The following is a 51,349-nucleotide window of genomic DNA, read 5'->3' as shown; positions in this document are numbered from 1 at the left end:
CACCCCCAGAGCACCGACGGGTCCCCAGACCCTTGCAGTAACCTCCTTTGGCACTTCGTCCCTTCCCCAACACCCGTGCCGAGCTGGGAGGAGGCGTTAGCACTATCACAGTTACACAATCGCACTAATTACACGATTTCACCACACACAACCCGGGGCCACCCCCCCGGGCCGGGCCGCTGCCCTCAGCCCCTGTCCCCGCGGCTCGCCCCGCCCGCCCTCAGCCGGGCACCCGGCGCTGGGAGGCGGCGCCGCGGGCATGGCGGCGCTGGGCGGGCTGGCGGCCGCGGCCCTGCTGCTGCTGCTGCTGCTGCTGCTGCTGGCGGCCGGGCTCTACTGCTGCTACGTGAGGCACATCCACGCCAAGTATGACCACATCCCCGGCGCCCCCCGCGAGAGGTAAGGGCTCAGGAGCCGGGGGGGCGCCCCTGTGTTGTTGTCCCGGTGTTGTCGTCCCGGTGTTGTCCCGGTGTTGTCCCGGTGTCCCTGCGGCTGGAGCAAGGCGGAGGGGGTTCAGAGCCGGCATCGCCCTTCTGGGTTCCCCTCAGCGTGTTCATGGCACCCAGGAGTCCCTTTAACCGCACGTCTGGGTGCAGGTGCCCTGACACCCCACCAACACCCTGGGAGACGAGCAGTCCCACAGGGACGTACCCGCAGGTTTCAGCCTACTTGTGGCATCAGGGTCAGATGTGGTGATTAGGGCTGTGGTGGATCCTGCCGTACCTGAACCTGCTTGTCCTTGGGAGCATTTTGAGGTGTGAAGTCACGCCCTAACCTAACGGCAGCTGAGTAACCCCGTGGCTGTTCTGTCCCTTCTCCAGGATTTGAGGCGTGATCGTGGTGATCAGCCTCGGGTCCTCTGCAGGAAGGTTTCTGGTACTGATTCTCTATGTGCAAGCTTGTCTGTCCTGTGAGCCCGTGGTACCTGATAGCTTTTCAAAAGTATAAATGGTCAGCAACTGTCCAAAAGCCCCATTTCAGTACTTGTGGCACAAACACTTCCATTCCTAAATATCCAAGGTAGGAAAGATCAAACACCTCCAGCTCTGATAAGTAATTTATAAAAACGGTGGCACAGGGTGCAGATGTAACCTCCCTAGTACACAGGTGGTTATGAGAAAATGGGGCCAGAGTCTCCTTGGAGGTGCACAGCACAACGCAAAGGGCAATGTACACCAGCTGCCATACAGCAATTGCAATTAGGTGTGAGGCAAAACAACCTCACTGTCCTGTGCTCAAACACTGGCCCGAGTGGCTGGATGAGTTCCTGAGCAAAGTCATGCAGCTCTGGCCTCCAGCCGGAGACTTGGCCAGTGGCCTCCAGAGGTCCTTGCCAACCCAAATGACTCCATGATCTCACGGTGCTAAAATGGGATTCATCCCATTCCCTTCATTCTTGTCTCTTTCCTTTACCTTTAATAAAAGCTTAATAAAGCTTTGTTTTAGGATGAAGTGCGGGAGGATCTTATCAAAACCTCAGACTTTGTCTCAGCCCTTATGGCTGCGTGATGACAAGATTATGTTAACACCCTTGATTTCCTGGACTGATTTGTTTTATCCGGACCAACACAGCACATCTCTAAATGAGGCTTGTGCACAACAGGCTGGAAACTTGAGTCATAGTGGCTTTGTGTCGTTTCTGCCGTGTGAATGGCTCTGCTTTGAAGACATAAGGTTGTCTCTTCAAAGGTTTGCTTAGTATTAGAGATCTAATAGTAAGAAATGGAAAAAAGGATTTCTTTGTAAATGCATGTTTTCAAATGGTAATGTCACTTAATTATATATCCCAAACCAAGCCCTTGCATAGTTTTTTCATGGCATGCAGTAAGTGAGAGGAGTTGTGACTTCTCATTAATAGATGAATGCTCTAGGCCTGTTGTAGCACCTAACTGAATTGGGTAGTGATGGGACAGAGGACAAAACATCCAGTTTGTCACAACGCCCCAGCCACACAAGGGGAGCCGTGAGTGGGACCTTGCTTCAATACGCTGCAGATAGAGTGGTTCCCGGAGCTTTGGCTAACAAAGGACTTTGTCTTCTTTGGAGCTTTTTGTCTTTTTGGAGTCCAGTTACAGCGGAGGAGTCAAGCAAAGGAAGGATTAAAAGTTTCTGTAGATGTTGTGTAACTTTGTTGAGTGCTTGTTATTTTAAGCACCTACCAGTTCCAACAGAAATAAAATAAGAGCCTGTTTTTCCCCTATAGCTTGTTTATACTGAAGAGGATGATAGCATGGCTCTCTGTGTCTCAAATGGAAAACAGATCTCTAGCATAGCTTGCTTGATTTGGAGAGGAGCTTGGCCAAATCTTCCTTCAGATGTGCACAAAGCCTGTGGGAATTCCCTGCTCACATCTGAAGGAAGAAATTGATCTCTGACTTTTGAATACAGCTATTGTATGTGAAGAGTTAACCCTTTTTTTTCATTTCTGCGATTTCCATATGAATCAGTGAATCCTTCTAAGTTTTCCTTCAACATTTCTTAGTCTCGCTCAGAAAAAAAGCCGCCGTGAGTGTGCAGCCAGGCAGCACTTTGTCCTGCCTCTCTGCACCCTGGCTGTGCAGGGGCACCAAGTGACCAAGGTCAGCAGCTTATCTGAGTGGTGGCTGGGCACTGGCATCACTGTGTTATTTTTACCTTTCCTTACCAGGAGGAAAACCACAAGCAACACATATTGTGTCCGATGAGCAACAAGGATAAGGATATATAATGAATAAATGGCACACGGACATGCAGGGCTATAAACACAGCCACAGAAATGGAGTTGGGTTTGCCCTGCTTGTTTCCCTCGGCAAAGAATCTGGAGCGTGTTTGTTTCATTTAAAAACAGAACATCTACCCAGTGCTAGCGTCATTCCAAATTGTTCTTTGCATCATTAGACCACAGCAAAACAACAGGGTCTTGGAGCTCACCCCACATCCTTCCACAGCCATCCCTCCCGAAATACCAGTCCCAAGCATTGCAATCCATGCAAACCCCTGTTTTGGCATCCTCCTGACACTCTTTACTTCATTTTATGCAGCTTTTTATTTGGACATCTGCCAATCATTTGGAGAATGATGGGGAAACAGGAGCTCATACACGACCTTTTCTTGCAGTGGTAAGTTGAGACACACCACTAAGCTAGGCTTGGGTAGCTTTTGTTATACAAGTTGGGAAAACAAGGCACAGAGGCATTGAGTTACATATTTAGCATCCTTCAGAAGGTCGGTAGAGTTACCAGACAGAAAAGAAAGCATTGATCTTTCTCTTAGCAGCGTTATTCACTCAAGTCTGCAGTAATTCCAAGTCCATGCTCCTTTGGCCCCTTGAAGTTGTTAGGTTTGAACTGTTAGGTGTTGGTGTTCTGTACCATAAATCTCTTTTTTTCCTTTTCTTTCTGTAGGTCAGAGAAGTACGGACCTGTTATACGGTTTAATGCTTTTCACAGAGTCTCAGTAATGATTCTGAGTCCTGAAGGAGTGAAGGTACTGCAGAATAAAACAGAATTGACAGTGGGGATCAGCCCATCCCTCCAAAAAAGAGAGGTGGTGTCTGGTGGTTAGGGCAGCATGGTGCAGCAACCTGTGCCTCAGGGAGCGGGACTCTGGCTGGGTTGCAAGGGCGAGGGGGCCTGCACCCTCAGCTCTCCAGATTTATTTTCTTACTTAATCAGTTGATTTACTTCATTACTTTCCTTTAAACTGCAGATAGAGCAAGCATCCACCCTTTCTGAAAAGCAGACAATCTGCAAGAGCCTAATATCTCAAAAGAATAAGGCACAACAGGGCTGGATTTCTTCCTCTAAAGCCTTGTAATAATCATAGAGCGAGATTCCAGGTCACTGGGCAAAAAGTGCTACAGGCATGCAAAACAAGTTATCAGTGTGGAAACTGGGGAATCAGAGCACACCAAATAATTCATGTAGTCTGTTGCTACAGGAGGAAAAGAGTGAATGTGTGAGTGGCTTTTTATGTTTTGTCTGGGAAACAGAGAGCACTCAGCGTTCACTGACCTGAGGTTTGATTTTAGGAGTTCTTGATGTCACCGCAGTACTCTAAGGATCCCCTGGTCTATGGTCGTATCTTCAACATGTTCGGCGTAAGGTAGGAAAAATCCATCTGAAGCCACTGTGATCTGAAAATAAGTGAAAGATTAATAAAGGCACAGGCATGACACTCGTTTTGAGTCAGACCATTTGTCTTAGCACTGAGATTAATGACTAATTCCAGACATATTTAAGCAACAGGTATCTACTAAATGATGCTGAATGTGCGTGTGTCAAGTCGAATGTCTTCCTGATCAGGCAGGAGGTTATGTTGGATTTTTTACCTTGATCTTATGTTTTTTCCCCTGTGGATGTTCAGTTAGTCTCAGAATAGGTTGCTGAAGACCATCATCAAACTTGGATTTTAGAGCACTAAATGCACTGGAGTTTCCAGCTCCTAAGCAGAATGATAGAAAATGAGAGTTTTCACTGCTATCTTGATGCTTCTGAACACAGAATAATGCAGTTATTATGTTAATTATTTGCACAGCAGTTGTTTTGGGGAACCTGTGTAATGAGCCAGCATCCCCTGTTGGACTCAGCAGTCCACACATACCAGGCAAAACATAGCTGCAATTCCGTTGTTGTCCACAACAATGAAAAGATTGTGTACTCGCAGCAACAATGTACTCTGCGCATGGGAAAAATACAAGAAAGTAGATGTGGAAGTTTCCTTTGTGACTTGACAGGCTTGGGCTGCCTCCCCTGCTGAAAACTGTTCCTGTCCTTGTTTTCCTAAATGCCAGATTTCTGGGGAATGGCTTGGTAACCGATCGCAACTACGAGCATTGGCACAAGCAGCGGAAGGTGATGGATCCAGCTTTCAGCCGAACGTAAGGCAAACATCTATCTGTTGTATCTACTGTATTTTCATGATTCTCACTCTTGTTGGTCCGTTTTTTTATTGTTGTTGTTCTTTTTTTTTAGTTTATATTTAGAAAGAGAAAACCAATTTGTTGTCAGAATTGTATTTTACATAGAGTGTAACACATTGATCCCTTGACAAGTACAACCGGACTGGATTTTTCCTGTGGGAGTGACACCCATACAAATTCAGTGATGGCAGGAAGGTCCCAGGAATGTGCTGATGGCTGCTTCATCCCATTTGAAAACAGACCTCAGATATTTGAAGTGGGCAAGCCTAATCATTCACCTGTCTGAGTGACGCCCTGTGGGAGACAGAGCTTGATTAATAAGTTGGGGCTTGGTCTGGTTTGCTTGTGAGTGCCTGTACGAAGTAGACACATTGCATTTTGGGTCTGAAGATTTGTCCATCTGCCTCGACATGCCCAGGCCAAAGCCCTTTGCCATGGCACCTGTTATTTACATAGTAGGGTAGAGCTGAGCTTCTACAAGAGGAATTTATCTCATTTTATGTTTGTTTTTTTAAAGTACTAAGGCAAATTTGTTATAAATCTAAGGTTAAAACAATGTAAATTAAAACAATAATATAATTAAATATAATAATATAATAAATACAATTAAAACAATAAAAATTAAAATAAATTCTTGATAATTTTCTATGGAAAACAATAAGATAATTTTGCCTGAACAAAGATGTCCTCCCCAGAGCCCGATCACTCATTTTTATTAATTGTTCAGCTACCTGATTGGCCTGATGGAAACTTTTAATGAAAAAGCAGAGGAGCTGATGGAGAAGCTAGAGGAAAAGGCAGATGGAAAGAAAGAGTTTAGCATGCTGACGATGATGAGCCGGGTGACTTTGGATGTCATTGCAAAGGTACCAGCTGTCTGCTTTCTTGCTTCCTTCGCAATTAGCAGGAAGGAATGGAAGTAGCGGGATCAGGAGCTGGAGCCAGGGAAACAGATCTCTACCCAGAAATGCCCGAAGAATTGAGGCAGCAGTTGAGACACTTCCATTCAGACTGAGACATAGGAAGGAGCAGTTAGGGAAGGATTTATGTCATCTAAGTGTGGCCAGCAGCATGCTGCACCGGGGGCCCTTTGCAAAAACCCTTACAGCCTCATGAGTCCCACCCCTCCAGACAAAAGGGGCGCACTGCTATTTGTTCACGGGTGCGTGTTGTGTTAATTATTATACATCAGCATGAAGTCTGCCTGATACTGGCTCTTCCTTTCTTTATGAGAAACATGAATTGAGAGTAATATGAATTCCCCCAAATAAGGAGGAAGCCTAATGTAGCTATCACCCTTCCCTCCCAGGCTCCTGCAGGGCAGAACCTAGCCTGAGGCATTTTCCTGGTCAAAGACAGTCAGCATGAGGCAATCCTGCTGTTTCATCCCAGCCCTGCTGAGCCAGGAAGGATTAGGAGGTGGCTCCCTTTTTCTCTCCCTCTCCTCAGATAGCCTTTGGCTTGGAGTTGAACGCGCTGAGTGATGACCGGACACCGTTCCCACATGCTGTGACCATGATTATGAAGGGAATGACTGAGATGCGCATCCCCTTTGTGAAGGTCAGTGTGCTCCTCGGTCAGTCCTCTCACATGTCCAGCTGGAGCCTCTGCCTCTGTATGGGGCTGGAGCTGTGTGTGGTCCATATGTGACAGGGAAAACATCATCAGTAGTTCTTTTCCTCCAACGTGCACTGAGATAAAATTAATTAGCACTTTAAAACACTTACAAAATTGACATTATTATTTAATGCTTTGTTTCTGTCTTTCTGCCTTCTCCTTCCCCCTGCATGTTTCCTCTTCTCATGTCCTTTTATACTTTCACACCCATTGCTGCAAAAATTGGAATGTCCTTGCTGTTTGTCCAAGAAGTACTTCTGCCTTTACTCAAGGTGGAAGAAATTTGAACTTTCTTACCCCCAAAAAAGTATTTTGGACTGATATTCATGTACTAAGAGATTATGGATGAAATCTAAAATGGTTAAGTTAAATTCCACTGCTTCTCGAGAAAGCTGTGGTTCAGACTTGTAGAGCTCCTGTTTTCCCTTTTTGGTCCAAAGGTTGGATTCTGTGCCACGTACTACAGTTTCTTTCCTTGGGGGGAGGTGAGGAATTGTGCTCATAGTGCTTAACTGTTAGCTCTGACAAGGCAGGACATCAGCATGCACAGACTGAAACACTTCTCATTTTAGCCCAAACACTTCACTTTGGGGACATTCACTTGGTTCCGTGGACAGCACACATATTTGTTAAAATAGAAATGAGGTGCTCACTTGAAAAATAACACTGGTGGTGTTTTTACCAGCAAAAGGAATACAATGACTAACTACATTCTGTATTCAGTATATGCCAGGAAAACAGAAAATGATAAAGGAGGCCCGGGAGAGCCTGAGGCTGCTGCGGCGTGTGGGAAAGGAGTGCATTGACCAGAGGAGAGAAGCCATCCAGAGTGGGAAGGAAGACACGTTAGATATTCTTACGCAGATACTGAAAGGAGACGGTAGGAAACTCATTGCTCTTTGAGTTAATTTGTCTGTGGCATGCTTTTCCTGAGATTTGGGAAGAAATATTTTGGGGATCTGAACACTGGGACTCAGTCCTCCTTTAATGACTTCAGAAACGTGTTTTTTCACACTGAGGAATCGTATTAGGACTTGTTTTGAAAATTCCATGTTTCTTGATGTTGGATCAAGTACTGGTTCAGGTCCCCACCAAGTAGTCCTCTCAGCATTCCCTCCCTGTTTCACCTCAGAAAAAATGCTCGAAGCAGAGCAGAGTGCCCTGACTCTTCCAGCTGGGGTACAGGGTCATTTTCTAATCTCATTCATTTTTCTGTCTTGACAGCTCTGGAGGAAACTAGAGATGATGAAAACATGCTGGATAACTTTGTCACTTTCTTTGTTGCGGGTTAGTAGCTACTCTAATATTTGTATATGTAATGTGGGAAGCTGTGCTCAGTCTTGGGCTGCCTATGAGAGCTTTGCTCACTCCTTACGATGCTGCTGTGACCAGGAGTCACTTTGCTGGAAGACAGCATCATTATACTGATGTAAGACCAGCTGAGCAAAGTCTGAAAAGAACTCTTCATTTTCTCACAGACAAATTAAGTTTTATCCTTGTTCTGTTATATCAGCATAGGAATTAAAGCCAGGGTGGTGGTGCAGGGAGCGGCCTTGCCTGCTGGGGTACAAGCAGGGGTCTTCACATCACATCACCTCACCCACACAAGTGAATGCCATTCTTGCCCTAAGGGCATTAATCAGTGCCAGGTCAGAGAGGGCACTGCCAAGGCCATCAGGAGAAGCAGAGGCCAAAGAGATACATGGGGTAAAGAACACAGAAAGTTTGATCTGGCAAGTCAGTAGGATTTAGGTGGCCTCATGGGGTTGGGTCAAATACTGTTCTTTTGCAAAAAAGACATTTTTTCAACAAATACAACTTTAAAGAAGTCTGTTTTCTGTAGTGCTTTAAAACAGAACAGATGCATATGCATAAAAAAAATCCTCATAAAAATCCACATAAAGCAAACATTTTGAAGAATATTTCAAAGAAATTTCAAAGAATCTCCCAGGCCTCTGCTGAGTGTTAGTGCTGACCCTTGCTGACAGGGAATTCATAACCAGTCAGTGCAGTATATAACAACTGCAGCCATGAATTGATCAAGACAGCTTGTATCTTTACCAGCTATGTCTTGTTCTTGTAGTTCTTGAAAGACATTTATATAGAAATTACCTCCCTGTTAGTGTTTCAGTTAATTTCTAGCAGACCTGAAATTTACTGTTTGGGGCATGACTTTTATTGACAATAACACAAGTGGACCTTAACAGTATCATCTTATTTCATACTAAGCTTTAAACTGATTCTTTCTGTTGTCAGGTCATGAAACCACTGCCAATCAGCTGTCGTTTACAGTAATGGCACTGGCTCAGCATCCTGAAATAATGGAAAGGTACGGGCGCTCTCATCTGCAAAGTCAGCTCACTGTTAATTTCAAGGTGAAGTTAATTATCAGGATTATCAAAAAGCTAGGATCAATTCCTAATAAATTCTAGCCTCCTTTCCAAAAGAAACAATTTGGTAGTCTAATATACCTAACATTTAAAAGGAAAGGGATGAATTATTTCAATTCCATCTATGTGATTTTTTTTCAAAGCCTTTATATGAAGCTGGTTCTGAATGCTGCCTGGTCCGATCGTGCTGTGTGCGCATTACTGCTCCCTGATAATGAGGCACAAGTTCAGGCAGGCTGGCTGGGAATCAGTAGGCATTTTGCCTGAGGATGGAAGTCAAAGTCCAACTCGATGTCTGGAAAGTAAAAAATGTACTTTGTCAGCTTGCCTAGCAAAAAATGGGTGTCTGCAACTAACATTTCTTAATTTAACTGTAGAGTTCAGGCCGAAGTGGATGAAGTCCTTGGTGCCAAGAGAGACATCAGCTATGAGGATCTTGGCAAACTGAAGTACTTATCACAGGTACTGTGGGAGTGAGGTAAGATACCAGTCAGAGCTGTTTGGTAGCGCTCCTGCCATGTCATGCGACTGCCAAGAGGAGCCCCACGCTTTTAACAGTTTAGGAGCAACACCAAGATGCTGACGGTATTTGTCCTCAGAGAGTAAGCGAGCAGGTAGAGAGCCATCTGCAGCAGCCCAGCCTTGCTGGGAAGGGTGCTCCTAGGGTTTCATTCCGAAATCCCACACGATTCCTTCACTGCTTGCTTTCATTATTACCAGCCAGGAAGCTAGAGTGGAGTTGCTTAATCCCTACCTGTTTAAGCTGAAATTATAGTCATATTTTAAGAAGGGTTTGCAACCTTGAGCCCAATCTTTGCATGAGTCCCACGCAGTTCCCAAACTCCCAGCTCTATTTTTGTTTGATTATTATTAAAGCATCTCCAACTATGATCTCACCATAGTGCAATAAATGAAGCAGGATTTGAAGACAACCAAAAATAATGGCTAGTTTTTGCAATTTCACAATTTCATTCTTTTTAGTTTTTCATTCTTTAAACCCTCTTTAGTCACTAAAAAAAAAAAAAAAAGAAAAAAGAAGAAAGAAAAAAGAAAAAGAAGAGACTTTGGTCCTAAAAGAGGTCTTATCTGTGGAAAGTTAGTAATGAGCTGTAAAGCCAGGGCTTGGCTACTTGCCAGCATTCACATTGAATATCTTTTTTAACAAGATGGGAGAACATCAGTAACCCTCCAGAGGGGCTGAATCACAGTCCTGGCAACTACTCTCCCTGCTTAAATTTTCCTGTTATTTTAGTAGTCTTCCACCATCACTCATCTCTTAAATTGCCCTGTTGAGCTGGGTGCTGGTGTTTTACCATTTGCCATGTCCCATCCCCCAAATCACGGCGCTTTGATGATGGATAAATTACAAAAGTCCATTTCTTGTGAGGAAAAGACATCCTTGTGTGCTTACAGAAACCAGCAGGTTTCTCCAGACTTCTCCAAACATCATCACAATTACACCACTCCAATTAGGACTAGGTATCTGAGCCTTTCAGTGTTAAGACAGATCACATGAGAGCTTCTCAAAGCAGACAGTTTATTTAACAGAACAAGCTTGGATCTGTACAAGCAAAATCACAGTTGCCCTTGGTCAGAGAGCCAGCCTGTCCCTGGAGGATCAGAGACCATGGGACTCCTCTCTTGTCATTCAAGCAATTCTGAATCCTTTTGTCGACTCTTCTTTTTCATTAATTCACTCGTGCATACACACCGTTAATTGCATTTGCAATGCAATGCTAATGTGCACTGTTAATTAGGCTTCACTTTCATGAAATAAGCCATTCTTACAGCTCAGTGCCACCAAAAGAAATGGTCTCGTTCCACTTTTTTTTCTCACTGGTCCTTATTCGTTTTTCTTTGCCAGGTTGTTTTTTTGTCATTTTGGTGCTGTGACCTGGCGCAGTTCCCCATGCACCAGCAGCAGCACAAAGGCAGGAGCACAGTGCTGAGGGTGGGAAGGAGGTGGCAGCAGCCACCCATGCTGGTGGCAGCAAGCTCTGAGCACGGCTCGCCGGGTGCATGAACTTCACTCTCAGATACTCCCTCTGAATTCCTTCCCAGGAGTTTTTCATTTATTTGTTAACCCAACATTAGGTGTTAGATCTGTTCAATGCATGGTATATCATGTGTTTTTCACCTCTTTTTTCTTCTATACTTCTTATACCAGTCATAAGAAAGAACAGGGCTGAAGCAAAGGAGCTGACTTTGTCATTTATTTTTCCCACAGGAGTCCAAGGGAGATAACCAGCATCTGTTCCACAGGTCAAAAGCTCCCATTTAGCTGGAGTGAAAGGCCGTGGGGAAGTAATTAATTTTATTTCTGCTTCCTACACTGTATAAACTAACTGACCTTTTGTGCTTTTTGCTGATGCAGGTTCTGAAGGAATCGCTGCGGCTATACCCGCCCGTCCCAGGGACGGTACGCTGGACAGAGAAGGAAAATGTCATCGAAGGTGTCAGGATTCCTGCAAACACAACAGTAATTGTGAGTCTTGCAGCAACATCCCCCTTCAGCAGCTTTTACCTGCTGCAGTGGATCCACATGCAACATGTGTGTGTATCAGAGGCCAAAGTACTCCCTGACTATTCCTCCTGGCCTCACTGAAATTGTGGCCAAAATAGAGGTATGAATTGGGAAACTGTGTCAGTTTGGCCTGAGGAGTGCACGCTCTGGGGATGTTTTTGCATCTGTGATGGCAAGGAGGCATTTTCAGTAAAGTTCTGCTGACTAACACAAATAAACTCTTTCTTGGCAGTTCAGCACTTATATCATGGGGCGGATGGAAAGGTACTTTGAGGATCCACTCACTTTCAATCCAGACCGATTTAGCAAAGATGCACCAAAGTGAGTTATTTTACTTCCAGCTTACTACACATGTAACAAGGAACCATTACAGGAAGAGGTTGCAAGGGGAAGAAAGCAGAATAAAACTGTTTTTCCATTCCAAGTATGAGTAACACTAGTGTGGGTTGTGGAGCCAGGAATTGGATTTGATGATTCTTGTGGGTCCCTTCCAATGCAAGATACTCTATGATTCCATGATTCTCTGAACACTGAAGCTGTATCCAAATACAAATGGAAAACAACAGTGTGCAGCTTTTGTTCAGAAGTTCTTTAGACCACACTATGCCTTACAAAAAAGACCGGTGCTAATGCTATTTAATATTTACATTGAGGTCGAAGTCTTGGCCAAAACCAGACAGAGCATTTGCCCTAAGGCTATACCAGCATTTAATGTATGACAGCTTTTACCCCAGGAAGCTTGAACAGTCTCCACATGAGAGGCAGGATGAGGGGCCCAAGGGCAGAAGAAGTTCTGCTGCGGGGGTGATAGTGCAGAACAGTTGGTGCTGAGGCCCCTACATCAAAGTACTTTGTTGTTCAGGGGCTTTACTTCAGACGGGAGTTAGTCTGGTTTCCTGAACCAGATGTCCTCTCACTGGTGTGGTTCAGACCTGCCCACAGGACCAACAGTTATATGGATCGTTATGCCCCGTGATGGGCTGGAACATTTAGAGTCTGCTTGAAATTCAGCTAACAAATAAGGTTTGCTTGTATAAACGTATCTCTGTGAGCTGAGTCAACACAAAGTGGAGATGCTTAGGGATTTTTTTTCAGAGCTATACTGCTGCTCTAAATGAAAAAAAAAAAAAAAAAGTTAATTTGGAGATTGCCTGGACAAGTTAGCTAGGTGGGATGACATTTTGACTATTTACTTGCTGTGGTGGTAAAGTATTTGCTTCTTTCTTTATGACAAAGCCATCAGAATGACAGTTTTGAATATTTTTCTCTGCAGGCCATATTACTCCTATTTTCCATTCTCGCTGGGACCCCGCTCCTGTATCGGGCAGGTGTTTGCACAGGTAAGGAGTTCTGCAGTGAGGTTTTGTTATCAATCCCTGTACCAGTTCATAGTATGCAGAGACGGGGCCTGTACTGACCCTGCGCAAGGAAGAGGCAGGGCGTGTTTCTACCTTGCGATCAGAAACATTGCTCTCAGTTCGTCTTAGCATTGGTGTTCAAAATTTGCAGGTTAAAATGGCTGGGCTGACACTCTGATTGCCAAAACAGGGCTAAAAGCATAAACACAAGGAAGATCTTTGTTCCTGTCAATTGTCATCAAATCCAGGAAGTTTTTAAGTTTTAAATCTCTATATTGACAAAGCAGTATGACATAGCACACTGGATTTAAGCAGCTGTGGGCAAAGCTGTTTTTGCTGTCACTGATAACACGTTTGCTTTTCTTCTTAACAGATGGAGGCGAAAGTGGTGATGGCAAAGTTGCTGCAGAGGTTTGAATTCCAGCTGGTACCAGGGCAGAGTTTTAAACTCTTGGATTCTGGAACCCTTCGACCACTAGATGGAGTAATGTGTAAATTAAAGCCAAGGAGCCTTCCAAAACGCTTCCAGGCGTGACCCTCAGGAAGGGGAGCATGAAATGGAAGTGGTTGAGTTTCGTCAGATTTCGTAGATTTTAACTGTAATCAAAGGTTAGATTTTACAGGCCCCTTTAGAGGATTACCAGATTGGAAATTTTCCTAACTTTCTCATCATGTACGAAAGAAAACCTTAGGAGATTCACTCTGAATATATTTGAACATCTTCCATCTGGAAACATACCTGGAATTGCAAAGCCTGCTATGTTCCTGGAGGACTATTTGGTTCTGTCCAGAATTTTAAAAGGGCATCTTTTCACTGGAGTATCCCTGAGAGCTCCACGCAAAGCTGGAGTCAAATCCCAGTGGATAGTTTCCACTAATTTTGCTTACAACACGACATGGTCTAAGTAATCCCTCGTTAGGGGAATGTTGTGTTTACACAATGAAATCAAAAACATTGTAGAGCACAAGATTTGGATTGAATTTAGGAAGAGAACTTTGGAGCTATTCTCTTGGTAAAACAGTCTTTCTATCCCTGCTGTAAATGAGAGAAATGATTGAGAAGTGATCTGAAACAAAAATCAGAGATTGTGGCCACTAATTGTCCCTGTTTCTTCTGCCTCATTTTTCCTCAGTCTCTTCTACTTCCAACACTGGTCAGAGTGTAGGTTCACAATCCAGGCAGTGCTGCTCTTTTGGGGAGGTCTCGTTGGGTTCATTTAAACCTGGATTGTTTTCCCCATCTGGCTCACTGTGAAGCTACACGAATGCTTGGACCAGACAGCCTAGAATATACAGCAGAATTGGAAGTGAGGGCCTAAAGTCAAACGCTGCTTAAACTTGACCTTTCCTCGAAGAAATGCTTGTGCAACTTGAGCCAGAGGCAGAAGAACGTCCTGCAGCCTTTCCTGCAGCTGCTCCAAAACTGTTCGCTCTGTGCTGCCTTTCAGCTTGGCTCAGCTAGGGGAAAAATGATAATGTGAAAATCCCACCTTCCAGAAATACATGGATACCTAATAGGAGTTTGGGCATAAGATCTGCCATGAAATGAAGGGAATTCAGGACATTTGGCACTGGCGGTGTTACAGAGAACGCGGTGTGTGCACTGACAAGTTGCCGAGGTGGTTTCCACACCAGGAGGATAACCTCCCAGAGATCTCCTTGGGTCCACTCGTGCACCATCTGATGCAGAGCAGCAGTGGGATAACAGGCCAGTAGGGCTGATGCTGCCTTTGCTAAGCGATGTTATGCAGCGTACTAATACTACTGATACCCGGAGGTGACACCGCTTGCACTGCTAGACCAGCTCTGCGATCCCTTTTGCTGGAGATCTGCTCCTGTATTCCTGCACATGAATAAAACCTGATTGGGAAACCCGAGGTGTCTCCAGCTGGAAGTGTGCTGCCGGGAGCGGACGCGGCAGGGAGCCGGCTGCCCCGTGTCGGGCTGGACGTGCGGGTGGTACGCTGCATTCGGAGGGGGTGTCAGAGGGAGGGAAGTATCTTGGCAGTGCCAGGAGTCGGGGTGGCTGTGAAGGGGAGCAGCATGTGTTCCTCCACCCAGGAGCTCCTGCCAGTGTTGCCTGTCAGTGCTGGTCGCCTTCCAGCAGATGGCAAGCTCTCATTGTCGATGTGCCGAACAGGAGCAGTGCTTCTCCACCCTGACAGCTCCTTCTCTTGGGAGATAACCTGTCCTGGGCTCCCGCAGGGCACTGGAGGCAGTAGGTGATGTCTAAGCCCCAGGGACGTTGTGCAGAGGTGCTGCAGTGCTCTCTGCTTCATCCAGCACCCCCAGCCAGGAGGTGATCCCTCGTCCTCCAAAAACAGGGTGAGGGCATGTTCAGGAAAGCTGCTCCCGGGGGCCTGGTATGTAAGCCGGGTGCTTGCACAGGTTCTGCCAAGCTTTAGAAGTACAATGGGAAAGAAGGACAGCAATGGAGGCTGAGCCCTGCAGGCAGGAGCCTGCCCTCCAGCAGCTTTCCAGCAGCTCCCCTCGCTTGCAGGCTCCCCCAGATGAACACCTGCAGGCAGAGGGGGGCTCCGTGGAGCCACGCAGGAGCTCAATCAGCAGTCAAGGTAAAAAGCTGCCCCCAAAATGAGGGTACCGACGGCAATGCTAATTCCCAAGGGTTTCTTACAGGTGCCTGAACCTTCCTCCTGTTCTAAAGGATGGCTGCTGCAGGTTTCTTTGATCCCCTCCCAAACCTGTAAACTCTTTGCCTACCTCTTCTGGATCGACGCCCGGGACTTTCATGTGTGTGAGGACTTTCCCTTAGGATTTCTCCCTAGCTTTTTATCCTAACCCAAGAGCTTGATCTTATCCCTTTTAAACCACTGTGGTAAAATAAGAGGAGAAAGAGGGAAAAAGCTGCTGCCTAGAGTCTCTTGGGGTGGGAGGGAACTGGATAGGGGAGGCACCCAAAGGAGCCTTTGTCTTCCAGGGGAAGGCAATGCCTTCAGAGCTGGCATGGCACGGGGTCTGGAGCACAGCAGGCTCGCAGTTTTGCTCCTACACCTCACGTCCAGACCCACACACATTTCCAGGGAGGAGCACAGCTCGCGTCAGTGCCAGGAGGGAAGCGAGGAAAATAACCACGATCCTGCACGTCAGGAACATCATCCCAGCCCCTGCAGGAAACCCGCAGGAGCTCAGCTCGGGATTCAATGCCAGTCCTTGCAATTATGCCAGAGCCTCATGTTTTCTGGGCAACGGATGGCCTGATCTATCTGTAGCCTCTGGGGGAACGAATGCAGATAAGAAAGCATATGATGTTGCCCTTTATTGCTGGAGATAGGTATGCAGAGTATGAATCGGGATATTTTGTTGCCCTTCAGGCTCATTTAGCCAGCCACAGCCAGCTCCTGGTTGCCTCCTTTACCACAGCAGCTTCGGAGTGCTGTGCTCGCTGTGTACAGCACGTTCAGTCTCTGTGAGTCCCCGCGATCCTGCCAGCATCTCAGTAGGGTCATTTTAACACTTCTCTGTCTTGCTGCCCATGCTGCTCTGGGCTGCACTGCAGGGCACCTGATGACATTACCTGTAATTAATCATTAGCTGTCTGTCTTGTAGTGTTTGGAGGCCACCAGGTGACACTGAAGCCGAACGGGGGCCCTGGGCTCTGTTTTACTGCCTGCGACCTGTTTTGTGCTGTAGATTCACAGCCCCTCAGCTGCAGTTATTGTGAGCTCAGAAAGCTGAAGATAAAATGACATAAAGAGGTCAAAACTAAGAGGCTCGGGAAGCTTCCTGTAATGCCCTCCCTTCTCACATAAGCCCTCTATACGAAAAGTTTTTCTGACAAGTCACAGCTAGTTGTCAGCCACTGCGGTAAGCAGCTCTAGAACCCTCCCTGGTAGGAGCTTGCTTGCTACGTTTGGGACTTTCTTGTTCCCTCTCAGGGCCAAAGACACACGAGCTCTGCTCTGAGTTCCTCTGATGGCTTTGCACCCTCAGAGCAAACCATCCTTTGGTCCTCCTGCTTCACCAGGCACAGGTCCCCGGGGCTCCTGGGTGAGACAGTTCTGGGCAGCAGGACACCCTAGGGCCAGATGGCTGGCACTCTGTCCCCTTCCCTTGCCACAACCCTAAGGAGACATCTATGCGACAGAAAAGGGCACAGCACCTTCCCCTGGCACTGAGGCTGACTGGCACAGAAGCACTGAGTCTATCCAGATCTCTTATCCTTCAAAATATGGTCATCATGTGCAAAATGTGGTCATCATGTGCGAACAGCCTGCTAGGGATGCTCCCTGGCACATCTCGTTGCAGGCGCCAGCTCGGTCAGGGGACGCTGCCTTTTGTGCTGCTCTCTGTAGGAAGCCTCGAACAACAGAGCCTTGGCAGGAGCCCTTAAGTGCTACTATAAAGCAAGTAAATAATCAATCATTATTACTTTTACGTATCTGTGAGCCTTCTCTAATAGGTCCTGATACTATTATGGTGCTGAGGACATGCTGAAATTAAATAATACCGCATTCAGCTGGCATCTATTCCCTTGGAAACACAGGTAAAAATGCATTTAAGAGCTCTCCAGTGACAATGAATATTCATTAATACGACACAGATGTACGCTTGATTTGAAAATAAGGACACTAATTAAAGAGCTATTAAGGTTAAAGAGCAACAAAGGAAATTCAGCTACTGGAAGGCTTGTTCTGGGATCGGGCTGTGACCCATCCATGCGGGGACGGGCACAGGATGGAGATTTGGGGGATTATTTTACCGAGTTTTGTAGCCTGAGCAAGTGGTGTGGATGAGGAGGGCTCTGCCTGCCCTCCCCAGGCTCTTTAATGTGTCAAATTCCTGCTCAATTCGGAGCACGGTCTCTGCTCCATCGCTGTGCTCTCCTTGCTCCGGTGAGGGACAGGCACCACGTCCCGTCCCGTCCCGTCCTGTCCCATTCCTCTTCTTCCCCACAAGCTCAGCACCTCGGCAGCGCTTCTTCTTCTTTATACGTGTGTCTCAAATCGCAGCGCTGAGCTGGCTGTGTGCCACCACAGCCCCTCTCCCTCACAGCCCACCCCTCAGGGCGCTGAGGAGCGGCAGCGGTCACCAGCAGCCCGCGGGGGCTCCCCTCAGCCCGCAGCGGTGCCGCTCCCCGCCCCACCCCGACCCCTTTCACCCCACAACCACCCCCTTTCCCCTCTCTCCTTTCCCCTCTCCCCACCCCAGGGCCGTTCCCCTCGGCAGGTGCCTGCGGCCGCCTCCGCCCCGGCCCTTCCCTTCCCTCCCCATCCCCGTCCCCGTCCCGCCCCTCAGCGGCGCTCGCCTCAGCGAGGCGGCGGGCGGCGGGCGCCCGGCCCCGCTCCTCATGGCGGCGGCGGGCGGGACGCGGCGGGGCGCCCTGCTGGCCCTGCTGTCCCTGCTGTCCCTCCTGGCCCTGCTGGCCCTCAGGGCCGGGCACGGCGGCGAGGGGCGTGCGGGCTCCCCGCGGCTGCCTCCGGGCTTGCTGGAGGAGCTGCGGCAGCGCCAGCGGGACCTGCGGCGCCTGGCGGCGGCGGCGGAGGGCGGCCAAGCGGAGGGCGCCGGGCTGGGCTGCGGGGACCTGAGGGGGGCGACGGGCGGCGGGGTGCTGGGCTCGGGCTTCACCAAGGTGGTGCAGTGGGCGGCGCTGCCCGGCGGCGGCGGAGCCGTGGCCCTCAAGTCGGTGCACGGCGCCGGGCGGGAGGTGCGGCAGTGCGAGCAGCGCTACGGGGCGCCCGCCGGCTGCCGCCGCCTGGCCGCCTACAAGCTGCTGAAGGAGGTGGCGCTGCTGCAGCGCCTCAGGCACCCCGGCATCGTGCAGGTACGGCGGGGGGACCCTCGCCTCTCGCCGCCCTCGCTTCTCTTCTCTCCTCGCCCCTCACCTCCGTCTCCCTCTCCCCCAGCTGCGCGGTCACTGCCTCGACAGCGGCGGCGATCCCGGGGCCGGGGTCACGGCCGTGCTGGAGCTGGGAGCCCCCCTGGAGATGATCCAGCTGCTGCAGACCCCCTGGGAGGAGAGGTTCAAGGTAAGGGGGCGGCTGGGTGCGTGTGGGAAGCCCGGCTGAGCGGCTGTCATGCTGGCGCTCCGTTTGCTCCGCCGGATTGGCTTGGACATCACCCGGAGCTTTGCCATTCCCTCTCTCCAGAGCAGTGCTAAAAGAGCTTTCCCCCCGCTGTTACGCCGTGTTTCTGGCTTTCCCCCCACGCCGTGCCACTCCACGGAGCCGTTTTCCCAGCCAGACCCCTCGGCAGAGCCCCCATCACTCAGGGGAGCCGTGCTATGTCTGTGGGTTTCGGCACGCTGTCACAGCAGCGAGCTGAGCAGCCCATCTCTGTGTGTGTGTGATGCACTCAGCCCCTCAGGTATCGCTGTGATACCAACACCACTAGATTGCTTTCCTCGCGCTGCGGGTGATAGGATCACTGCAGGTGGTAGGGTCACATCCTGTCACTGAGACCTGCCTTGTCCCCCAGGCTCCGCACAGGGACTCCTAAGCTCCCCGGGAGCACGGCTGAGTTGTGACACGGCGCTTGCTTTGGTGCTGGCTTGTGTTACAGTTTGCCTCCAGGTCTCTGTCGGGGGCTCACTACTACTTGTTAGCTTCCCAGGAGGAAAGAGCATCAGGTAGAAGCGTGGGTACCTTAAAATCAATAAGAAATACTTTGGGCAAAATAAAGAGGCAGTAAGACTCAAAATATAAAACTCCTGCTTGCTTGTGGTCCACAATGTTGGGAAGGAGCCGTCCAAGCCAGAGAGGGAGTGTGGCATTCACACTTGCTGAGCTGCGGGACGTGAAGCTGAGTTTCATAGGATTGCTTCACTGACCGAGTTCAAGTAGCATCAGAGCTCCCAGAGTCGTTTCTCTAGACCTCTGCAGCTCCAACTTTTGCTTACAAACCGTTTTATACTGGCTGCTTCTTAGCTTTCTCAGCACCACGTTTCCTCAAATGCGCCAGTCTCCTGTGGAGCTAGAAACCCTTGGTACTGGATTAGCCGGTGGTGAGGTTTGGTGAGGTGACATTAAGACTTTAATAATCTTTGGAGTGATGAAGATACTAACACCAAATGTAGACTGGCAGTGTCTAGTCCTGTTTCCTAATTAGGGCGTCTGAAAGGACGGGATTTCCCCTCTAACGAGCCACATCAGATACCAGCAATTCTGTGAATGGTTCCAAGCACACAAACCCTTGTGCCTGCAGAGATCGCTATCTGAGGCAGTGAGAGGTGGTGTGGGGCTGCCTGGCACACCTAGCTGATGATACAGTTAATCTGATGCTAGGGCTCCGATACAGAATGAAAAATGCTGAAAAATGCTGCAGCTACTTAGCCAAACTGCTGGTTCAGTATGAATGCGCTTTTCTAGCTCTGGTTTGTCCAACAATTGTTCGCCAAGCTTTATGCTGGATCAGGTATTGTATGAGCTTTCCCTGCTGCCAGAAAGTTGACATAAAGGCAAGACGCTGGCAATAAATGTATTGCATGCTTTGGCTAATTCTTCAGAAGCATGATTGTGTGCCCAAATTCATGCTGCTGAGCAATGCAGCAACGCATGAATCTGGTATTAATGACCATGGAGCCTCAGTCTGTATGGAGCAGCATGGGGGAAGGGAGGGGAACGTACTAATTCTATGCCAGAGTGGGAAAAAAACCTTCTGATTTCAGCTCACAAATCAATACAGCTCCTGAAACATGAAGGCTGCTATTGTTTTCCTCACAGCTTTCTCCTCTAGTTCCTCTAACTGCAAATGGCTCTTTTTGCATATACGTTTTTAAAAAATGCTGCTAAAGTACTTACCACAGTCAAATCCCATGGCAATGTTGATAATAAATTTTGTAGCATACATATAATTACCTTTTAAGTACTATATGCCTTGTTGCCTTTAATTTCATTGAATGCCCTCTCCTTTGTTCTACTTCCAATTTAATAGCTGTTTTTCATCTGTTTTTCCCATGCATATTCATCTTCTCTTTCTCAGATTTGCCTGGGCCTTGTGAAACTGCTGTTTTACTTGGCACATTCCCCCCTGGGTTCAATAGTCCTCTTGGACTTCCAGCCAAGGCAGTTTGTTATGGTGGATGGAAACCTAAAAGTGACAGACATGGATGATGCCAGCACCGAGGAGCTGTCATGCAAGGAGGACAATGACTGCACACTCGACTTCCCTGCGAAAAGCTTCCCTCTCAAGTGCTCTTCAGCCGGGAAGTGCGAAGGAATAAACGAGAAGAAGAATCTTTTCAATGCATATCGGTATGTGCAGTTAGATGGGGGAAAAGCGGGGGGTTTGAGCTCCGTCAGTGCCATGTGGCCTCTGCTGTCTCGCGCTTCTTCCCTGCACGCCTCCCCCTCAGCTCTGCCAAAGGGTAGTTAAGGATCACTTTGAAGCAAGTTTATTTTCCTTATAAGGCAGGAAAATAGTTGTGTTGTTTGGGGAGGATGCAGGCATCTTGCTGCTGCTGCTGCTCCCTTTCCCTGGCGCCCCCTAGGAACTTGCCCCAGAAGTTGCACCTGGGAATGTTTGTTTGCCAAACCAGAAAACCCTGGCATCTGAAATTTGGGGGCTACGTGCAGGTTATCTGCCACAGCACACCAACTTTGACCCAATGCTGTTGGGAACAGGCTTGCTAACGTTTACTTTGCACTCTGGGTCTTTCTGCAAAACTGTGGGCAGCAGCGGCGTGGCACTAACACAGGGAATGGGCAGCGGCTGAGTGCCACAGCACATCCTGACAGCCTCTGGCTCTTCGGATCCTGGCTTTATTTGAGCCTGGGCAAGCGGCTTCGTGCAGTGCTTGGCTGCATGCTGTGCTGTAAGGACCAGGCCTTCAGAGCAACTCACAAGAGATGCCAACAAAGTTTTCAAACATTACTTAGTAACCAGAGCAGACTTACTGGTTGCCTATGGATAATCAAGTCACAGGAAAACATATTCAACTTAATCATGAAGGAAGTTAAGCTGCTGTTTTCTAATCAGTCTGTGGGATTTTGCAGGTATTTTTTCACCTATCTTTTGCCACATTCTGCACCACCAGCTTTGCAGCCCTTTTTGAGTGATATTCTCAACGCAACAGGTACCAGCTAACATTCATAAACTAAGGCTTCTCGATGAGAAGACTCCCAGTGGCATTTCATGGAGTTACTTGTCCCTGTCATCTTTTTCTTTAAATGCAGGTGATTTACGATATGGAATAAATGAAACCGTGACAGCTTTTGAGAAGGTTTTACATCTGTACAAGTCTGGGCTCTATCTACAGAAAAGACCTCTTCTTTTAAAAGGTACATGAATTTGGATGCTGTCCCTAACATAATTACTGAGGGAGCAAAGAACTTGGTAGTTGGTCCGATTCTGTTCTCTCATACGTTCAGGCACCGTATAGTCACTGGGAGTAGAATTAAGGACCAAAAGCATCTTTTTATTTTTTCCCCCCTCATTTGAGCAGTCTTTTGTCATTTCTTCATGGGAGCTATGCATGATTGCATTGTTTTGCAAAGCAAATGCAGTGCAGACAATCTGGCATACATATGAACATGTGTTTGCACTACTTCTAAATACCCTTCATAATGTGCATCAGCCTGTGCTGTAAGCAAATATATTTGGGATAGTTTCAGCAACGAGAACAGAGCAGTAAGCTGAGTCTCTCATGTCCATCTGCAGGGCCACCTTCTCGTACAGACTGTAGGTCAGTTTCCCAGGCTGCCAGCAAACTTCCCACTTCACTCAGTGGCTTCTGCCCGATGAACACTGTTGGTTGTGGGAGCACAGAGTGGGGAGGTCACAGCACTGGGATCAGTGGCAGGGGAGCTTGGTGCCCCCTAAGTTTATTTTTTTCTGAAGACCCATCCTAGCTGGTTTGTGGATGTGTAAATGAACTTTTATCAGGTGCATTCCTCTGAAAAAGACCCGTTTGGTGGCAGAGATGGGGCTAATCATTATTCCAACTGGGAGGCTTCAAAGGTCCAGTGGTTACTGCAGCTTACACGTTCCCGAGTGTTCACTTGAGGTGATGGAGAAGTGATGGTGGCTTGAGGATGGAAGTCTCTTAATGCATGGAAGAACTGGAATTTGCAGATATAAACAAAGATACCCAGTCATTTACACTGAAGGACCAGCAGCTTTAACAGGGAACACCAGAATTTTCCAGTGGTGCCTACTCATTAGCTTAGCAAGTGCCCCAGTAGCCATGTGGCAAAGTGACTGCCGTCCTAGAGGTGTGGGGAAGGACTCTTAATCCACAACAGCCATAACATTGCCTGCTCAGGCTTGTCGACTCTTTTGTATCCTGCTGGAACAGCATCTAGCCTCCCTTTCACCCCTGGGGGTTCCCAAATCTCCCCCTGTGGCTGGCAGCACGGTGATGAACTGCTGCTGTTGTAGGGGCTGAGGTACAGGAGAGGTCACTGATGGTGGCTTCCCTGGGGCCATGCTAGGAAGGCCGGTCTGCACAGCAGCCTCCCCTCTGCCCAGCCCCTGTTGTCGACCCCATCCCTTCACCCTGCTCTCTGTATGGGCTCCTCTGTTGTATTTCTGGGGGAACTGCTGTCCTGTGCCCGATGGCAGGATGATCACAGAACTGGGCTCCTTTCAGCTTTGCAGCTCTGCCCATTTCAGCAGGTCGGTTCAATCTGTCACCATCGCTTCTCCTTTAAGAGTTCCACCAAAGTGCAGGATGCCAAGTTCACTCTGTAGCTGGTCTCTGAAAGTGCACCTGGAGTTCCCTACATGCCATCTTTCTGTTCCCAGAGTACATCGCCCTAAAGGGCTTCCGGACGGTGGAAGCAGAAGACTACAAGTGCTGGCCCTCCTACAGCCACCTGGGCTGCCTGCTGTCCGTTCACAGCCCTGAGGAAGCCGCTGCAATTTGTAATTCCCAGTCACAGTGTCAAAGCTTCATCCTCACCCAGCAGAGGACGTGGACAGGTGAGCTCGGACAGAGGTCTGGGGACAGGGGCTTGAAGTTACCTTGCCACGTGGTGCCCCAGCACCCTTGGCTGTGTGTAGAGATAACACCTTCACTGTGCTGTGTGTCTGCAAATGAAAAAAGAGGGATTATATTCTCCTTCTTCAGACTCTTCCCTCTGCAGGTTTTGCACAGGACAGCTATGTGCTGTTAGACAGTTACTTACTGCACACAGAGATGGCTTCACTTTGGTGTTAGGCTGAACAGCTCCTGCGGTACATGTAGTTTGCAAAGAGCTGCCGGGCTGTTTGAGATGAAAGAAGCTGTGTAGAAGTGGGTGGTTGCTATTGTTATAATTAAAGGAATCATGGCTTACAAGTTGTTATCCCCTTTATCAAAACTAAATCCCCAAACCAATAGATTTCCAAAATGTCCCTGTAATTTGCTCTGATTATAGCCTTTTATAGCGACCATGTTTTTAGAATTATTATAAATTGCCTCATTTAGCTGACACTTCAATCGTGGGCTAAATTGTTACTCATAAAGTATGACACTCAATGAGTGTGTTTCCAGTGGTGGTGCAGAAGAATGATGTCTTGTTGGCTCACAAGGCATTTATTTTAAAACAACAATGCCAAAAAATGCTGCTCTTCCATGGCATCATGTGCGATTGGCACAGGGCTAGCAGCTGACACCAGAGCACTGCCCTGGTACGAGGTAAATCTGGGGCCAGCACCAGGCTTCTGATGGGCTGTGTGAGTGCTGCCCAACATGCCTGGCTGCCCAGTGGGGTGGACATTTTCAGCTGTGCTTGGGGACACGGAAGGAGCTTCAGGTCCTGCTGATGGTGTGACACGAACGGCACAGGGTGGGAGACCCTGTCTGCAGTGCTTGGTCCCTGCCATCCAGCACTGTGCCTGCAGCTTGGGGATTTTTTTTTCTTCCTTGTGTTCTTACAGCAAACCTCCCTACCCAACGATGACAAAAGTGTCAGGCCTCCAAAATGCTGAGCATCTAATTTTTCTGCTGGGATTCGTGAGAACTGGGGGAGCATGCTAGTCCTTCATGCAGCTCCATAAAGCAACGCAGGACTTCGAAGCTTCTTGGGCTTGATGTTGCATTTCTTGTGCACACTTGTTGAGCTCAATGAGCACCTGGGAGTGCAAAACACACCTATGGCAGGGCCGAATGACCGTCTGTTGAGAAAGGGTTATGTTGCTGTGTGTTTTGGAGTAAATAGCATGGGTCAAAGTGAATTTACCTCCTTTGTTAAACTTGTGTTTGTATTTCCTTTCCAGGGCGCCCACTCGCCTCGTTTCAGAGTAGCCCGACCGATTTAATACAGGATGCTAATGCCGTAGTCTATATTAAACGATCAGCTTCCTCAGGGAAAAGACTGTAAAGACAATGAGATCGCATAAAACGATCCTGGGAGGAACAAACCATTGGGGAGAATTTAATCTACTGAAAAGAATGACACATTTTATTTTGCTTTGGGATGTGATCTCCCTGCCAGCTCCGATTGAGTCAAATGCTGCTGTCTCCTTGATCAAAGCTCCAATTCCTCATTGCAGAATGCTCCCTTCCCCACAGCCCTGCTAGCTTGTTTAGCTGTTCCCACACTGCTGTTCCGCATAAATGCTCTCAGTTTTAGTCAAATGTCGCCAGACTCGGCAATACCTAGCCTTGCTGCTTCAGTAACCAGCTTGGCAGCCAAGAAATAAAAATAACTGCAAGGGACCCGGCTGGAGTAAGCCAAGTTAGTTCAGCAGGCTCCAAAAAACCTACGAATAACATACCCTGGAGAATGCAGCGGCTCCTTCCACAGCTGCCAACGAGGATTTCACACCACTGCACATGTAAGGGGCCAGGCTTCAGCCACAGGGCTGAGGTTGCAGGGTTGGGATCTGTAACCAGAGGTTGATGCTGGGGGTGGTCTTCCAGGGAGGGTCTTGATTCAGTTCCTTCAGGGGCAGAGGAGGGAGGCGGCGGGGAGGTCAGCTCTGGAATCCAACGCCAGGAGGCTTGGATGCAGGACTTGTGATTTGTGTGATTTGTGATGCCAGCTCCCATGTATCAACCTTGAAGGTTTTCTCTGTTACTTTCCATGAAAGAGCAAGACATTCAAATTATTTATGTATAAAGTGTTACTCTGTATGGCAAAGAATTACTATGTTTATTCTAAGCAAGCTGTGAATAGTTTTTTTTTTTCATTGCCTGTGTTTCAATGCAACCAACAGCAAAATGCAAGTGTTCCTCACCTTCAGCCCGCCCAGCATCGTTGCCCACTCCTGAGGACGACACCTGAGTGTGATCAGCAGTGTGTGAATGTGCCCGAGCCCCTGGGATGCTGACTTTTTCTCCTAGCCCCCTGGAAAGAGCTGCTCTCAGGACACCGATTGGTGCCTGAGCTCCTGCCTGGCATCCTGCTGTGCTTTTCATGAGCTGCTCCTGGGATTCCTAATGCAGGTGCTCACCTTTAAGCTCATTAGTACTCTATTAACCCGCAGCAATGCCATTGCATGGGGGCTTTCTCATGCAAGTGCAACCCCTGCTGCTTAACACTGAGGCTCGGGGACTCTGATAGGATATCAATTAATGAGAATTGCCATTAGCACAACAAGAAGGCTCTTCGAGCTGTGATTGCCACATTGCTGCAGGCTTTGTGAAGGCAGGGCTTTGAAAATGGATGGGCACAGCCAGTTCTCTCCATTACAGTGGGTCCTGTGGAAAGGTCCTGCCAGGGGTTCTCTATTGTTTCACGTTGGCCTGGCCAAGCAGGGCTTCAGGCATCTGCTCTGGGGTTGCTTTGCGTTAGCAAGAGGTAATGAGAGTTTATTCCGTACCTCAACCTCAGGAGATACGAATCAGATGTACGTTCCCCAAAGCGAGGGCAAGTGCCAGCCCAGAGCCATTTCAGCGAGGAAGAAACAGGATGGGAGCGTTCAGAGGTTGTAGTGCTTCCAGGCTGTGTTAGGAAGGTCCTCCTGGCTTCAAAATCTCTCCTGGCAAAAAGCACAGGTTCTGGGAATGCCACAAATTCCAGTCATGCAACGCTCCTTTCATGTAGCAGCTTTTTCCATGGAGTTTTGATTGTACGAATCTCTGCAAATCAGAGTCAGGTCCGGCCCGCCAGCAGATGGTGCAGGGCATGGCAGGGTGCTTTGTGTGAATCGCAGGGTCCAGCACCAGCCCCGCAGTTCTCAGAGCCTGAGGGCAGGCACAATGCCATCCTGTCCTCCAAGTTTTGAGCACAGGGTGCTTAATAATAAAAAACTGTTAACGAAAAGGGAAGCTGGCTTAGAAGATGCTGCAGATCTGCTGTTAGAGGGCTGTGTGCATTTGGTGTGGGGGCATTTGGCTAGGCCTGGGGGGCCATCCTGCTGAGGCTGGATGGGGCTGGTGAGAACTGGGTGAGGCACGGGCAGGGAAGCTGTGTTAGCACCCGCTGCATCCACAGCTCCAGCCTGATGCACAATCGAGGAAGCCCAGCCAGTGTGGAAGTGTCTCCCAGCCTGACTTTCCCCAGCTTCTTGCTGCTACCATCTGCTCAGAAACCTTTCCAGCGGCTGTGCCACTCTCAGTGCATGTAAAATCCGTCCTCCTTTAGCCCACTGCAGGCAGCCTGTGGCCCTGGAGCTCCGGGCAGCTCATGAACATCTTTTGTGCCAGCTCTGTGCAGGGCACCGAGGCTGCTGGCAGCCCTGAGGTGTGCACATGCGGCTGCTTTGTAGTGAGCTATCTCTGTGCCTCATCTCACCCAGCCAGTCTTTATTCATTCTAGCCTTTTATTAAATTATAACTGCCTTGAGCAGCTCCAGGCTTCCCGTTCCAGTGAAAATTTCAGTGAACGCCTGAAAACTCCTTCGGTAACTACGGTACGTGCAAAAATCCGACACAAACATTTGCTGCCCTTAAAGCTTCCAGTTGCTGGAGTCAATTTGTCTCTGCTATCGCTGATCAGTATTTCAGCCACCATCGTGGGATGTGTAACAGAGGAAAGTGCTTGGAAGGAAACAGCAGGGGATCCACTGCAATGGAAACCATGTGTGGTGGAGGAATAATATTTACCTAAATGTGTCTATCACATCTTCTCAAAAGATACTGCTATTAGGAGAAAATGGACATGAAAATGTTGCCTCCGTAGATGAAAGTTAGGAATATATATTTTTTTAAAAAAGCACATACTTTAATACTCCTAATTAATTCCATACTGCAATAACGGAGATAAAGCCACATCCATAAAGGATAATACCATGTACTCCAAAGATGTAAACCACAGTTTAATAAATAGCAACAGCTGCCGCATGACTCATACCAAGTGTGTTTGCACACACGTTCACATGGCAGCTGCCTCCATGGTAGAGTGGAGAGGGGAGAAAGTGGGGCAGAGACAAATAAGAAAGAGCAACTCCTGGTGCCTCAGCCAGGCTGTGGGTAACAACCAAGGCAATACCTGGCGCACGTGACACGTTGTGCAAGCTTCAGTGGAGTCCTAAGCAGTACTCCACCAGCTGAGGATGGTGGCCTTGCCATCACCGATCATGGGCGATAGCTGCAGGGGATGAGTGCCAAGTGACTCTGCTTGGAGTCCAGCTCCTGGCTCTGCGTGAGGGCTTCACGCTCATGCTCTGGGGCTGTTTGGCCTTCAGCACCCCTGGCTGGCCAACATGGAGCAAAAGTGTTGGCTCACCTACTCCTTCCCCCTGGCAGACATCCCCTGCATTCCTTTCATGCATGTCCCTCACAGCCGAGCTGTGTGTGGCAGTGTGGCCGCGGAGCCCTTATTTCATCTGCTCTCAGGGAGGAAATATTGTGGCAGGACACCACATCTGAAAGGTGCAGCCACGAGATCAGCCTGCTTCTCATTTGTAGCCTGCCTTCCCACTGACCGCTGATGGCTTCTAGATTAGAAAGCATTAAACAATGCAGCAATAACCCAAAGTACACAACCGGGGTCAAACCTACGCGTTAAAAGCATGGTGCTTAGCTACACTGTGTTACTGACACCGTACATCACACCTTCCCAATCCAAGCCCACACTAGGCTGAAGAAAAGACAAGTCCCTACGTTATGTTACGTTTACAAACATTTGGCCTCAAGCCTCATCAAAATCAAGGGAATTTTCTCTTGGACTTGTTGGATGAAATCCATTGCCCTGCTCACAGCACTGGAAACGTAAGATCCATCCTCAAAATGAAGTAAAGCATCAGCCACTCCCAAAGCTACAAAATAAACAACCGAATTTCCACACTCTTGTATCTGTAAGCTACATTTCCCACATAAAGTCTTTAGCAAGCAAATTGGTTTTCTCTGCTGGGAAAAACCCTGCTGCAAATTCCCTCAGTGCTTCCGACGACAGATCAGAGGGCTCAGGCTTAGATTAAAAGCTTGATAATGAAACCTGGGGACATGAGTTAGTCATCGCATTGGGTAGCCAGAGAGGCGTTTTATGAATGTCTTGGGGACACTTGGGTGCAAAGGAAATTTTCGAAGAGCTCAGCTGGAAAATGCCAAGAAACACTTCAGATAGCCGGCTGCTCTGTTCCGCTCGGCGTGGTTCCTCGCCCGTTTGGAGAGGGAGCAATGAGCTCCCACTCTTAATTAATCTTGCTCCTGTCTGTTTCTTCTGATTCTTTACATACACGAGAAACAATTCACCTTCCCTTCCAGTGAATCTAATGCCATGGTTTGCAGTTTCACGGGTTGGGTATTTCACTCATCTAGCAACACTATTTTTACGTGCCGATGATCATTGGCACTACCTCCGAAACAAAGCATTTGCACCAGACCCAATTCCCTCCTACAGCAAACCCCCAAGTTTTCCTGGCACTGCTAAAGACTAGTTCAAGATGCACTCTGGAAATAAAGCACGGCCTAATCGCAGTTGGCGTTTGTTCACTTGCTGTATGGCAGCAGCGATAAAAGCCTCCTCTGAGACCCTTGTAAACAACAAAGGGCTCTTTGCTCCACCCAGGCAATTTTACAGAGAAGCTGCTTCCAGCACAGAACGACTGACTCGCCAGTGCTTTTCAAATAAAAACAAGGAAAAAAAAAAAAAAAAGAGTAGTGTTTAAGAACTACATGTCATCGAATGGTTTTTATTTAATTTTAATGGGGTTCTTCAGCTTTGAAAGAAATCGGTGATGCGTAACTCCAACAGTGCTGCCCTCATCTCGCTAGGATAACACCGGCGCGTAAGGACTGGTCTCCCAGCCTCACCTGCTTTGTTCTCGCACTGACAGAGGCTGAGCCCACAGGCCCTTGGCCAGGCGATGTGCGAGGGAGGACGGTCTGCAAAGCCTCACCGCCACCGACCCTGCAGGATGTCACCACGGCTGTCAGGGGAGCTGCCACCCATGGGCCGAGGAGTCGGTGTGAATTCAGCGTGGTGGCTGGAGGCTGGAGGCAGCTGGCCTCCCTGCAGCTCCCACAGCAGGAGTATAAAGGATTTTTCGTTTCAAGCCAGACTAGCAAAACAGTGTCAGCCCTGCCAGCCTGTAGATGAGCTACCTTAGGAGCGGGGAGTTGTTCCCGTGCCAGGAACCAAATCAAAGTCCCACCTGCATCCTTAGAAGTGCAGCTTTACCTCGCCTGACCTCCCCATCCCGCAGAGGACCCTGGACTCGGGAGGATCGGCTTTTGCATGTTCATGCACAGGAAAAGAATAGGGAGAACAAACAAAACACTCCACCCTCTTCCACTTATTTAAGATCAGAAAGAGAGTGTAGGCTAAGCCTGGAGGACTGGATTTATGGATTCAGAAGAACCTAGTTATTAAAATGTTATGAAAGTTTTCCTCTCCTTTAAATGCATAAATATGCAGATGAAAGGAGCCATGTGATCTGGCCACTGGCCATGCTGCTGCAGGCTCAGCCTAATTATCAGCAGCCAGCTCTGCCGCTTTTTAAGTGGTGAACATGATTAAAGATGCAAAGACAATTGAAGAAAGTTAGATTGGTTCTTACAGGGCCTGCTTCTATTTTATAACCACATGGCAGCTTGGCCTTGAGACTGAATCTGTCCTTACAAGCTGAGGGAGAAAAGTTCTGCTGATCAGACGGTTTCTTTTCAACCACAAGCTCCACGTGCTCTTGAATTCATCATTTTCATAGCAAGACGTTTGCCAAGGCAAGCTGCTTTCCTTCCCCGATCTGAGAAAATCAGAGCTCAGACAGGGAGCATGGGAGGCAGGGGCAGCCCCGCCAGGTGAGAGGGGAATCACAGCTTCAGAGGCGTGCTCTTGGTGTGCAGATCCTCCCGGCTAGAGAGGTGCTAACTTGTTGTGAAGGCAGTGTGAAAACAGGACTTCGGGAGCTTCCCCTTTCCTCTGGAACTGGGAAAATCATGGAGAAAGCCAGATGGTCTCCCACATTTGGGAGAGAACCGCAGTCCCGTGGGCAAAACAAAGAGCTGGGATTCCTTCCCCCAGCACTGCCATTTTTTTATTTTTTCTCTAGCTTGGTTTCATAGCTGCTGCAGCTAAGGCAAAGCCAAGTAATCTGGCAGCATCCGCCCTTTTGTGATCTGTATTCACAGGGGGATGGAGCCAGGCGCTGCCGGGTGACAGACCTGTCAAGTCTCACGCATCGAGTGTGAATCTTGCCCAGCTGGGTGCTGGCCTCGTGCTTCCTGAAGCTGGGGCTCTGTCCTGTGCCTCCCCAGGGCCTCTGCCCTGCCCCGGGGCTCCATGCTGCACCATGCCCAGGGGAGTGAGAAGTGGCAGCTTTCTGAGCATCCCGGACTGTTGTTTCATGGCTTTCCTGAAAGATTTGGATGGTTTTTAGCTCCACCACAGCGCACAGCAGAGCTGCCCCATGTGGGAGTGAGTCCGTGTCTGTGCACAGCCCCAGCCTGCTCTGGGACCAGCTGGAGGCACCCGAGATGTGTGCACCCCTGGGACACGCTCAGCAGTTCCACTCCACCTAAACCCTACTGGTGCCCACACATGACAGAGGGATGCCCAGGAACCAGTCACCACTACCTTCAGGAGGTTACCCTTCAAGCTGTCCAGATATGAGCTGGAAGGAGCCATCCATTTAAGAAATCCCCTTGAACAGGATCTGTCGCCCTCCAGACACAGCCTAGGACACAGCATGACCCTGACACCATGCAAATGTGCTGGGAGATTGAGGTCCTATCAGCCAGGGTCCTGTCCTGGTGGGTGGCCACCGCAGAGGCAGCCACCTCGGCTCGCTTTGCAATCAGCAGGGGCAATCTGTTTGACCTCTGGTGGATGTCTGCTCCTGCATGGATGCATTGCGTCCTCAGAGTGCTTATTGATTAGAAAAGCAGCTCAGGGATAGACATGTGAAATGGATCCTACTGCAGGGGTCTCATGTCAATACCAGGCTGTGCAGGCTGAGAGCCACGGCGTGTGTGCTCTGCTTGCTGCTGGAAGCGTGGCTCTGTTCCTCCGCTGAGCCGAGGGCTTCGTGGCAGGAGCCGGCCTGTCTCCTCCCCTCTTGATTTACAAGCCAGATACTCATGGAGCCACTCTGTCCTTTGGGAAGGAGCAGTGCAGGCACAGATGTGGCTCTGTCCTCCCAGGATTAAGGCCTTCTCCAGTTTCTCGCTGATTTAACCACCTCCCAGAGCAGAAATTGATGGGAGACAAAGACGGAAAATAAGCCTGATTGTTATGTCTCATACCTGAGCAGCCCCTACAGCCCCCTGCCCTGCTATGCCTGCTTTGGGCCTTTAGCCTTCTCGTGTCACATCATATTTGTCAAGAAATAAAGCAGCGAAAGAAATGCAGCCTGTCTGTGCCAAAGCCATGCCTTAGGAAGCCCCACTATAATTTTGTGTTCCCCTCAAATGTTTCCTGTTTAAACGGCGAGCCTGTAGCACTACTGTAGCACCACTCCTGAATAACCGAGGGTCCCCGAAGAACTGTTTTATGATTACAGGTTTGCTAAGGTTGAGATTTGCATTTCCCCCATTATGCTCACTCCGCACTGCTTCCCAGATCACGTTCTCTTTTACGAATAAAGTAGTGCTGGGCACAAACTGCTCATTAAAACCTATTTCAAGTCACAATCTCTTTCACCGTTTGACAAAACAAACATGCCTTATCCTGGAGATTATTCTACTGCAAAAAGATAAGCAAAACGGGCCAGATATCAATGCTAATTACCCTATAAAGGACATTCCATACTGATCCAATATATACAGTCAGGCTTACGGAAGTCTGTTTTTTCTGAAGCATTAATAATGCATAAGCACGCTGCTCTTTCTAGTCTCAGCCAGATGCCTCTGTATTATGAGCCCATTCTCACTAATATATTCCCTGGTAGAGGAAAAGAGGATTAATCACACGCAGAGAATGGCAGGAATATACATATTTTAATAATTCTCCGTTTCCCGTTCTTGGCATTTGTTTGCTTTTGAAGATAGGCCGGTGCTCTCCCTAGGGATGGGAAGGGGCTGCTTGGCAGCCGGCATGTTCCCACTCGCTGCTGGCTCAGGGCTTGCTCCCGAGGTGCCACACGCAGGGCACTGGGGCTGCTGAGAGCCTCTTCCCCCCCAGCAGCTCCCCCGAAGCCAAATGTTAGTGGTAGACTTGCATTTCGACCCCACTATCACAATACTTTCACTACACTCCAGCCATATAACTGAGTTCCTCTTGGGCTAGCATCTGTAAAACGGAGTGGTTCACAGGCTGGGGAATTGTATGTGCTTGCATTTAAAGTGCAGTTCCTGTAGTGAGCACCTCCATTTTTATCAGCAAAGCACAGGACAGAAATCAAATAATTCAGTCAGAGAGTGAGAACCAGCAGTTCTGTTGTACTTGATTTAAGCAAATGCAAATCCACGTCCCTGGAAAAGTTTCCCCACTGCTTCCCTCACACCAGCACCAAGAGCTGCACTGCTCCACAGCCAGACAGATCTACGGGCAGCCAGAAGCTAACCTGGAAGATGTTTTAAGTCAGATGAGATCCTTGATGTGGGTCCAGTGGCAGCATGAGTGTGGTCAGGAGCCCAGGGCAGCAGTGAGAGCGTGGCTGAGGACCAGGGAGCTGCACAGGAGACACTTTTCCATCAGTAACCTACAGAACTGGGCTGACCCAAATTCATCAAAAAGCTGGGCTCTGGCTTTCCACCCCGCAGCTGGGTCCTTGACTGGTTCCTGCATTTACAACTGCTTATACATTGTATTCAGTGGAACCTGAACGCAAACACATGTGCAAGCTCTCTTCTACAAGGGATTTCAAGAAATACCTCAAATTTTAGCATATGTCTCATCATGATGCACAGACTGCGGTGTCTGTCTGTCCCTCTCTGTGGTGGGGCAGCAGAGCCTGCTGTGCCAGCTTGGTTTCCCAAAGCCTCACCACATGGGCAGATAAGCTTCAGTGCCAGCGACCAGGCAGGCAGGAGGGACTGGGAAAGCACCCCAGGTGAAGCACCCTGCTAGGTATGCCTAACTTGTGTAACCACAGCTTGTGTTCTGCAGGTGACTACTGGTAAAATCTCAGCCTCACAAACCCCAAATAGATACGAGACACAAAGGGATTCGAGGCACAAAGGGATTCTGCAGACACATTACTCTGTAGTTTAAAGCACGGTGAGGAAGGCCAGGGTGCTGGAAGCACTAAGTATTTTGCATGACCCCAGCTGTAAGGGGTTACATGTGTCTTTTGTGTGATCACTCAGGGCCTGGTTACTGATAACAGCAATCCGCTCACCCACAGTGAAAGCAGAGGCAGGGATGCTCTTCCCTTCCTTCCCCTGCTGAGCAGGGCACGCAGGATGGGGCAGCAGCGTGCACGACCTCTGCATGTTCAGCAGTGCCCTTGCCTGGCTCTGCTGTCTGCTGAGCAGTAAAAGCACACCAAAGCAATATTTTTATAACCCAGACAATAATTCTCCTATTTTTCCTGAGTGAAATCTGGCATTTTGGTTTCCCATCTATAACTGAGTTGGGTGGCTTGTGTATAAAATGAATGCTTGCAGTCCTTTAAGATTAGGTGGGCTGGTGGTCAGCAGGGGGATGTTTTCTGTATCAATCCCTGAACGATGGGTGGCACAGACCCATGCTCACGTGCCCTGTGAATATCAGTGTCCAGTGAATGTGGATGGCTACAGCTCCCGGGGAACGGGCCTGCTCAAAGTCACTCACAGTGGATTTAATTTCCTTGCAAGACATTCACAATTTGGTCTGTGTGACACAATAAATTTTAAAGGGATAAATGCATGATGGATATAAATCATTTTGATCACCCAGCCTTATACCGGAGATGAATTTTTCCCCTCATCTGAGTCAGTAGAAGAGAATCTGCAGCACTGACTCAAGCCAACAGCTAAACATTGTGAAGAAATTATTCAGAAGTTTAAATAGGCAGAACTCCAAGTCCTTTCAGTATTTTCTAGAAAACAAAAGGAAAACAAAAAGACAACTGTGTCACTGGATGGTGCCAGGACTGCTGCAGACTAGTACTGATGTACCAGTTAAGACCTGGCTGGTGTCACAGAGCCACAGAGTGGCTGAGGTTGGCAGGGCCCTCTGGGGGCCACCTGGTCCAGCCCCTGCTCAAGCAGGGCCACCCAGTGCAGGGTTTCCAGGACCACGTCCAGGTGGCTTTTGGAGATCTCCAAAGAGTTTAGTTACCAGATCACTGGATAGCGAACAGCACCTCAAAAAAAGACATAAAATGGAAAACAGAGCTCTGTGCAAGTGAGAGAAATGTGTGTTGGCAATGCACATAGCACAAAAAGGCATTGGGGTTTGGAAGAACTTGCCTCGTGTGCCAGCATGCTGGTTCTCAGCAAACAACCTCTCCACATTTTATAGCCCGCCTCGCAGTAATGGCACCAAATTTCCCTTCAGCAGCACTGAAAACTACTTTACCGTTTCCTTCGTGTTAACAAAGGACAACTTTTAGGATAGCTTCCAGGAATACGGGCTGGAATTTCCCATCCCTCCTGGCAGGCTGTGGGCTCACCTCGCCTGGTGCCCGGCCGGAGCCCCCCACGCAGCGCTGGATGGAGCCGACGGGCTCCGTGCTCTGGGGCTACATCTGCACAAAGAAAAGAGCACTCAACTGAGCTGCAGCCAGTTTAATTAAACTGATACACATCTCACTAATGTAAACACACAACAAGAAAAAAAAAAAAAAAAAAGTAAGCCTGCTTTAAATCCAGAGCAAGGTAGCGAATGGGTGGCGAGCAGAAGGTTGAAGTGAGGGTGAGCTGCCTGGGGCCTCTGACGGAGAGCTGGTGAAGCAGGCTGCGGCCTAGCGTTGGCAGAAGGCAAGGCAGCAAAAAGGCAGATTTGTAATGATTATTTGTGTTAAAATTGGCAAAAATTATGGATTTGATTCTCATTTTAGCATAGGACTAGGAAGTTACAGAGCAAGTGTAACAGAGGTGGTGCGGCAGGGACTGCTGTCTTAGACCTGTCCTGGGCCAGCCAGGATCTCAAATGCTTTGCCTCCACCCTGGGTGCTTGGCTAGGTGAATATTTCAGATGTCCAAGGCCCCTCCATGCAGCCTGCATCAGGCCATGGAGACTCAGTGGAAAGTGTGTACCCAGAAATAGAAAGAGGACACTCGCAGGCCTTCTGCAGCACTGTCTGGGTGAGGTGCTGTGGGAAGCAACCACATCTTCTTCCTCAGAGACCATCTGCTGTGCTCTCCAGTCTCCTCATGCCAAATGAACCATATGGAAGTTTGATTCATCAGCCAGACATGCCAGAGACCAGGAGAGGCCTCAGGAGTGGCATGCCTGTGAGTGCAGGGGAGGACAGAAGAGTACATACACGTGGTGTGACACTAGTGTGGAAGCTGGAGGAGCGTGCAGGATGGGTGGAGTCTGTTCGGTCAACAGATCTGCATGCAGTTCATCAAAGTGAGCTAACTGAGAGCACTCTGTACTTCTTCAGCTGCTGAAGCTGTGCTCTCCTGGGGTTTGCTGGCTCCTGCTGGCCACCTCTCTGGTGCAGCTCCGGAGGAGGAATGGGATGCTCCAGAGCTGGCTGTGCTGCAGGCTCTCAGTGCCCAACAGTTCCTTCCACCTGCTGCCGAGAGCACTGTGGCCACGGTTCATTGCCAGGCCATGTATTAAGGCCTGGGGTGGAGCAGTGATGTGCATCCCTCAGGATAAGCCTCATCCCATCCAGCAGACATGTGGTGCTTCCTATTCTCATTTCCACTCCAGATTCAGCCAGATACAGCTGCCACATTGATATCAGCCTGTGACACGCCAACATGGAAATCCAGAATCAGAAATGAATAGTTGTATAATCCAGCCAAGGAGAAACAAGGGGATTTTGGGGCACTTTCTTTCATTGCCAGAGAGAGTGAAATGCTACAAACTGAAAATTTGCTAGTTCAGCTAATCCTACATGGTCTGTCCAGGCAGAAAAACGGAGGTCTAAAGAGTCACCTACCAATACCTATCCAGCTTGTAGCAGAGCTAAATATAACACACTAAATGCCTGAGGATATTTTTGCTGGTGCTTCACAGGCAGAGTATGAAAAGGGCTTATTAACATTGGCACAGAGTAGTGCTCGTGATGGCTACCTTGTTCCTGGTCTTGTGCTTTAACCATTAATTTAGGTTTTATCCCCATTGCAGGTGGGTTATTCAGCAAACCCTGACATTGTTGTAAATTAACACCTGAACATCTACTGTTGTAAAGGGTTATGAAAGAGAAGCCTCATACCTTACTCTGCAATAAGATACAGAGACAAGGAAACGCACTGGGGAGCTCATATGCTTACTTAAAGTCTGAGCACATCAGAGGAGTCACACAATTAAGTGATTTAACTCCTTCCACCTTCCATTTAGCAATCAATGAAAGTTCTCCCTCCAGGAAAAAAAGCGAGATGAGGGGGGAGTGCTAGGCCCACTGTTTTGCCTGTGGTGCCAAAAAGAAATACATCATGATTTATATGTTAATGAGCAATTCTCGTTAGGCAATGCATTCTGCAAGGTGTTGCAACGGGGTACTGTGAGGTTGATCCGTCAGAGGAAATTAATTCATCATCAAAGCGAGACAGGGAGCTCCCTGGTGCGAGCTGTAAATAGGGCATTCGGAGAGCCACCGAGTGCTGGGTGGCATGTCCCCCGTTAGCGCTCCCACTGACAGCCGCGCCGCCGCCTGCTCTCCGGCTGCAGCTCACGCACATTATTTATAGCGCGTTTCGCATTCCTGGTCGGTATCCAGTCGATGTTGGCTTCAATTAGAATAAATGCTTATTGATTGAGAGGAGATGGGCTGGCTGATTAGCTCCTTGGGAAGCGGAGCACGCTTGGCAGAGGGCAGGCTGGGCTCCTCACAGAGGCAGGAGTGTGTGGGGCTCTGAAAATTTGTCATGGAGGAGAAATCTTTGAGAATAAATCAATTCATCAGAGAGTCCATCTAATAAAGATAAATGGCTAACTTCATTAGGGAATTAATGATAGGCTTGATAAAAACCCCAGCGGGAGCCCTATTGACTTCAGATCCAGCCCAATATTTGCCTCCAAGCAGTGGTTCCCAACCTTTGTGTAGGCTACCGAAGGACAAGTGTACAAAACCACGCAGAGAGACACAGAGCAAACTGTGTCTGTGCTTGAGCTACCGATGGAAATATGTAGATGGGAAGCGAGCATCTTTCAGCTAAAATAGAAATGCCTCCTAAAAAAAATATTAAATAAATAAAAATTAAAAAAAAAAAAAAAAAAAGACAAGCATCTTTATTTACATTAACCAAGACATTTTTAGATAGTAGGGATAAGAGTTAGGAGGAGCAGTGCTCCAGGAGCATGCAGTCGCAGCACATTTTCCCTTGCCCTGTCCCACATGTGTTATCACAGACACAGCTAGATCGAGCCGCTGCGATTGACTTTGCTGCGTGTTTGGGCATCTGAGGCATTTCACTCGCTAACAGCCTCATGCTATGTATGACACTCGCCGCTGATTGATTACGCACAGCTCCCTTGCTTTGAATAACAGCGGCGACTTGCCGGCGTTTATCCCAATCACTTGCCCACGATTAAATTATTAGGGTCTTCCCCGGGTGTCTGCCACCGTTGCCGGCCCTCGGGGACGCCTCCCCAGGGGACACACCACCCTCGGGCAAACCCCAGCGCTTGGGGGCTCTCAGCCACGGGAGGTGGGGAGGTGGGGAGGGAAGCAGCGCTGCTTTCTGCGGGGAGGGCGTGGGGAATGTGCGCTGCCTGCTGCAGCGGGCCCCTCCTGTGGCCAGGCTGGGCCGGTGCAGGCAGGGCTGCAGGGGAGGCACAGGCAGGGAGAGCAGGCAGGGAGCAAGGGCTGGGCTCCTGGGGGGGCACCCGTCTGGTCCCAAAGCTCTGCGGGACAGCGGGGGCTGTGGGTGAGGGAGGGAGCTGGGGGAGCTGGGGAGCCTCTTCGCTTAGGGGTGAAGAGGGATGGGGGTAGAGAGGAGCGGTATGATTTTAAACATGCTTATTTTTACTTCCTTTCATTTTTCCAATTTTTATTCAAACAGTGTGGGTCCCTTCGGGCTCGGTCTGTGCCCATATTGATGCCGTGAGCTGTGAGCTGAGGCAGGGATGCTGTGGTGGCAGAGGTGAGGGCTGCAACCCCCCTTCCTCTTCCCATCCCCATCCTCAGTGCAGCATGACCTTGCCACACACCAAAAGCAAGCGCTCGGTGTGACTCAAGAAGGAAGACTTCAGCGTGAGGCTCCAAGACTGATGAATCCACAGGAACAGCAGTTGTGTAAATGATTAATGAGTGCCTTTATTATTCATGCCTGTGTCAGGTGCTGCCAGGGGAAGTCCCACTGCAATCTGCCACGCTGCCGCCGCCACGTGCAGGTGCTCTGCGGGATGCAGCTTTGCTTTGCCAAATGCCAGCTGTAACATCAGCGGCAGAAAAGTGCTGCTGAGACACCGCCGTCTTTTTATGTGTGTTTATTTTTTTTTGCCATGGGCCATTAGTGGATGGATTTTGGGGTTTTATAGAGTCAGGATTGTCGATATTGGTGGATTGTGTTGTAGGTCATGCAGCATGTTGCACAGGATAGACTACGGGATGATACTGGTCTTTCCTAGTGATTAAAATCTAACAGAGGCTTCATCTAGCAGTCTGCTTGTGGCCAACAAAAAGGATGGAAATTCACTTGGAGTCTACACACAGATGAGCAGCAGTCACACCATTTGATCTGGACTTTCCCCAGATCCCAGGATTTTCACATCTGGCCTAAGCCTCTGGAGACGAGCCCGCGATACTGTCCCCAGGAGGGACGTTCACGGCTGACCTTGGTGACTCCTGTACCCTGCAGCCAGCGCTCTAATTACCCACATCATTATCGCAGCCTGCCCTGCTGGAAGTGTTATTGAGGAGTACAGGGATTCGCTAGGAACACTCATTCCGATGTAGGACAATGTAATTATTATTGCCATCAGAGAAAGGAATGACTAATAAGGACCTTCAGAGAGTGTTTCATTCATCCTTCACTCCATGGCTTCAAAGACAACTTTAAAAGGCATAATTAAATAGCTTGAGTGCTAAAACTGCCTGGGTGCTTTTAGTTAATTTCTTTCCAATATCAAGACATAAAGTGGACAATAATTTCCCAGCAGGCTGACATCTCCACCCTTAATGAGCTAATGGAGCTGACATCTGTCTGCTCTCACGTCTTGCTCTTGCCATGTGTCCCTACCTGTTGTTCACTCTTTTTTTGCCCAGAAATTCAAGTGATATTGCCCAGAACAGACAACTGCTCCATTTTCATACCATTCCAGTGTTTCTTTGTAGAGCAGCTCTCACCCACACATCGCAATGCTGCTGTTCTGATGACCATCTGCATGAAAGATTAGCAAAAGACCTGTAGGAGCCGATGTATTTCTTGCTCAGCACCAGCCTTTTCACCACTGTGGTGAAAACGCTAGCTCTGTCAGCCCACACCAAGGGGTTTTCCCCTCTGGCTGCTGTGCTGGTGGATGCAGAGGAAGGATTTCTCCTGCTCTCATCTTATTGCTTGCAGCATCGCCACCACTGATATTAGGGGAATGAATGGTCACAGCGTTGCAGCTCATCCATGCCCCTTCTTGCAAATTTGTCCTTGTGGGAGACCCTGCAGTGTCAACGCCAGTTTTTTATAACCTGACAAAAACCTAAGACACAGCCGTGCTACTAACTCTAATTGAATTCAGTATGAATCAATGTATGAATTGATTCATACAATTTTTATTTTCTAGTATGAATTTTAAAATATGCTGCTTTGTTACTATTAAAGCAATTCTGTCTGCTTTAGGTTTTCTCTTCAGTAAAGTGCCTAAAAATAAACTATACCTCTTAAATAATTCTGAAAAAGTAAAAAAATAACGTTTAAATATACCAACAAATGCTTTTCTGACCTTTTTGGATTGAAGTCAACTTCCAGAAATAGCAAAGCAGGTGGCTGGAATTCCTTTACACCCACATACATTGAGTGAGGTTGTTAAAATTAATGGAGGAATATCAAAGTAAAGGATTGATAATGAATTTGATTAGTTTTATTACTTCCCCCAGTGTTACTGAGAGACAACAGCCCATTTGCAGGAGATGCTGTAAGACACTTTCAGGTGCATTAGAACTCAGCAAATGGGCAAGCCTAATGAGCTTCTTAAATGATTAACAACACATCTTCCTCCCCACGCTGGAGACCAATTAGTGAAGGCAGACATTTTTGTAGGGCAGTCAGATCGAGGCCAGACATTTTGAGCTGAGGCGTAACACTGACGTTTCTGCTCAGAGTGGTGGACAGGTGAGCTGTAGTGGTGCATGCTGGTGTGCCCCAGCTCCTACCTCACTCCATGTCACACGTTACCAGTCCCATTTTAAGGCAGGTAGCTGCTGAGACTGTTGCTCCCCATCATCATGCACAGCCCAGTGAAACCAGCAGCAGGGAGAACAGAGGAGCTGCAAGGGTAACCCCATCTGAGGAGCTGGGGCTGCAGCATCAGTCAGAGCATCAGAGGAGGATGGAGAGCAGGGCCTGATCCTGCAGACATGGATGATGGCAGAGGCTCATCAAGGATATGGCTTTGTGCTATGGGCACATTGAAAATTGCCTCAGTAAACAACTTTCCCAGATGGAATCCCTCTGAGTTGCTCTGAAGAAAAGCTCAATTCTGTGGAAAACAATAATGTTTAATTATAACTTTACAAAACTTTGCTGTTCTTGGTGGTCTGCTACCATCTGGCTATAACAAACTCATTAAATGCAAATTCAGACAGAAATTAACATAATATGCTCCAGTCATTATTAAAAACTTTATTCTTTTTTATTTATCTTTTTATTTTTTTTATTTTATCTTTTTTTTAATTTATCATTTATTAAAACATTTTTGTTAAAAAATCATTGATTGATTACTTAATTAATTACAGACAGTCACATTTTATTTATGCTTCGTGATGAACCTGCTAAAAGTATTTTTCAATTTTCAGAAACCTGTGCGTACCCTTCCTTGACACTCAGTGTGGCCACTGGTGTGATTAATGTGTAGGTGAGAGGGGGAATGTTGCTTGGACAGAGCTGTACCTGCAGCTGTTTCTAAATGCCACCCAGTAAATGTAACGAGCTGATTATACTGGCAACCTGAACCAGAGCAGGCACATGTACAAATTACTGCATGATGAAGAGGTAAATACGTGTAACCAGGCACTCAGAATAGCAGAAAATTCAGGTACTTGTGCTTTTGGTTTATATACATGTTGGCCCGTGTATGTTATATACATGGTATATAGATTGTATATGTGCTATATACGACGATAAACACGATATAACACTAAAATAGAAGAAGAAGGAGAAAAATATTTTCCCTATGTCTATAGAGTCCCGCTGGTTGGAGTACGCTTACACAAGCATCTCCAGCGGTTCCCAGCAGAGGGCAGCCACAGACATGCACAGGGCTTGCAGGCAGGGAGAAGCGGGTCGTCTTAAAGCCAGGAGCTGTATTTATGGTCTCATGGCATTACTGATTGCAGTGGTACTCTGACAGCCTTCAAACCTGCCCCAAACTTGATGAGCGACAGGGCTGGGGGTAAAAATCTCATTCCTAATGCTACAGCCAAAGTTTTCAGTCTCATGAAAAAAGACCGACCAGGTCTCATGAGGCAGCCAAGGTATCAAAGCTCTGCGTGAAGCCCAGTCTCAGCACAGGAGGACAAGTGGGCAGTAGGCATCTCCCCTGGCTTCTTCGGGCACTGTGGGTGCCGGAGGTGGGTGCTGCAGGACACCAGCAGTGCCACCAGTACCAAGGCACCGGGAGTCAGAAAGGTGGTGCTGTATTAGCCCCTTTGTTATGCTAATGCCAGGTGGAAAGCAACACCAATATTAATTGCAAACCCATGTAGCCACACTACTTTGAGCCAAGCAGGCATCATAATAATGCTGAGAAGCTTTGTGTTTTATTTTAATTAACTCAACAAGAAAGGCAATTTAAATGAAATGTTTTCTGTTGTGTTCCCCGATGCTAATCAGCAACTCATTATCTTTAATCACAGCAGCATTGCTTTTCTTCTTTCTCGGGTAAAGAGGCAGAGCAGAAATGAGTGGTGGCACATGCTGAAGGTTATGTGAGTGCAGCGACGTGAGGTTAGAGAGGGGAGGAAACTGGTGGCCATATGGAGGGAGATGTGGGAGAGAGCTGAGCCCTAGCACCAGACCCACAGGCAGTGGGCTACTGCTGCGCTCCAGCCCTGCCCAAGGGGCTGTTTCCCCATGTAAAAGCCTCTGTGCTTCTCCAGCTCCAAGGCCAGCCTGCAAAAGTTAGCTAGGTTTTGGATCCTTACAAAAATATTTATAGCATGCTGCTGCCTCGAGTTCATATTCCCCTACATCCTCCTGTCTTACTCACTCAAGGCAGCTGACCAGGAGAATAACAGCCCTGCTAGTTCTTGCAGCTTTTGGGTACCAAGCCCAAATGTCATTTTGGAAACATCAAGTATCTGTAAGAGCCTGAATTTTAAGGCTTGATACGTTACCTTATTTTTGCATAACACCAATCTTGCAACAAACGATACCAATAAGTTCAGTGATACTTTTCCTAAATTTCTAGGGCTAGAGGTGTATGCATGAGACAGTATTTTGCAGTATTATATTACATAGTGAGAGAGTTTAGGTAATGATAACAAAAAGATAACAAGCTGGAGATAAATTACCCAAAATAATGAAATCTTTGCCTGGAAGATCCAAAAGCCAAATTAAATCCAGATGCAATCCAGAAACAGGGCCAAAACAAAAAGCCAGGTTTTGGCCGAGGTTTTATAAAACCTCATCCAAGAGATCGAGTTTGCACAGCCATCCCGTCTTTGAGATTTTATTTGTCTGGATCACTGATAAGAGGAGCTAGAAGCTTTAGCTTTTGTCAGATGCCATAAGAAACAATTCAATACAGAGCAAAAGCAGCCAGAACACCGAACACTGAACTCTACTGATGGGCATTCAAAGTGCTGAGGGGACTGTGAGAGGTCTGGTGCCAAGCTGTAAGTGTTGCATACGGCTCGGCGTTGGCCCGGCACGCTGAGGGCTGATGGCAGAGCTCCCACTGACTGCAGCACCGGGCGCCGCGTGCCTGCCCGGCCCTGCTGGCAAGGAGCCGGGGCTGTGCGGGAAGCAGGCAACAGGCACCAGAGCTGGCCCTGTGGGGGGTCGTGCCAATTTCTTTCCTGCTTGTCGCCTAAGGTCTGTAATTCACCATCTAAAAGTCTGTGAGATCCTGTGGTTCCTGGGTTCCTCCTGGAGATAACTTCTGCAGCTCTATCCTGCTGCGGGTCCGTTTGCTTTGGGTTCAGTACACATCGCAGTAAAGCACATTACATTACAGCAGACAGATCTTGTGAAAAGGTTACCGCTTTATTAACGTTATTATTATTTGTGCATTTGAATTGGTCAGAAAAAATCCAGTCCATCCAACATTTGGTATGTACATGAACATATGGATTGCTTTACTGCTCCACATAGCTTCAGAAAGCCTCTGTAACCTTTTCCTGAAGACGGAGGTAAATGACCGCTCAAAATATTCATTGGGGATAATGAAGGGTCAAGAGCTGAGAAAGCGGATGAATGTTTTAGAGCATCAGCCACAGCCAGCATCTGTGCTTAGGTGTGCATATGTATTTCAGATTTCCTGGCCGTAATCATAGATACCACGTAATGCTGAGGGTCAAATTCAGCCCTGGCATAACTTCAGTGAAATCAGATCATCTGCCATTGGGTAACTGGTGCTGCACCAGGGACTAATGTGGCCCCTGGTGTTTAATTTAGATCGTATTCAGTTTGAATTAGCAGTGGTTGCTTCACCCAGCAGGCAGGCTTTGCAAACCAGAGTTTTCTCTTCACCTCATGCTGTGTGTGTCCCCGTGCATCTTCTTCTATCTTTGAAAAATTATTCTCTTTTGTCCTATTGTATCTAAGGGAAGTTTTCATCAGTAGGGAGAAAAATGTGGATTAGCCGTGCATCTGCTCTCCTCTCTGCTAGGGAGCAGTGGAGGAAGAGTTTTGCCAAGGGAAGCAGTGGTGGAGAGCACTGTTGATGTAGATAGAAGTAAAAAGTCTGCCCTGAGGACAGCTTGTCAAATGAAGCCTCCTGTGCCATTAATTACAGTTCCAAGGTGCAGATGAAATATGGATGTGATAGAAGAGGTTTGCTTTTTAATGTATTGTTGGAACATTTTTTTAAAGAGACAGCATCAAGCCAAGTCTTCAGCTCATAAATAACAGTTTCTCTTTCCTTGTTGCTCTTGTTGCAAGGAAAGACTCTTGTCATCTCAGTTCCAAAGCACTGACGGCTACGTCTCTGGTTACATCTCCAAAAGAGGATTTTTTCTCAGGGAGCCCAAGACTGACATACTTCCTGTGGCCACGTCAGTCCTCACACCAGTGCTGTTATCACTTGCAATGTCTAGAATTGCAAAACCAATCCCAGAATCATTTATTTGTGTGGGAATAACAATTCAAACGGAACTCCAAACAAAACAGAAAATTACAATGTGACGAATTATAATTCAACTCTGGTTAGTATTTTGTATGCCGTATCAAAAGCATAACGAGACCTTTAATGAAAACGCAGCATGAAAGTACTAATTATAGAAGTAGCTGAGATCTCAGCCAGGGCAGGAACTCCAATAATACGCACAGTGTAAACAAGCAGGATGAAGCAGCTCTTGCCCAGGACAGATTACAAAAGGAAACTTTGCTATCTATGGCTTACAGAGGGAAACTGAGGCACGGAGAAATTTAATCTCTTGTTTAGTGTCACGGAGGCAATCGCTAGCAGGGCCATGAACTAAACTTAGCCTGCTGGGCTGCAGAGGCAGGCTGCATTCCTGCCCTGAGCACCGCCGAGCAATAAATAGCAGGGAGCAGGGAAACTGAAAGGAGCCATGGGAGGAGAGCTGGTGGCTCTCCCTGAGGTTTGTGGAGGCATGGTGGATCAGCAATATGGCCGGGAAGAGGGGTCTACAGTGAGAAAAGCTGTGGCTCCCCATCCCTCAGCACTGCAGAGGGGCTGGCGATGGAAACAAGGTCAGGGAGGAAGGTGAAAGTGATGGAGGAACAAAGAGAACCCCTCCTGGACTCTCACTCTCATCCCACGGCTCCATCACCCCAGCTGTGCCAGCAGCAGGGCCAGGTTTGGGGCTCTTTGTGGCTGCAGGCAGCCAGGCCCTGCACTGCCCAGCTGCTTGCTGCTACCAGGATGGAAACCCCTTCATGCTGCTAGCCTTCCTCTGGTGCAGCAGCCTTAAATCAGGCAGATCTCTGCCCTTTACTGAGCCACAGCTATTTTCTGAAAAGTGTAGGGGCTCGGAGCTTGTCATCGGTTTTAGGATTTATTACGGAAGGGACTGTGCAAATCATGTTTCTTGAGGAAGCGGTGATGAAAAGGGACATTGAACTGGCAAGAAAGCACCGGGCCAAGCTCTGCCCGTAGATGGGTGGATGCGAGTCCCAGCTGCTGTGGTGCCAGCAGTGTTTGCCTTCCCAAGGGCTCTGGGAAGACCAAGCAGACCTTAGGTGGGATCTGGGGAAGGTGTGCCTTGCTCAGACACTGTGCCCCCAGAGAAGGGAGACGTAACCTTTGGGAAATGAGCAGCGAGGTCTGTGAATGCATGCATGCTCAAAGGAAAACTGTGCTTGGCTCTCTCTCGCTCCCCTGCCCCCCTCCCCCCCCCCCCGAAAAACAGCTCCAAGGAAAAACTCTCCAAATGGAAATACGATTGCCACATTGCCCTTTGCAAAAGAAACAACTTGACATTTGACCATACGTGGAATTTCCCTAGATGTGGGCTCTGCTGCGAGACAGATTGCTCTAAGGCCTCTGCTGCTTTCTAAACTAAAAGATATCAACAGTGGATTAATTGTTAGCCTTTGCACTTCTCTGGTCTATTCCTTGTGAGCTTAACACCTCATTAGCGAGGTTCTGTAATGTTAAGTGTGGTACAGAAATGTTAACATACATATAATTTTGGGATGAAATGTTAGGAACTACACACTGACAGTGCTTCAAGGACACCAGGATCCCTGACCAGCCCACGTTACCTGCTGCAGCTGCGGCCTGGGGCTGCACTTGGGCCCATCTGGCTCTGCTCCCATCAGGCCCCACTGATTTCCTACATCCCAGGGTTTTTAGAGACAAGTGCTCGCCCGCTTCTACCAGTTCATGTCCTTTCTGCAGATCGATACAGCTAAGGAGCAGACCCAGGGCACAGAGGGAAGGCTGGCTTGGCTGTGTGCCCAGGGGGTAAAGGCACGGCATGGACACAGCTCAGGCCTGCGCGAGGCAGCCCAGGGGCCGTGAGGCTCTGACTGCCCTGGGGTGGGAGCCCCTGGCTCTGCTGCTCCCTCGCTGAGTGTCACAGCCCTGGGATTCCCCTGAGTGCCCCAGGCAGCCAGTGTGCGATGTCTCTGTACAGAAATGGGAATGGGAGACGTCCAGTCCTCAGATCAGCCCAGGATGACAGCGGGAGTCTGAGAAGGAAGCAGCAGCTTCATGCATCAAATCCGGAAATTCCAAGGAAGCTTGTCCCTACAATTTTAAAGCATTAAACCTTCCACCTGCTCCTCCTCTGGCTCCTGGGGCAGGCTGTGGCATTTGGCCATGCATTGAAAGAAACCCTTACTGCAGGAGCACTGAGTATCTTGAGGAAGGTCCTAAGGTATTTAGTCACAGCGGTAACTTCTGGCTGGGCGGACACCAGACAAGCCACTGTGCTGCCCAAGCTGTGGGCATTCAGTGCTTCATGAGCATTGAATGGACCCCTCTCCCCTCTGCCTTTTTTTTTTATTATTTTTTTTTTTCATCAACAGTCAGCAAGTTGGCTTCTTGAGACTTTCCTTTTTGCAAGCAGCACAGCAGTTTGACAGCCTGGTTTAGTAACAGCCCGCTTGTCCCTCACCCATTCTGTAGCAGGACCAGGCTCCCCTGCCACAATGCCCTGGCCTCGCTGTGTGACCTTGGGAAAGTCATCTCCTGCCTTGCTGGGGCTTCTGCATCCCTGTGGTGGCAGCAGGAGACTTACGATTGCCCCAGCAGCTCTCCTCACCCCCAGCCTGACTTACAAAGTGGTAATAATCTGCTTTCTTTGCTATTCCCATGGAGTCTTGTCCTTTTTGCAGAAATCGCCAGCAAGGTCACCGCTTCCGTTAATTGTGGCTGTGTTTATTGTAAGAAGGAGGCGTCCCCACATGACTAAGAATGAAAACTCCTCCCTGGTCGTTCCTGCTGTCAGGCACCCTTGACAAATGTTTGCAAAGAAGCAAATGAAAGTGGGTTGTAAAGTGGATCGTATTGCGCCACGGTACAACATTCATAGATAACCTAATGAATAATTTCCCCTGCTGTTCAGCTCTGATTCCATTAGCAATTCCTTAATTAATTCTGTCTCCTTGCCCGGCAGGCCTGCACCCAGTGCTGTGGAGCCAGCAGCTGCTTTGGTGGAGCACATCAGCGGTTATTGACCTGCAGCTGAAGGAGGAGGCTTTCATTTCCTCACACCAAGTTTTGGTGCTCCCAGGATGAGCCAATAATTCAGTGTGTGACACCTCACCTTTCTTTATCACCCAGCCGATATCCTTGATCACGGACGGCTGCAATTAGTCCCCAGAGCACTCACAGCACATGACTGACGCTGTGGCTTTTGCCTTCTGAAGGGATAATATTGCACCTCCTTAATTCCTCTTGGGATTTTCCAGCTCTGAAGCCTTTTTGTCAGCTAACCTTGGATATACGAGCTGTCCGGGGAACTTATTGATTCCTCCCGCCCCCACCTTCCTGCCCGGTTGGCTGATTTATAGGATTTTTGGTAGGAACCACTAAAAACCTGGCAGAGCTCATTAATTTGTGAATCTTTTAAAGACTTCCCTTATTGCAGAGACCATCTGTTTGCCCAAGTGTTATTTTTGCAGCTGCCAAATCAGGTTTGCAAGACTCTCACCTTCTCTTCAAACCCACCACTTGATACCATAATATTTACATTCAGAGCTCAACACTCCCTTTTCCACAAGATCTGTGCAGAGAATGCAGCTACACTCAGCTGTGCAAGACTCAATCCCGCCGAAATAAACCGCAACAATGCCATTAAAACCAGAAACAGCAAGATCCGACCTAATTGTATAATTTCATTTTAGCTTTTTATGTTCACCATGAGGCTCTTCAATAACACCTGGAATGTCTGCAGAAGGAAATCCCATTAATGCTAATTGCGGTTGTGCATGAAAATTTGCCACGTATCAATGGGAAAACAGATTCTGCCTCAATCTTCCTGTCCTGGGTGAGTCCTGCAGAGCCTGCCAGCAATGAGCTGTGTGCTTGTATTAGCAGATGCTGAAAGCCAGGTTCCTGCAGTCACACTCACCTTTTCTGACTGCTTGTGCAGTCCCTTGAGCACCAGGCTAGGTGGACTCGAGGGCACATACTCATTTTGGTATCAGGTGTGTTAGGAGACATTGCCAGCAACAACAGTGATGGCTCATGAGTCAATTTTATCCTCTATTTGTAGCTTTTATATTTCCTCACATAATTTCAATGGCCTTTTTTGACTTATTTCCCAAAAATGCAACTGCTTATAAATTAGATGAGGCTAAAATGCCACTCAGATTCAGACCGTCCACTTCTTTAAGATAAATCCTCCTCCAAGTCTTTGATCTTCTTATTTTATTTACTGTATATCTGCACATTTGCATAAAATGTGCTGTTTGCGAGCCAACAATTGTCACCAGTAAGACTTCTTGGAGACAGGCGGAATTTCTCCCTCGTTCTCTCTTTGAACGTGCAAAATTATTTTCACTGCCGCTGGGTTGGTGTCACCTGACACAGTTAATCTTCTAATCTTCTCTCCAGGGTGACATCAGAGGAGATGATGGAGACGTTTCCTTTCTTGAATACAAAGCTCAGATTCAATTGTGACTAATGAAAATCCTATTAATAAAATAAAATAAAATAAAATAAAATAAAATAAAATAAAATAAAATAAAATAAAATAAAATAAAATAAATACCACCAGACTGACACTAAAGACTCCCAGACACAAAACGATGATATATCTATATATCTAGTTCTTGCTGTTACTTTTGTGTTTGCTGTTTCCTGGAGGACTGTCCGAACTGTCAGCTGTATCTTGCCTTTTTTCACTGCCTTTCCCTAGGATACACCCACACGAGCTCCTGTCAGTGCATCCACTGCTCTTGTAATTACATCATTACGCTCCCCATCCATCAAGTTGAGATGTGAAAAGGATGTGTCAGAAAACAATAATGAAATAAAATCCCAGTTACCGGGACTTTCTGAGCACTTGGCTCCTAGTCTAAACCTCTCCACTTTCCTAGGGAAAGCCAGGAATTGCCAAGCACAACAGCAGCTCTGTAGCCATTTCTCTGCTGTTTTGGTGATAAAGAGCTGAAGCATAACTATTACATTGCCCTGCCATCAGTTTTACCACCTTCATGAGTGGACAAAAGGGTCCATGCCCTTCCCACCGGTTTCAGGGCTTTTCTAAGGGGAAAACCAGGCTTTGCTAGCAAATTCCTGACAGTGGCTGCCAGCACAGACCAGCACCAGGAGCTGACACTTGAAGCACATGCTGAGTTTTTCAGCTTGTCTGTCTGGGCTGGCAGGCACGCTTAGCTCATCCACCACTGCTGCAAGCGCAGGTGGAGCTCCGTGAATGTCCCACCAGCTGGAGACCATACCTGTCGGTGTCAACCATGCACTGATGTCAGAGTGCTTCTATCACCCTGCATCTCCTTCTCCATCCCGATCTCCAGCCCCATCCCTCCCCTCCCCCCGCTCGCTGTGAATCCCCCAGTACCAACAGGCAGAAATCTCTGCACACAGCAGGGAAAAATCCAGTGGAATTTGCATAAATTAGAGGGGAGAAGCACGTCTCAGCCATTCTCCATTTAAACTGCGTGGAAATCGTGCTGATGTGAGATAGAAGCCCCTGCTGAACTGGGCAGGAAGGCGTTTGCATCAGCCCTACAGAAAATTGCAGATTGAATAATCAGGTCTGACCTCGTTAGCTGAAATGGCTCTCGTTCCCCCTATTTCCCTCTGCCAGGGGAGAGAAGTGCACAGGAATGAGACCAACTCTCCATGCTCCTACATCGGTGATGAGATTAGCAAAGCCCTTCCACCAGTAATTTTAGCACACAGGGTGCTCGATCCTACAGCGAGAGCTGCAGCTCCAAGCTTCTGCAGACATTTGGACCCATCTGCAGCTGTTCAGCAGGAGCAAAGCCCCCGTG

General features: G+C 48.2%; 2 protein-coding genes across 2 annotated transcripts; both read left to right on the top strand.

The window, feature by feature from the left end:
- Positions 1–215: 215 nt before the first annotated feature.
- On the top strand, positions 216–14,666 carry CYP46A1 (cytochrome P450 family 46 subfamily A member 1). The gene is made up of 15 exons (XM_068682788.1): positions 216–399; positions 3,021–3,098; positions 3,384–3,465; positions 4,010–4,083; positions 4,772–4,858; positions 5,628–5,766; positions 6,350–6,460; positions 7,241–7,397; positions 7,742–7,804; positions 8,774–8,846; positions 9,285–9,369; positions 11,282–11,392; positions 11,664–11,752; positions 12,705–12,771; positions 13,163–14,666. Exons 1-15 carry the CDS (start codon positions 260–262, stop codon positions 13,322–13,324), a joined length of 1,518 nt encoding a protein of 505 aa, XP_068538889.1. The 5' UTR covers positions 216–259; the 3' UTR covers positions 13,325–14,666.
- A 2,858-nt stretch (positions 14,667–17,524) lies between these two features.
- Positions 17,525–25,832, top strand: LOC137856904 (extracellular tyrosine-protein kinase PKDCC-like). The gene is made up of 7 exons (XM_068682787.1): positions 17,525–18,571; positions 18,654–18,776; positions 20,728–20,999; positions 21,741–21,820; positions 21,921–22,025; positions 23,491–23,667; positions 24,946–25,832. Exons 1-7 carry the CDS (start codon positions 17,540–17,542, stop codon positions 25,047–25,049), a joined length of 1,893 nt encoding a protein of 630 aa, XP_068538888.1. The 5' UTR covers positions 17,525–17,539; the 3' UTR covers positions 25,050–25,832.
- The last annotated feature ends 25,517 nt before the right edge of the window (positions 25,833–51,349 follow it).

Source organism: Anas acuta, chromosome 5, assembly GCF_963932015.1.
Source record: "Anas acuta chromosome 5, bAnaAcu1.1, whole genome shotgun sequence".
In the NCBI taxonomy this organism is placed as follows: Eukaryota; Metazoa; Chordata; class Aves; order Anseriformes; family Anatidae; genus Anas; species Anas acuta.
The sequence above is the reverse complement of the archived record's forward strand: the minus strand, read 5'-3'. Positions and strand labels throughout refer to the sequence as shown.

What these genes read in the sequence shown, in the direction of transcription:
- CYP46A1 (XM_068682788.1), top strand. Translation starts at nt 260, where the DNA reads ATGGCGGCGCTGGGCGGGCTGGCGGCCGCGGCCCTGCTGCTGCTGCTG. An exon ending in AACTGAAGTACTTATCACAG is followed by an intron (nt 9,370 to 11,281) that starts GTACTGTGGGAG and finishes TTGCTGATGCAG; the next exon opens with GTTCTGAAGGAATCGCTGCG. An exon ending in CTGCAAACACAACAGTAATT is followed by an intron (nt 11,393 to 11,663) that starts GTGAGTCTTGCA and finishes CTTTCTTGGCAG; the next exon opens with TTCAGCACTTATATCATGGG.
- LOC137856904 (XM_068682787.1), top strand. Translation starts at nt 17,540, where the DNA reads ATGAGGAGGGCTCTGCCTGCCCTCCCCAGGCTCTTTAATGTGTCAAAT. An exon ending in GGCACCCCGGCATCGTGCAG is followed by an intron (nt 18,572 to 18,653) that starts GTACGGCGGGGG and finishes CCTCTCCCCCAG; the next exon opens with CTGCGCGGTCACTGCCTCGA. An exon ending in CCAGCAGAGGACGTGGACAG is followed by an intron (nt 23,668 to 24,945) that starts GTGAGCTCGGAC and finishes TTTCCTTTCCAG; the next exon opens with GGCGCCCACTCGCCTCGTTT.